The sequence below is a fragment of the Aquila chrysaetos genome, chromosome 1 (assembly GCF_900496995.4).
Source record: "Aquila chrysaetos chrysaetos chromosome 1, bAquChr1.4, whole genome shotgun sequence".
NCBI classification, from domain to species: Eukaryota; Metazoa; Chordata; class Aves; order Accipitriformes; family Accipitridae; genus Aquila; species Aquila chrysaetos.
This window is the reverse complement of record NC_044004.1, coordinates 15,979,293-16,050,916: the sequence shown is the minus strand read 5'-3', so window position 1 is coordinate 16,050,916 and position 71,624 is coordinate 15,979,293. Positions and strand designations below refer to the sequence as shown.

Here is a 71,624-nt window from a genome sequence, read left to right as displayed (position 1 = left end):
GCTTTAGACGCTGATGTGTGTCTGCACATCCTTTAGTAGCTGGCCCTAGTAGTATGGCCCACATAGTAGCAATGTGGCAAGCATCTAATTGCTGTACTTGGTCTAAAACCAGAAATAATATCCAGTCTGAGCTGAATGAAAGCCAGACAGTGACAAAACCAAGAGGATTTGTGTGTGTGACAGTGCACTTGATTTATTGCCTCAGATTGCAAGCAGTAAAAGGCAGTGTCAGTACTCATTTTCAGGTGACAAAAGATATAAAGAGGTTATTATAAGGACTCCAACAAGTTTCTACAGGTCTGATCTGGGAGAAGATAGTAATGTTAGGTGTTACATAGGGACAGAGCAGAAACACAAGAGGCTGAGAATAACTGGCCATGGAAGAGCTTCCCAGAAAGCAGCTGAGGGCTTCAACCTTTGAGAGCTGTATACACCCAAAACACAGATTTTCAAAGCTTTTATCTAGTCCTGAGGCGTTTCAGCTGCTAACAAATAGTAAAGTCCCCAAGGCATGTAATATTTTGCTCCTAGGTGAAAAACTATGCTCAGAAATGAAGGGCTCAGCGCTGAGCTCACGCCTAATTCCCAGCAGGACTGGCACAGTAAGGTCCCTTGTCTCTCTCTGTGGTTCAGCCCCACAAGGTCACGCATCCTGGCAATATGTACCCCAAGCAGAGCAGACAGCGTACCCTTTGGATCATTCACGAGGGCTGCCAAGGGAAACGTGCTCAAATCCCTGATGCTTACACAATCCATTTCTCAGAGCAGGACCCCAGCATCAAACTCCAGGATCCTCAGAGGCGAGCCGCTGGCGATAAAAATCAATGGCAAAATCTCAGCAGAGTCACATATTTCACACTTGTCTCTTTTATGCTTTCAGTGGGCCACTGAAAAAACACAGTTAGTCAGTTAGGGTGGGTTTCACCTTGTCTAATTTCAGCTGCCTGAAAGTTAAGTGCCTGTTCAAGGGGATATTGTCAACACAAGGAGAGAGACACTTGCAGGGGGCAATTTATCCCATGCATCTCAGACACCGACCTTAGGATCAGACAGCTCACTGTCTGGAGGGTTCTCTTTCTCTTAGCGGTTTGGGGTATGTCTGTACTGCAGGACAGTGCAATCCATGGTGTGTCCTGTAGTCCTGCTCAGCCCATTGTCAGCCCGGAGAAATGCTGGGGCTCCTGGGGCTCCCTCCCAGCCCACAGGCTCAGGTTCTCCTGCAGAAACAGCCAGGGCATGCAGAGGGACAAGAAAAACTCTGGTTTCACCCTAAGATGCAGTTGGGTTGCAGCTGGCGTAGACATCTGAGGATTGAGGACCATGGAGGGTATTGCAGTGCTATATATTGTAATATAAACACTGCTTGGATTCACAGCTTAGGTGAGGCCTCTTTTAGCCAGATAATTAGGGGAGATGAATCTAGAATTTAATGATACATACTTTAATGATACTTTTAATGGCACTTGTGAAACAACACCAGAATAAACCTTGAACATATTCTCTCTTACTATCTTTCAGACTGAACTCATGCTAATGGCAAATACGTTTTAATGCTGATTACATTTTTTTTTAATTTAATATAGTACAGTAGCTTCTACATAAATATAGTGCTGGATTTGAAATATACATCTTGCAAAGAAAAAAAATAGAGATATACAGGAATGCATCCACTACCACTGAACACATTTTCCAGCTTCCAAAATACTTCTCAGATTTCAGCATATTTATTATTACACCATATTTATTTATTTTAATTCACATTCCTAATTCATATTCATTGAAATTTCACTTGAAACTTTACATAAATAAGAAGAAAGCTGGTCATATTTGGTCTTAACTGGTGTTACTTTTCAGAACTATTATATGAAATTATGTCACAACTAGAAGTAAGCACATGCTGCCTTCAGATACATACCATTAAAATGGTAGCATTTAATATTACAATATTGAGGTACCTTTATTAGTGCTTTGTTTGCCCCAATTAAGTCTTTAACAGTATGCTACCCCAATGTTTTGTGGATTCAACGCGAAATGAATGGTATTTTGCATACTACATTCTTTACTGAGCATCACAAAGAGGTCTTGCTGTATAAACAGCAAGAAAGATTCCTTATCCACACAATTTACAAATGTAACAGGCTACAGAACAGAAAATAGAGGCACAGAGAGTAGAAACTATGTATTTATGATAAATATAAGCTTATGGCCTATAGGTTAATAGCAAAGGCAGGATGAAGATTCATGTCTGCTGATCACCAAGGCAGGGATATCCACCTGACTTGTGGATAGAGGCAGGAACTGACCTGCCTCCAGACGGTGTTGGGCACACACAACTCAGCTCTCTTCCAGAAGATGTACAGGAATATTATATTTTGTCTTTGAGTTCATATGGTTAAAATCCTAAAGCCAAGTTTCAGCAGCCTTTTGGCTGGCTCTGAATTTGCCAACTCTTCCAAGATCAGACCTGAGAAGCAAGCCCTATTTTGGGCTCCCACGAAATGTGAAGCATTTAAATAGACTAGGTGAAGACGGGTCTATTCACCAAGTACACTTATTCTCAGGTTGTTACAGGCTTCTTTTGAATCGTCTCAAGTTTCTTCAGCACTTATAAGCTTAAGCATGGAGCTATCTGCATGACATAGGGTAGATGAGAGAGGAGACATGCACCATCAAAAAGCATTTATTCACTTACAAATGCTTGCTAAAGAAAATGCTTCAAAAGGTACCAAATAGATACTCTATTGCAAAACAGGAATTTAACTAATGTGTTTTGTTTTATAAGCATATAAGATAAAACTAACGGATGTCTGACATACAACAAACAATGAAATATGGGCTGAAAACCAACTATTCTGAGCAAATAAAAAACATTCTGCTGGAGCTGTCTTCTGTAATCCCAATTTATCTTAGTAAAGCAAGTTAGGACCTTTCTAGCCTCTTAGAGAACTAAACTACTTGTGCAGCTCCCTCATCCAGTCCATTTCATAGGTGCAGTGCTGTCACTGAGCTCTTGATCTTGGATAACATCCATGTCTGTACCACCAAACCGCTGTCCTAGCAGCCTTTTGCCCAACAGCTATAGGAGTTTCATACCAGATTAGCCAAGAGCAAGCTTGAACATCTTTGGTTTTCAGTTACCACCAAAGTTTGCCTTTTGAGGAAAGTTGCGCAGCAGTGGGAGGCTCTCTCCTTTATTTCTGCCCTTTCCTTGATTATTTGGGGGCTGTCATTCTGTGGCACCTTTGGACTGCATGGTCTCTTCCTCTCCAGAGATGCCTGGCCACCAATAAATAGGACTGCCACTAGATTTGGAAAAAAAAAAAAAAAAAAGAACAGTTTGATAAAGTGCCTGGCAAATTCAGTCAGTACTGGTAATTGTAGCTATCTGGAAATCCTGGACAAATGCAAATTTCTGCTACAGGGGTTGACTCTACAGTGCCTGCACAGAAAGCTCAACACTTTTTGGCTTTGTTGCTTATATCCACTGTCTTTGCTGCACCAGACATTCTGCACAGTTACCTGGATTGCAGTGTTACTGTCCTCAACACATCGACAGATGTAAAACCTCTCTTATTTGCAATAATCACTGCATGCATGCTACGTGGCACATGTACACATAGCCTTGCCCGGGAGAAAAACAGAAGCCCAGCTTCTACAGAGCTGAGCCCCTTAGAAAATACTGACTATAAAACAATCAGGTAGGAAGGCAATTGGTTCTGTGACTTAAGGAAAGAAGCAAAATAGGTGCACATGCTGCCATTACAGCTTTAAGAGAGCATTTCTTCTTCCGGGGATGCAAACAGGACAGAGCCCTGCAGGCCTGCATCTGAACTGGACCCGCTATTGGCCCATCACTTTGAACCTTTGTCTGGCAGATGCTGTATGAAAAAAAATAGGTTTGTACCATCTACGTACAGCATGTGCCATTGTGGGTTCACTAGAGCAGTTCTGATTTACTGTGTCTGGTCAGTGAACGGTACACTGAGCCGGGCAAGTCTTTGCAGCCAGGCGAGAAGCAGGACAGACAGGAACCTGGTGAGGCAGATCATTCTCAACAATAGTCTCTAATGCAGAATGAAGTGGCAGAAACAGTACATTATGGATATTATCATCATTATCTCTTGCTACCTCTAATAGGTTTTTATATCATTTTGCTCATTTTTATAGCTTGCTGGCTCAGAACCGACATTCTTCGTAATTCACTGGAGGAAATGCTTGATTTCTGCTCCCCTTGTTCTAACCATCCACAGAATGGATGAAATAGGGATGTGACCGCTGGGGTAGAACAACCCTTTCTTGCATGATTCAGACTAAGACATTTCTAAAGCATGGTATTTTTTATACACAAAGGGATAAAGGAAGCTTCCTTTTACATTTCTTTTGGGCTAGATTTTTTTTTTCATTTCTTTCTGCTGATGAAAAAACTACAGAAAGGTGCAAACTGGGTGAAGCTCAATCCTCATGAAGCTGCAAGGAGGGATTCAGCAGTGAAAAAATCTTAGAAGACTATGTAAAATGGTTACACAAACCCCTGAACCAATATCTGTAGGATTTTCCCAGAAGAGAATTGATAGTCTGCCTCTTTCAAACTGCCTCAGGACATGGAACAGAATGATAACCCATTATGGAAATATCATAAATTGTTCCAGCATTTTTTATCATCTGAAAATGAAACCTCTTCTATGCAAAGGCTAACAACAAGTTAGCAATCTGTTTTATGATAGAAGCCCCACTATAAATACGAAATAATTTAAAATCACCACTATCCCGAGGGTGTGGCAAGAGCCTGCACTGGGGCAGCTTTGGGGAGCAGGTAATGCATGTTACTTTGTACCTCTTACTTCAGCAGTTTATTGTTCTTCTCAAGTATTTGCTGATATAGGCAATGCCCTAGGTTTCTGCATGCTCTGCAGGGACGTACACCCCGAGGAGGGGGCACAGGGAAAGCAGGAAGGTTCCAGTTTGGGGACATAAAGGGAACAAGGGCCAAGGGTGTATTGTAGAGCATGGCGGGGCGAAAGCAGAAGCACTGGGACTGCAGAGTGGGAGCCGGACTGGGAGGAACTTGACAGCAGAGAGGCATGAGCGTGCGTGGGGTCCTGGGGGAGGAAAGCCGAGTCTGGAAACATGGTGCAAACATCAGTTCAGTGGGAAAATGGGATTGTGCATGAAGCATCTGAGCGGTAGGAGATCTGAGATGAAAGAGAAGGAATCTGCCACAGGTACAGCAGAAAGCGGGGATACAGCCACCAGCAACACACTGCAATGCTAATGGACACCTGCGGCGTGGGGATTAGCTGCTTGCAAAATAAAATAAAATTTAGCTACCGAGTGTCATTACTGAAAGAGGCAGTTTCAGGTGTCACATCCGCTGCTGTTTCACACTGCTAGGTCTTTATTAACCTGCCCACACATTTGCCTCATATACCCCACTCATACTGTTATTTTTGAGTATTCTGCTGGCCCTGTTCTTGTTACATTCAATAAGTATTTTTCAAAATGGTGGGTGTTTGGTCTGTTATGGGAAAGGAACAAGAACTCACTGGGGAAGGCAGGTGAGTTTTCTGCCTTGCTTGCTCTTTTCTAGACCATGCATTATTCTCTTAATGTCTTTTCTTATTTTTTTAAGGTAAGTACAGTCAATTCCTTACAGTCTCTCTTATTTAGAGATTTTTTTCTTAAGCTGTTTATTACTGACAGTGTTCTTTGCTAACCCCCTCTAGTTCTGCTTCCAGCCGGGCTGGGCCAGTATTGCTCCAGCTGTTCTAGATGAGGTCCAACCAGAAGCATCCTGGGTGACATGACAGGTGGCAGTCACACATCCCCTGCAATACTGTATACACGTACATGTGTATGTGTTCAGTGTTCGGTAGGAGTTTATATATCATCTCTAAATGTTATTATGCCACTTAGACAAGTACAAAGACTTGCACTTGAGGAGGAAGATAGTAGGTTTGGGATTATCCTCATTTCCTGTGGGTGTTCAGTCTAATCTTAGACAGGCTGTCAAGAAATTTCTATTCCCAACACAGTCAAACATAACCTTTATCTGTAGGAAGTTCTGTTACGCCGGAGACATCGAAACCTTGAGCACAGTCTTTATCACAAAGCTTTAGCTAACGCTACGTGTAAACTGAACCCCAGCCATCAGACATCTGAAGCACGAGGTCCAAAGCCTCGAATTTTCTTTGGGGCTCTGCAGGTTGGTTTGGGGAAGAGAAAAGATATAGGTTATGTGGGTTCATGTTGTTGCTGTTTTCTGCAACTTGCTGGAACGGCCAGAGTGCCAAGCCTTTCCATGCAGGTTTAGGGGATTGCCACTGCCTGCAGGAAAACAGAGTCATGGGGAACGGGTTGGTATTTCTGAGATAGAGCTAGGGTCCTCAGGATAGCTGGAGATGGTAGAAAGCATTCTATACCACTATACTGCTATGCAAGAGCTTGTTTGAAATCTATATACTTGGCTGGCACTTGGGTGCATATTGTCTAACCTCTTGTCTAGTTTTTGCAAATATAAGTTAAATAAGGCAGAAAAAAAGAATTAATCCTTCAGGGACTCTACAAGTGAAAGAGTGCCATGGGGAACACTGACAGGTCCCAGATATAGTCCTCAGGGCTTATGCTGTTAAATTCTGTACACAATACATGTTCACACTCCGCTGTTTTTTAAGGAGGACTGAAACATACACAGTTTTTTATCCCTCTTTGGCAAGTGGTGTCGCTCTAATGCTTCCTATATATTTCACAGAGATAACATCCTGCTACACAGTGCTGCATTTATTCTGGAGTACCTCTATGTAAATGAAACTATCAGCACCAAGGAAGCAATAGATATATCAGCCAAATACTGTTTCCTTCTCTGAGTTCTGGAAAAAGTTGTATTTGATGAACAAATATTGATATGATTATTACTTCAAGATCTTTTATTTCATTTGAGAGCTTATGTAAGAGTGTATTTAAGATCCACAGTTGACTCTGCTTTTTTTCTGCATGCAACCATGTTTTGCAAAAAGAGTTAGTGAAAACCTCATCTTTTCCCTTTAAGTTCTCCCTATTAAAGTGGATGTTGAAGGTTTGGTTTCATCTGTTGAAAATGTTATTGACAATTCATTGAGGCCACACACCACTGGCAGTTTGCTCATGAATACCTCAAAAACAGTAGAAGCACATTTTTAAACTGGTGGCTTCTCACACCATTGGTTTTTCTATTCTAAAACTGGGACTAAATTCTGATTAAAGGGATGTACATATGCAGTTGCTAGACAAGAGCTCACACCAGTACAAAGCAATGGAGCTGTGCCCATAGATTTCTTCCAGGTGCCAGTAAACACACCAGTCTATGTGTATTTTTCTTACAGTTACTGCTATAGTATTCTTCATAAATGAAAATCCCTATGAATCCTGTCCTTAAATCAATCAGCTATAATTTTCAGCCTCAGTAGTGGTACAGTGTGATAGATACAATATGTTGTCAATCCATTTTCTTGATCACAGTTGACTGTCTTGGACAATGCTGTGGGTAGTAAGAAAACAAAGCATTGCTATTTCGTAGTAATGCCATGGTACTTTAATGACAGTGAAGACTGTTGCTGAGAATCCTGCTTATAAAACTGACTTCATACAGTTCCATCCTAGGATACATTTTTCAAGCTATAATTATCTAATCATGCACTCATCCAACATGAACTTTGTCTTCTCATGAAAAGATACAATATTATATGGTTTAAAATAAAACGTTGAACTGCAACCATGTATTTTAGTTTTGCTTGCAATGCTAGAATACACACAGTTATGCTAGCTTTTGAGAGGAGGCAAAAATTAAAAATGCATGTTACGAAATGCATTTCACGTGAATAAATGTCAAAAGGCACACAGTCTCACCCCTTGACTAAGCTAAAGAATTAATTAATATATTAAAATGAAACTAAATAGATTACAATGGAGAAAATATTAGCAGAGTATCAAATTCAGATTATTATTACCTGCTATCCTACAGAGACTGTCTAAAAATGAAGGCTTCCATTTTCTTGTTTTTCTACTTCAACCCACCATCCATCCTGCTCACTTTTAGAAATCATATCGTTTGAGAGAGCTATACTGGGGTGGCAGATATAGCCCACACATGCCTATGGGTGAGCTAGGATTGCAGAGTTGTTAAATCAAGAGAGCAGATCTTAGGAGCAACACTGCGCATTACAACCTCTGCATCACACAGCCCAGTGCCGTGACTGCAGGGATACTGCAGGGTGAGAGCACACCAAAGGTACAGCCCTTTTTAGAAGCCCTTCACAGTACTTCGCTAATAAAAATTACAGTTAGAGAGAAAGGAAAAAGAAAATATAGATTACCCTGTGCCACATTAACAAAATTTCCTACAACAGTGTGTTTTCCCAAGGATAAGCAGAATCTGAAATCTGCTGTGCTTTTTAAAGACAAGGAGGAAGAGCTAAGGCATCTGCACACATACAGCAGGTAGGTAATTTGGGAGTCCTTTTCCCTACCCGTATCTGGAAAGACAAATCTAAGTGTTCACAGTAGAAGCCCCATTTTGGAAGCTTTTTCCACCAGAAGGAAGTATGTCACAACACTATCTCATGGACACTAAACGCACATACGAGATGTGAAGAAGCTAGAGAAAATAGTTCGATTAATAGGAAGGCATACTGAGTTTAGCCATTCCCTTCATGACCCTGAATCCCATTCAATCCATTTGGTAGGGGCACAAATAGTTAAATAATAGCACTTACTGAAGCCTCAGGTGCTCAGCTTGCTCAGGGATGATACAGGAGAAACCATCTAGCCAATGGCCATTTATGCCTTCCTCCTGATCTACTTACTGAAATGTTTTTCCCCACTGATAAAGGCAGTTAGGCACGATTTTCCATGCACCTGCTTTGGGGACTTGCACAGCTCTGTAACCAGTTCAGCTACACAGGGAGAAGGCTATAAGAAACTTGGGTTTCATTGTTTAAATTTTTAAAGCATACATTGGGGCTAGGTGAGATCAGATCTCATCCTAAGAGAGAACGAGACCAAACAGTGGTTGCTAAAAGATATGAGTATTTAGAATAGACTTCTGCCTTACAAAGAGGAAACGATAGAGACAGAAACTGCTTTCTGCTGGAAAAAAATGCACCACATGTGCAAAACTGGAAGATGCCTAGGGGAAAAGACAAAGTTGATATCAGTGTGAGTGGCATCTTGGGGAAAACCCCAGCTGACAGAAGGAGGCTGCATAGAGGGAAGAGTGCTGGGAACTACTAGACGACTGACTGGCACATATGTGGTTTCTGGTGATTAAAATAAGCCATTTAAAAACAGACCTGCTTGAAAAGCAAAAAAGTAAATGACATTATACTGGATGGAACAGCAACCAGATGGTCCAGTTACCAGCAGCTACTAGATTTTGTTTTTGTTTTTTTAAATACACACATGCACTCACACGAGCAAACGCTCATGGGCCAAACTGGACTGTAAAAGCCATCTGGCACTGCCTGTGTAAGTTTACTACACTGCGAAACCTCATTCTCTCTGACATTATTTGTGGTTAGAGGACTAATTCCAGTTTCAGCCAGGCAACTAGGCTGCAATCTGGAGCATGAGAATCAGAGGGCATGGAAACAAAGCAGGGAGCCATAGGGTGGATTCTCAGCTGTGAAGAGACAACTTCCAAAAGGAAAATGAACTTCACTTTCTCTGTTCCTAACATGAGTAATGGGATGGTAAAAAAAAAATTCCCCTCATTCTTTGCTGTAAATCAAGACTTGTAAAAGCCTCCCCCACCCTTTACACACGGCAGAGATCCACAATCCTGTTCCAGCTAGGATTTTTTTTTTTTACAGTCACCCACTGCTTTCTTCTGTCTTCTCCAACTCCTGTCCATTACAACATCACAGTATTTGATGAGTTTCTACTCTCCGTTCACTCATCTACTCCCAGTTCAATTCCACTTCCCTGCTCTGGCACATTAAGGGGGTTGTGATCACCTCCAGGTGTATCCTAAAAATGAAGGAGAAGCATCTGCCACCATGCAAAATGACATTTGATCTGTCATCACAAAGAATTTATAAAATATGCTTATAGCACTCATCATATTAACATGTCTTGTACATCTTTTTCTTAACATTTAAGGAAGATGTTTAACAATGTGTATTTCTAAAGGATCTCATTCTGGTAGTAACTGGGCATTATTTTTATAAAACAATCAAAGCATTTAAAAAAACGTTTTACACCTACCTATCATTGTACAAGAGACAATGTCCTTGCCCTGGGGTCTAATATGGCGAGTGACTCAATACAGTCAGAATTCAGTTTAGTTTCATTAAATGCTCTCCTTGGCTGCAATGCAGAACTGGGTTTTGGTGTAAAGAAGGAAAAAGAAACAAATGCAAACAAATTTCAGATCTATAAACATGCATCAACAATCAGCATAGAGCTAGTTTTCTAGCATATTAAAAGCTACATCTGCACCATATATGTTAGGAACCTATTCCCTCCCAGCTGAGACCCGTATCTCAGGATGTAACAACAGTGCTTCAACACTGTTGCTGGACCAAAGTCCAGAGCCCAAACTGAGGCTTAACACATGGTACAAACATAGCCCAAAGTAAATGCTTGGCCCAAGTTTACTTTACAGTCCCTGAAATTCACTGGCAAAGCTTTAACTTGTGTGAACATGAACTAGCTCTGATCTACAGAGCATCTTGACAAAGCTTAAAGCACTGCAATCGATGTCCAAGCTACTAACATTGCCATATAGCCCACTTGTCGGGGCAGAGAGGCTCAGGTTTATTGAATTTATCTATATAGACTTGCCCTTGCTGTACTTTGCCAAGAAAATTCAAGTCACAAATTGTGGCTGAGGGCATTTACACAGGGACTGGATGTGGTTCGGTTTGTTTTCAATATTCCGAGATGGCAATTTAGAACTCTGAATTAGGAGGTTATAAAATTCACGAGTCTTCAATATAACAAGAAAAACGCTTGTGAAGGAGATAGTGGAAGCTGCAAGCTCCCCTTTGTAAGGCTGCTAAGACTTTGTAACCAATTCAACCCAAAATGTTCCTAGGAGAGTAACAAGTCAGGGAAAATGTTATAAAGGGCGAATTATCGCTATATAACCCATTCTAAAATTAATTCAAGTTACAGATAAAACCCAGAAATGCTCTGGTCACAAAAGATGACACCTGCAATGCTTCTTAGCCATTTTCCCCACAGAAACACTCAGAAAAAGTAAATCAAATAAACTAATGTGAAAGCTAGGATAGCTCACTGGGATTTTCACAATCCCTTTTTCTCTCTCGCCAACCTTAAATGCATTGTTTTCATGCTTGAAAACATCTGTTGAGGAGGCTGATCCACAGAGCTTCAGCCCAATTCTTCCAGAGGTCAGGGACAATCGCTCAGCCCCACCTCTGATTATTGGCTATATATTTTAGACTAACTTTTAAAAGTATAAATAACGGTATTTTGATGATAGTCATTTGATTGATTATAATCAGGCTGTCGGAGTTTCATCTTACAGTAGTGGAAACACTAAGCACTTGTTATGATAATTCTGTGGAATTTACAGAGGAAGATCCATGCCCCAAGGGCCTGTGTATCTCTCTACCAACTGCTAGAGCAGACCTCTGAACTCTACAGGACAATTCGAAACCCACAAAGCCTTCACACATACTTACAATCCTTTTAATGGAATTTCACTGATGGAAGATAGCTCTTTGAAACTTTTTGTTATAGGAATAGAGGATGACAAATGTATTTTTTTGCCTTAGTTCCCAAGAAGCTGTATGCAAAAATGTTCATGAGTCAGACCAGAATTTCTCAGCCCTTTCCCACTCCCATTGCAAACAAAAAATAGGCTGGAGGTCTCACTTCAACTTGTAATAACTATTCTACTTAAAAACTGTAGCACTTAAAAAATACACTTTTTATCAGATTTGGTGTATTTTAATGATTTCTGGTTCATTTGGACTCAGATGGAAAATGCAACTTTGCTGATGGTACTGTTGCATATAGCTGATCATATGAACTAACAGACATTCCTTCGGATTTTTAAGTTTTGGACAAAACCAACCATTGGGGTGCATTTCTAGACACCTATCAGACACATATTGGCAAGCCCTACCAAAAGATAAGATCTGTGAGGCTTTTCCCAAGGAGGACCCAACCAGATGTGCCACAGCACTGCATGCTCTGTTCCTGTGCTCCTGGAATCCCAGTTTAGTCGATAATGTCACCTCCTATTTACAACCAAGTGCTCCCATTAAAAGAAAATACATGCACCCACAGTTACCCCCACCCTTCTGCAGGCACCTGCCTTGCCTTTTCTGCTTGCAGTTACAGGGCATTTGCTGGAGAGGGAAAAAGGATTAAAAGAAAAACAGCCTAATCTCCATTCACACATTTGTCACCTTCCCCAAAATAGCTGCAGAATTTGAGCATAGTATGCCATTTTCCTCCCTGACAGGTTAATCCGTTTATTATTCATCCATTTAATGAAAATACTGTGTCTCCATGCCAAGAACAAAACAAAACCTCCAACAACACTGGTTCTTTTTAAATCATATTCATAATCTTGCACAATTTGATTTGTGTTTGTATTCAGCTTTATTTTTTAACTGTAAGTTAGAAGCAGGAATCCTATTTTTTCAGATTTAACATTGTTGCCTCTAGCCACATTTATGGAATGTTTTCTGGGTTTTGCAAAATTATCAGCATTTCATTACCTGCTTCTGCAACAGCCATGTATCTACTGTGAAAAGGTCACCCAAAAGTTAATGAACCTCATGCTTAGCCAAACTGCTCTTGTCCTGTGGGACAGAAATTTTCATGAAACTCTGCAAGGCTCATCTTGCAAAGTTTCCTGAACATGTTCCAAAAAAGGAATAGTTAGTAAATCATGGAGCAAATCTGTCCCTTTTCACAGGCAACTGGTTCTACTAAGCTTTCCGCAAAAATATGGGGCTCGAGTTCTCAATGGCATCATTTCTAAAGGAAAACTACAGCAGTGTTTTGAGCCAGTCACAGAAGTATTACAGCCATGTAGCTATACAGAACAATCATATTCCCTTCCAGGCTTTAATTCTTCTAGAGGATTACCTGTCTCCACTGGAAGCACCTTTTTGATGCACCACATACAGGGTTTTTTTCACAGATTCATCATATTAGAAGACTGGATTCATGATCCATTCAGGTAGTATGCCTAGATCTTTCTCCTCCTCAGGCATTTTCTCATTATAACTACCACGAGTACAGAAGAATTACATAACATTGCATTTTGAACTACTGAATTTCATACCACTCCTCTTACTCCAGTCCTCATTTCCATCTTATATCCCAGCCTTTTTCTGTATGAACAGTGCTTCCCAACTCCAGCCAGCCAGCATGCTCCCCTATGTTTCAAAGTATTAACGAAGGTATGAAATAGGAAAAGCCCCATGAACAATACTGGATTCTCTCTCTGATACATCCTTTCCCAGCACTGACGAGTGTTGCCATGTTCTATGCCCTCCAGTTCCCTCAGGTAGCCTCTACTCCAGCACCTTCCACTTTGGGACCATACCAAAAGTTTGCTCTTATCAAGGGGTAACATCAGAGAAGTCCAGCAGCATCTATTCTTCATGAGCCTTTTTTATTATACCCCAATTTGCCTTTCTTAGATCCAAATATCAGAGAAAAATCTGTGGCCATTTATTGCACATTTAGTTGGAGCTCACAACATCCTGAAACACCTTTGTCAACCTGATGCTGTCTTGAAAGTAAAACACTGCAGGCAGTTAGATTTTGAATCTGATCTACTACTTAGGCAGAGTAACTGCATGAACAAATTGCTGGAAAAAGGTGACTGGATGATTATAGTTATTTTATTTAAGTTTTGGAGGGAATGTTCTTGTACCAAGGAGTACATTCAACAGGAAAATACTAAAAACAAAAAAATAGGGGAAAAAAAAAAATGTGTAAAAGACAAGGGCAGTTGTTTTGGGTTGTTCTGCTTTGCATTACAGGCAAATTGTTCCAACAAGAAAAGGAATGTTTTGTCTTTTTACTCTTAGAGGAAATTATTACAGCATTAAATGTCTGTAGGCGAACTAGAAATAGAGCAAGACTTGAGTTTAAGGGATGCTAATTCAACTGAATGCAAACTCTGCTAGACTCTGCGGTGTCTGGATTTCATTCACTGATAACAGGAGTTGCTAGTTCAAGTGAACTGTGATTTTCACCTACATCAGCCACTCAGTTCAGACAATGCTATTCCCAAAAGAAAGAGACTATGTTGTCTAATGCTTTCAGTTCACAATTAGGAGCTGCTGTTTCCCAACTAGATGAGGTTATGGAATTTAATAAATGGCATATTCTGATAAAAAGCCAGATTAACAACAAGGGAGAATTTTAATAGGACTAAATTGTTTTGGGGGTAGAAACCCAAAGAAGTTTGTAGAAGCTGTAAAAACTTCTGGTCACCACTAGAAAAAGACTAGGCAAACCCAGAATACCCAAAGGTCAAAAGATCTGTGGTGTGCCTCATTGGTCCAGAGTTGTTAACCTTGCCTCTTATGTTCCCTAAATGCCCTTCCCAGTTAGTTAGTAGTTATTCTTGACTCTGGAAAAAAAGGTCTTTCTCTTTATCTTTCCTTTGAAATGTCCTGGTTTCACCCTAGTACAAAACAGGAAACGAATCTGGGGTGGGAAAACAGTTCCTTCTCCAGCTGCATTACCAAATCCTGATCTCAGCCCTCATGGAGGCCTCCGTGGGGCTTCAGCCAGGGTCACCTTTTCCATGGTTCCCCCAGCAATAATATGAGGTAACAGCTCACAGAACTCCTGAAAGTTAACTGTTGTCTGAAGCACGCCTCGGAAACAAATAGTACTTGCAGAAGTGTAACTCTTAGGGCCAGGGCTTGTAGAGGCACAACAGGGCTTGACCAGGCTCAAGCCTCGAGGCAATGCAGCAGTCTGGGAGCACGATCACAACCACTCGGGCTGGAAGGGACCTCCAGTGGGCTCCAGTGCAACCTCCTTACCAAAGCTGGGTCAGCCGTGAGGTCGGACCAGGTTGCTCAGGGCTTTATCTAGCCGGGTCTTGAAAACCTCCAAGGACAGAGACTGCAGAACCTCTCCAGCCAAAATGTGTATTTTAAAACATCTGTTGTTCAAGTGCTGCCTCAGAACAGCAGTTTTTCCAGGCCTGAATATCCCACTGGTTTTAAGTCAGCAACCGTTCCTACTTATCTGTCTTGACAGAAGTCGTCACCATGGCATCCAAGCACCTGGAACAATTACCTAAGGGACAATATGGAAATTGCAAGGCAGCTCCCAGCACAGCTAAGAGGACTCAAGGGCGATGCAATGCCCAGTTTGTCTGCAGGCTGTCAGGGGCTAACGGCAGGCTCTTATTTCACCCTAAACCTGGGTGACTCCGCTCCGGCATGAAACCTCCAGCTGCCCGCCTGTGGTGAAAGCAGACGGTGCTTCCCGAGCTGTCAGTGGATGCTTGGGTATCATCACGAGCAGTGCATAAATACACCCGGGCATAGGCGGAACGATGAGGCAGGTCATAAACAAAGTAGATGCGGTTCTTAAAAATAGCAGATCTCTTTGAGACATTACACTTGAAAATGTAATGACCTGCACTTTTTTCTTTATCTGTTACTGTAACTACACAAACTCCACAAAACTATCACTGTACTTCTTTAACTGAACAAAAATAATGTTTCATACTCTGCTTTCGACCAACAGACGTAATGAATCTGTGCAGGTTCATTTGTTCTGGTGGACTGCATGCCCTTAGCGTAATTGTTTAACTTAACTGTAACTTAACTTAATTTCCTAATAATCCTCATCAAATTTCCTCAAGCTGTCAGAATACAGACCATATTTAAATAGCAGATTCTAGGTATTAATAGTCCAGAGCAAATGACAGTTAGACAATGAAAAACTCTTTTTTTTCTTGCCACTGCCAATAGACAAGCAACCAACAAGGTATTTTAGCTTGCTTGTGTCTCTCAGACAGCAAGGCTAAAATCAAAATACTTATTGTGAAAAGATTTACATATGTCTCGATTTCAAAGAAAAATTCAAATTTCCCACAAAGCTTAGGCAAAGAAATTAGTATTCATTCATTTTCATATGAAACCATGCACTGCTGTACATTTTGGTATGCAAAAGAGGTCTCAGAACAGGGCAGGGAGAGGGGATGTCAATACTGAAATAGCCTTAGATAGAGCTGCTTTGCAAGACTGGCACTTACACAGCAGAGAGCTCAAGGACTGGCTGACCTTGGGTATGTTATTGGCCAATTGTTCCACAAGGAAAGGACATTAGATTGCTTGGACCTAATAAGTGAGGCAAACACGTAACAACAGGCATGGAAATACCCATATTTTTTTCTCGTTCCATCATCCGTTTACAAGATTCATTTGAAATATTAATGTGACATTAAGTCCGGATGCTAGAACATGCAAGTTTATGAGGTCTGAGTACTGGCATATTAATTAATGTCTACGGTTCACAGTAAAAGATACGATACACACAACTCAATTTATACGGCTCAGCTTTGAGTTGTGGGAGTTCCTGTCTGTAATTGAGAGCTGGGGATGGGAAAGGAACAACTCTGACTTGTAAAGCAATAGGCTTTCTAAGTTCTGCTTTTAAAAATACTTTGATGACTAAGCAAGCGTTTAAATGTTAAGAGAGATTTGGAATGAGATCTCGCCCAGCTCGCAGTCAGAACACCCGATGCAAAGCAGAAACAGCTATTTGAATAAAAAGAAGTTTGTGTTGTGCACACAGAACTTTTCTGAAGTTCAGACGAAAAGTAGAGATTGCCACCTGCTGACCAAACGGAGGGTAGCAACGGGGATGAGAAAAAGAAGCGCTTGCAGTGAAATCCAGGCTCTGCCAAAATCAACGGGGATTTTGCCGCAGATTTCAGCAGAGTCCGGATCCCACCCTTGCTCTTACCTTGCCTCGCCAGCCAAACCAAGACGTGTACTCATAAAACCCCAAAGCTGTCTACTTTATCCACGGAAGAAAACAGCTGACAGAACAAGAAATGTATTCAGCCAGCAGGTCTCTGGTTCTGTCAGCTTCGGCTGATGAGCTCATGTCATCATAGAGTCATGCAAAGGTTTGGGTGAAAGGGGACCTTTAAAGATCATCTAGTCCAACCCCTCCTGCCACAGACAGGGACATCTTTCACCAGACCAGGTTGCTCAAAGCCCCATCCAACCTGGCCTTGAACACTTCCAGGGATGGGGCATCCACAGCCTCTCTGGGCAACCTGTTCCAGTGCCTCACCACCCTCATCGTAAAGAATTTCTTCCTTATGTCCAACGTGAACCTACTCTCTTTTAGTTTAAAATCGTTGCCCCTTGTCCTGTTCACTGCAAGCCTTGGTAAAAAGTCTTTCTCTGTCTTTCTTATAAGCCCCCTTTAAGTATTGAAAGGCCGAAATAAGGTCACCTGGAGCCTTCTCTTCTCCAGGCTGAACAACCCCAACTCTCTCAGCTTTTCTTGCTAGAAAAGGTGTTCCAGCCCTCTGGCCATTTTCATGGCCCTTCTCTGGACTTCTCTAACAGGTCCATGTATTTCTTGACCCCAGAGCTGGATGCAGTACTCCAGGTGGGGTCTCATGAGAGTGAAGTAGAAGGGGAGAACCAACTCCCTCGACCTGCTGGCCACGCTTCTTTTCATGCAGCCCAGGATACAGCTGGCTTTCTGGGCTGCAAGCGCACATTGCTGGCTCATGTCCAATTTTTCATCTACCAAGTGATCAAGTGAGGGGGAACACCTGATCAGTGGGATCCTACAGTGGCATGAGGGCCCCAGACGAGGTGGTTGGTGGAGAGAGGAGGCAGCACTGGACCGCAGCCAGGGGCATGCTGCTGCTTCGTCTCGGATAAGCTTGGAGGCTCCTCACCACACCAGAAAGAGGGCTGTAAACGCACCTGGTGTGGCTGTAGCCACCTGGAAACACACGGCCTGTACCACACTGCATTTCCCAACTAACAGAGGGTAAGAGCGGGGAGAGGGGGACCCCCTTCGTGCTCTGAGAGGGGTTGCAGCTTGTCACGCCTCACGAGCTACCACAGGATCCGCACAGAATGGGGACCTTATAAATACCTCAACCACAGAAGAAGCTTCAAACCAGAGCTCACATCTTCTTAAACACCAAAGCTGATCACTTCTGAATAGATCTAGAGGAAACCAGACTACATCCAAGCAGTGCCTCTTACTTTACCAGGGAGATCAGGCATCATTCTGTTATACTGCTAACTCCTTTCCATATTGATAAGAAAGAATAAATAATCAAGAAAATATTTGCTTTGTTTTCTTTCTGAAACACAATAGTCTTTTTCAAGACATGCATTGCACACACTATTACAGACATGTAAAAATATAAACCCTAAAATACAAATTTCAACATGCTCTTTTTTTTTTCTTAGATTTTTAAAATGTATTTTTCATTCAGGGTTGAATTGAAAGCAAAATGTCACAGTTTTCCACAAAACTGAAAATCCAGCCTGATGTGCTATGGGGTAATTGCAAGAGGCCACTGGCCACAGGACCAGGGCCATGTGGGTTTGCCTGGCTCCTAGCACAGAGCCAAAGACACACAAAGAAACTTAAAGCATGTCTGGAGAGACATTACTTTTGTACAGCCCCAGAAGACCTTGTGTGGATGTCATGGTTTAACCCCAGCCAGCAACTAAGCACCACACAGCTGCTCGCTCACTTCCCCCCCCACCCAGTGGGATGGGGGAGAGAATGGGGGGAAAAAAAAAGTAAAACTCGTGAGCTGAGATAAGGACAGTTCAATAGGACTGAAAGGACGAAAATAAGAATGATAATAATAACAATAGTAAAATGACAATAATGATAATAAAAGAATTGGAATATACAAAACAAGTGATGCAGAGTGCAATTGCTCACCGCTCACCGACCGATGCCCGGTTAGTTCCCGAGCAGCGATCTGCACCCCCAGGCCAGCTCCCCCCAGTTTATATACTAGACGTGACGTCACATGGTATGGACCCTTTAGCCAGTTTGGGTCAGCTGCCCTGGCTGTGTCCCCTCCCAACTCCTTGTGCCTCTCCAGCCTTCTTGCTGGCTGGGCAGGAGAAGCTGAAAAATCCTTGACTTGGTATAAACACTACTGAGCAACAACTGAAAACATCAGTGTGTTACCAACATTCTTCTCATACTGAATCCAAAACATAACACTATACCAGCTGCTAGAAAGGAAATTAACTCTATCCCGGCCAAAACCAGGACAGTGGACTAGTACCGTGTCATTAGCCCCTAACCTCTGCATTATACCACGCTGCAGGAACTGTGCCGAACTACTCGCTGTCCTAAGTTGTCCCCCGCTGCCTCTCACATCTCAGCCATAGTTCCTACCCCTGTGCCTGCAGCACCACAGAGTTTTGCCTGGTGCAGATCCACATTGTAAGCTGAATCAATAAATTGATTCAGGCTTCTTTTCTGCGGAGAGGGGAAGACTTTCTTAACCTGCCTCAGTTCAGAGATCTGGCCTACACCAAAGACCCACTAGCAGTTATGTGATGGCAGGTAAAACAGTGACGCAGATGTAGGAACAAGCAATCTGACTTGGCAGGAACTCCTTAAATTCCTTAAGTCAGCTTCAGTGCCAAAGTCAGAACATCATGGAACTACAGGATCAAGAAGTTGTGGCTGGTGTCCAATAATCTGGAGCAACAGCATCGGATTCGCCCTGCACTTCAATCAGGAGAGCAGAGAGGTAGAGGCTACTAACAAATTCTTTCAGCAAAATGCTTTTAGACTGCATGTAAAGTAAATTGGATCAAGTTCGTATCAGTTACTTTAAAATACACATCTCAAACCCAAAGGGAAGTGAGCTAGGCATTGCAATGCCATGAGCTTCACACACGGGTTAAGCAAAACCAGGAGTTCCCAAATTGTCAGAAAACAATTTATTCTTGTGAAAAAAAACATTGCTGCAATAATGCTCCAAGTGAAAAGAACTTTTCTGTGCTGCAGGCACAAGTGTATGTACTGAACTCACACGTTTCCCAGCACCAACTTGTGTTCATGACTTCTAAGCAAGTTAGTTATTTTGGATAGGTACATATTAGTCATTCATTCACCTACTCTCTTGCTTCCTCTTGCCCTCCCAGCCAACAGACTTATCACCCACTAAACAAGCTGTTGATGCTTGGCTCTGAATTGCCATTTTGCAGCAAGTGGCACACAAATCCCAAATTGGTTATTATATGTGGTTTTTATGAGGGCCTCAAAATTCTGTCCGCTTCAGAGAGTCTAGCCAAAATGCGTAAGTCACGCACCACTGCACAAACAGAGAGCTGTGTCGTGGAGGTAAATTTGGGGCTGAGAAGGTTGGATGAGCTCTGTGGATTACCACCTGCCTCTTCTTACAGGGAATGTGGGAACACTTTCCTAAACAACAAATTTAAGTTTTCTGGCTCAAATATTCAGGCTACAGGAGCGAATGTGCCCCTTTATATAAATACTGGAGAGCTTCTTCCTCCGAAAACCTAAGAAATTGGGTTAAAATATACTTAGCTATTGAGTTACACAAGTGTCTCCAAGGGAGGACTTTGACACAGCATCTTGGAGAAGACATAAGGAGAAAAACCATAATGGAACTGTCATCCTGGAAAAAAAAAGTGATGACAACTGTTAGGGACCAGAAGAAATGGAATTATAAGGTCCTTGTTTGGAAAATTAATATATTAGATTGAAAAAAAAAATATACCTCAGATCTAAGCCTAACAGTGGCAGAAGAAGTAAATAGACTTGTAATAAATAGACACATAAACACAATTAGTATAGACAGTAGTATATGCTAACTGTTTAAAGTTTGTTACTTTATGTCAAACTGAGGGAACTGTGAAAGGAGGGTTAAATGAGAAAGCACAAGGAAATAAACAATTGCAAAGTTTTAATGAGTTTTGCAGTCCTTTAAAAAACATGAAAGACCACTGGAGATTTAACAACGAACAAAGGCAAGATAGAAAAGGAAATCAGGTGCATGTTAGCGGAGATAAGAGCAGCATGCAGCCAAATAGCACATACTTAAAAATTTTTGCTTCATTATATTTAAACCTTGAAAAGAAACTTTGCTCTTTTACACTATCACAATATGAAGCCTAAAAGTAAAATTGTGCTTTGAGACTTTAAATAGATCATGTCTCCCTGGCAATTTTAATTAGCATGCTTCTGTTTATACAAATGTGTCTGTGGGGAGCTGGTTTGAAGAATGGAAGAATAAGCCTAGATGAGTATATGCAATAATTTTAGTATCCATAATTTAAGTTTCCTTTGTCTGCCCATGAGCAAAAGGATCCAAAAAAGCATAAAATTAATATTTTTAAATTATCCAAAATCCCTGTTCATTTAATGTACTATTTACATTTTCCTAGCTTGCTCATATGCTAGTGCAAATAGCCATCTCAAATAGCACCGCAATTACACAGAGCAGTATTTCAATAAAATGTAATTGTGAGAAGCAAGTTCTAACTGCAGTTAAACTAGAGTTTAAAAAGATAGGGGGGAGAGACAGAGAAAGAGGGAGGGAGAGAGGCAAGGAAGGAAGAAGGGAAGGAAGGAGGGAAGGAAGGAGGGAAGGAAGGAAGGAAGAATGGAAGGAAGGAAGGATCTATCTTTGAAATTCTTAGTCAGAAGACTCTCTCTGCTATTTTGTGACAGGAAGAGAATTTGAGAATAGCTCTACAGAGGAAACAGACGTGGGAGCCCCCCCCATTTACTCTGAGTGTTTTAATATCAGAGGAGTAATCTATAATACACATCCCAGGAGAATCTAGAAATATTTTCAGCTGCCCCAGAGGTTTGGATTACTTGTCTAATAAGTTATTTTAATCCGTCCCTGAGGCAAAATGAGAAATTCGGCATATGGCAACTCTGTCCTTCCTTCCTCTGCTATATATAAGGTAAAATCCCACTCCGATTTACATGCAGTACTCTACCGATACAATCAGGGGAACTGCGGCAGGAAAAGTCAAGGCATAATCTAGTGTTATAGATGGTTTTGGGGAATGGTAGGTTTCACAAACTTTCACTATTACCAGCCTTTACTGAGTTTTGAAAGTTCATGTATCTCTCTCCTGACTCCCTTCCTCTCTTGAGATATTATATTGCAGGCTTGTAAAGAAAGTTCTGTTATGCCATATAGGATTTTAGTTTATGGGGAGTGTGTGTACATTGTATTTGTGATAATCTTGTCCCTTCAGACTCTTTTCAACAAGCAGTAAATCATGAATTTGGCTGAAACAAGCAAGTACAGAAGGATATTTTAAATGACAAAAAAAAATTCCAGATCTTGCCAAGGGGATCTGTGTATTAGTTTTTAAATAAAGCTGATTATAACAATCACTTGGTAATCAAAGCTGAAAAAAATACCTCCCGAGCTCACTCCAGGAGAGATGTACAGACCAGGATACAGAGAGTTGTTCTGTTCGTATGAATAGATAGACTGTGGGACAACCTAACAGACTGGCTTGGAGGCAGGACTTTGTAGCACCAGTCCTGAGAAGCTCCTTTCCCCTTTAGCACTCTCAATGACTACACAGCTTCATGGTTTCCCTCCTTGTTACTTTAGAAAGCAAGAAAAGAGACTGAAGTACCCTTGTCCAATGTGAGCAATTATTCATTCTGTCTCAGTGGAGGGAGAGTTGGAAGCTGGTGCTTTTTTCATTAATGGACAGAAGTAAATACAATCAAAACTCTGGAAAACTTCAGACTCTGTTTTCTCACAAGAGAAATCAAACAGTCCTGGGAAAGGACTGCAGACTTATGGAGAGTCACGGAAATGAATTTCCATCTATACTCGACATTCAGACTGAGAAACCACTTTAGACGATTTCTTTTGATGCCAGCAGCCTCAGCAGGACTGGAATATTTTGTTATCAGTGATAAACACTGCAAAACATCCCACTGTGTGTATCACTTGAGGGCAGCAGTCTGAGGGCCAAGGAGAGTTGTCCTCATTTCTCAAGCTAGGAGCCCCAGTTACCAGCCTCTGAACCTGACACACACGTTTTCAGCAGGCCAAAAAAAACTTTGGCCCCTGCCACATGCAGAAGCACTTCCTTCCCTCTACAAAAACGTCTACTGGCACTAGCTGGAAACAGTGGTGTTACTGCAATGACAAAAGACAGAGAGATGGAGAGCGGGTTCTTGCTCAAGAGTCCTTAGGACAGAGGAGCAGGTATTGCTTAGGCTGTGGAGGAGAGCAGAGGGTTACTGGCATGCAGTTTGTATTTTAATTCTCTAAGCCTTTCATTCTTTCTCTAAACCTGCCTTTCTTGAAGTTTGAACTGCTAAGATATTTTGGAGAACCCTGAGCAAGCAAGCACTTTGGATGATCAGGTTTCCTTTTGTTGATCCACTGTCACATAACAACATACAGAAGAGAGGGGCACTGCCCGAAATTTTCCCAGCACCTTACTGATAAAAGTGAAGAATATGCTTTTTAAGTCAGTGTATAATGAGAAAGAAATTAAAACTGTCTTTATGTAAAGCATACCATACAGCTGGTTAAAAGAGCCTGCGGCAAATGGAGATAGCTTTAAGATATTTCTAACTACACAATAAATCCACTGAAGTGCAATGCTGCTCTCTTAAGAATTACTCTTACAAAACAAGCTGTATGACATTAACAAAGCCAGTCAGGTGATGATCATTAACACACAGCAACAAAGACCACAGAGTAAAATAAAAAAAGGACAGGTTCATGATACCTGAGGCAACATCTGCAGAAGAGGCTGCAGACAAAGCAGTCGTGCCCTCTGTGCTCAGAGGGGCTGCAGGCAAGCCGGCTGGATCCAGCAGCTGTGTGACAGTAGCTGTGCTTCAGCCACTCGTCCTCCTTCCAGTCAGCATACTCTTAAAACAGGAGAAAAATGCTCTTGCAAAGTTGTTTTCCTCCTTTACAGCCTCAATAGCTCCTTTCTACTGAGCACAAAAAATGTTCAATGTTTTTTTACTAATCCCATTGCTGGAGCAAACATCACACGTCTCCGTTTCAGGAAGGTTTCAAACCTTGCTAGAAGCAAATGAAAGCTAAAAAACACCAATACATTCAGATTTCTTACTCTTGTACACATTCCTGAGAATAAATTTTAAAAATGCCCTCTTCCTACTGTAGGATCAAACTTGGGATGCTTGAATGTTTTGGGTTAGCATTGGTAATACTGTTAATACTTTTCCCTGACTTTCCATTTTCCTCCGGTTAAACAAATTAAATAGGAAACCTTGCATTTCTCACACTCCCCAGTGTGAGTGAGCGGGTGCGCTAGTCTGAGATTGTTTCCCCTTGTCTGACTCCTACATCAGTTCCTATTCAGAAAGCAGCTGGTCTCTGAATATATTCAGAGCTGGTTATCTCCATACACAATATATCCTAGCGGATCCAGGCTTCTATTCTTTTTTTTCCCCAGGAAACAATTATTTCGCTATTTGTCAGGCTTTCTCCAACCCCTGCCCCATAACTTTTGAAACGGTTGGCCAATTTTAATGAAATCTGGCAGAAAAGCACGAATCTTAAAGACATTAAATTCCTATCATCTTTCTGCAGATCAATAGGTGAGGAGGAGAGATTTTGAGCAAGCATTATTATTTCTGCTGTTTCACTGAAGAATTTTTTTCTCCCATGTTCCACCTTCTTCAGAACGAGTCCCAAGGGCTGCCCTTGGCCTGGAAGTGCAATAGTTTGGGGTAAACCTCTGGGCAGGTAGGAAACCTCTGGGCTCCCGTTCAGGCACACCGCCTGCATTTACTGTGGGACCAGCCTCTGGTGGGCAACACTCTCCCCCTCTCTCCCTGCTCGATGAAGAGCCAGGCAAGGATCCCAGGCGTACTGCTGGGGTATCCAGTGGGATCTGCAGTGGACTGGGAATGGGGGAACACCCTTGACGGCATCGGACCCACTGCCTCGATTCGCACCGGGACCCAGCAGAGTGGTGGGTTCCACCTACGGCTCCTTCACACCCGCCCTTTCTCTGCACACTCCCGCCTCACCAATGACTTCGGATAGAGCTCTCTTAATTGCCCAGCTGTATGGGGAACCAAGCACGGAAAGTAGGTCAACACGAACAAAATAACCCATCTCACTCCCTGCCTCCACCCCACCTCTCCTAAAAGAATGCTGTTGGAAGGTGACTCAGCATCCCTCGGCACCTGAACGTGTGGCACCCCAACTCAAAAGTCAAAAGCCCAAATTTCCCTTTTTAAATTCTTTCAGTTTTTTACTTTAAATTATTTTCCTGAACAATATTTTCAAAAATTTCCATGGAAAATACTATTTTTGTACTAGATACAATAACTAATTTTTACTTGAGGATTACAACCAAGGTTGCAAAAATGATGGCATGAGCAATTTTGAGCACCCTATTATTTAACAGCAAAGTCCTGCTTTGATCCATCTCCCTGCTGACTTCAATGGAACTACACTAGGTATAAATTAAAGCAAAATTCAGTCCATCAGCTCTACTTTAGGCTTCATGCATTCCATTTATGCAATGCCTCCACCTTGATTTCACCTTGCTGCAGTCAGCAAAGACTGCTGATATAAAAGGTGTCATGCTTTCGTGTATCCACTCACTCCGCTTTCATGTTTAAGCTGTACCATTTTACCTTACCATTAAAATTACATTTAGGCAAAAGTGAAAGAGTGTATAATCTCTTGTGCTCTCTCTGGAGAACAAGCCTCCATTACGTTTTTCTCCATCTCCCTGTACACAAATAGCAAAAACATGTATTTTCCAGTCAAAAACAAACAGCAAAGTAAAAAGTCTATTAAAGGGAGCACAGTCACTGATTCTAACATTTTTCATCTGAATGGAGAAATGAAGTGGTATTTCTCTAGCAGGCAGGAACCTACATCTCAAAAAAGGAAAAAAAAAAAGATATGCTGAGATCATCAATCACAGTAGCAGGAATTAGATGTCTAATCCCTTAGATGCCAATAACAATCCCAACCATATTGCATCAATTAGTCATTGATTGCTTGTGAAGAGGTAAGAAAGCTTTAGCGCTTCTCTCCCTTCCCTCATTACCATGGAAGAGTGCAGCACAAAGAGCCGTACCACGAGTCGCAGCCATGGCCACACAGGTGGGCTTTCCTCTCACAGGCAGGTCAAGGCTCCATCTGCCCTGGAAGATGTCTTCCTGGTTACAGAAAAAAAATCAAATAAGTCTGTGTATTAAATCTAAATGCGACAGTAATCTTTTTTTGCTCTCAAATATCATCCGCTAAGCAGGCTCTACTCATCTTGTCACAAAACTTGGGGATCCAGGAACTCATCCCTTGGCCTTGGCAGAGACATAAAATGAGAAAAAAGGGAAAAGAGGCGTAGCTGTACCTTCAAAATAATGTACTTTAGAAGCATCATGTGCAATCTGGGTGTCACATTGCAGTTCTGAAATTGGAAAAAATAATCCTAACCTTTCATATAAAGTTACACTCAGAAGTGTAACTTTAAATTGCTTTTACATGTTAAGGCTAGATAAATAAAGATGAATTCGTTTCTCTGCACACCAATGAAAAAGTATTAGAAAATGCAGTTTGTTGAAATGTGACTTAGAAGACTTTACAAGTATTTTCCAAACTTTAACCAATCTTCCCAGGGAATACAACCAGTAGTATTTGCTGAACGTGAAAATCTTCCTATTTTTAAAGAGCGCTTCAGTCTATCTATTTGACCAGCTACTTCGAGGAGCCACCACGTGCTGTCTCCATTGAACTAAAGTGTCACTGACAACAATCACCCTGCTCAGCTCCAGTGGGAGAACCTGGGTCTCACAGTAGTTTTAGTTTTGCTCAAGGAATCTCCTTAGAAGTGACCAAAAAGTTCAAGAGCTGTCAGCGCAAGGTCATGACAGGCTAATTTAAATAAAAGCTTTCTTTTCATCACTTTAAAACATGTTGACCAGTCACTGTTTTCATTTCTGCCAAGTCTTTCGCTTGCCAAAGGCTTGCCTGTGGAAAACACTTAGGACAGGGAGCCTCCTGCTGAATCAAAATACATTTGCCGTTCTATGGATAATACACTTAAGGCACCAAGCTTCACCTTTTACATAGGGCCTACTTGCCAGTACCAAACATAAAAAATATATGTATGTATATACATGCTTGAACAAATAAAAATACTACTAATACCTGGAAAGAAACGTGGTTGTAAAGCCAGAAAGAGAACTTCAAGCATGCTTTATTAAACAACAGTTTTCCTACATGTTCTTTATTTATCCCAAAAAAGATGACAAAATCATATCCTCCAGTCTTGGAAGTCCAAGAGCATTTCACCCACCACGACTATTGCCATGTAAGGATATGGACGTCACTCTGATCACATCACAGCTGAAGGTATAGTCCATGTCTTGGCTACATTTTAGTCTTGCAACTAGAGCATTTCATGCCACTGCTCAGCTGAAGCCACATTTGCTGTTATCGACAAAGCATAAAACCTCAGCAATGCTGGCACCACTTCTCTGCTGTTTCAAACCAGAGTGGACTAGATTGTGATTACTGCTGTTGCTCCTAGGCATAATAATTTTGCCTTTTTTGGAAAAAATCCCATATCAGCAAGCATCAGAAAATCTGAGACTTTCTTTAACTAGAGATGATCATAAAATACACTGTTTATGCACAGGGAGAAGCAAATGTGAAGTATGCATCAGGAGATGCACGTTTATACAAGCATTCAATTCATCACCGATGGTTCTGGGTTTTATTGTACCACAATAAACAACACGTAAGCTACACACCAAAAGAAAATAAGCCTCAGAGAATGGAGCAACAGTGGTAACACAGATGGTGCAAGGCACAGACATGTTACCACATATGTAGAGGAAGAAGTGAGCAATTCATCCGGGACGGATCTCTAGCTGGTGTTGGGCAGCTTTAAAGTTTTTACTATCCAAGAATCTGCTCAGGCATTTCAGTCATTCCTGATGAAAAGTCTTCACTTTTTCCTAGACAGCTTAAATTGCTTCTAAACAGCTCCCTTTTCTGTGTACCCTCATTTGTAAAAGACCACAGAGATTTAACAGGAACATTACCCTTGTAAGTTCAACACTGCCAGCAACACTTTATCTTTAGAGAGCACAGAACTTTGCAACAGAGTTCATCACAGAGGAAGGGCATCTCTTATCAAAACCAAACTTGTTCAGATCAGTACTTCATTCCTATGCAAAGTGAAGGATTTTTACCTTCTTTTTACTTTCTTAATCCAGCTGTCACCTGGATTTCAGCTACCTCATAAATTTAGACTCATTATCAGCATACATTGCATAAATAAAGTTTTTGAGACAGAGGAAAAAATTGCGCAAAGAAAGTGTTTCACTGGAAAAAAAAAACAACCAACAGAAAACATCAGCTCTTGTGCCAAGTTCTGTTACCACTTTTATCAGCTATGGTATGAACTGTCTTCAAGAGAGTTTAATTTTATTAACACTCATGAAATCAGTTGGGGAAGTCGGCCACCAACTTTGATGCTTTTGGCCTCAGTCTCCTCTTGCAGGCGCATAAACTTCTTGTTCCCACAATATCACACGCACCTCCTTTTTGTCTCATATCTTAGTATTTCTTCAGCAATTTAAATGTTGCCTGAACTTTAAGAACTGCAGCTGGAACTAAGAAATATCTGTCATCTACTTTATTGATATTAAGAAACTTGCTGAGACTTTTCATATTAAATATGTCAAAAATATTTAGAAATGAGACTGTTTCCCTAAAAAAGAATGCAAAAGCAAATGTAATCATTACCAGTTTGAAAATACCCATAACAGGAGCTGCAGGTTGCAGGACACGAAAAAATGAAGAAATAACAGTAACATGATTTTTTTAAAACAAAGTTCCAGATAAAGTAAAATGCACTACAGTCAGAACCCAGAGTATAAAATGAAGATTTTCATACTGTGATTAGGGATCACAGATGTTAACACCAGCAATATTCCAAATTACTTTAGAAAAAGTATAATTCAGGGTACAGAAAATTTGCAGTGCAAGACATAAGCCAAACAGACAGTATATATAATTCTACTGTTTACATAAGTGAAAATTGAGGAATGAGGTGAATATGGAAAAAGCAAAAGTTAAGGAGAGCTACTCTTAGGACTGTCCAGAAAAAGAATTGTTCCAAGCATCAGGGAAGATATGAAGCATGTGCAAATTCACGGGATAACAGAAATATAAGTTAGGAAAATCAGCTGGGACTATGAAAGTAAACAAGGAGATTACTCAGCTGAGAACAACAAAATACTGAAAAAAACCCAAATCCTTTGTATTCATGCCAAACTGTTTCTGTTAGTTATCTGACAAGTCTTTTTCAATGTCTACTCACAGAAACATTTTACTAGCACTGGGTATCAGGCATCACTAAGTGACTACATCAAATGACAGTAAAAACTGCAGTAAACTACAAAGACAAATACCTAGTACAAAATAAACAACTACAAGTACTTACTAGTTCTGGAACAACTGAAACAATTACACTTAAATATGTAAGTTCAATTGTGAGCTCACTGAAAACAGCAAGATGGCTTAACATTTAGTTGTACATTCATAATTCTCTGTATAGCTATACTGTAGTGCAATCAAAAAATAATGTATCTTTTTATTAGCACAGAAGACTTCATGTAACCACATCTCAGATAACGTAAGACGGCAAAGCATCCTTAAAACAAACAGACAACAAAGGGCTGATTTCGGTTTAATTCAAATTCATGTTTTATTTTCAGGAGGCTTCCAGTTTCCTTTACAGCATCTTCCCGTAGGACACTGTAGAGTTGGACGCAGACAACAAAAAAGCCATTTTCAGCCAGCATTTAGGATAAAGACATTTTATTTGATAAATAAGATATCCAACGAGCCTGCAACACTCAATAAGTTGCATGAAACATGGGATGGTACATAATTCAGAGCACAGAACAATCTTTTACCTTCAGCTGTTGAATCGATTAGAGTATGGACTGCTTGTTGCAATAGTTTCAGACCACTGGGCATAACTGATTCCTGATAGCCCTTAAATTCCCAAATCTCATTAATGGATTCCTGCTCCCTAGTATGTATCCTTCACAGTGCATTCATTGACATAGTCTGAGACAAAGGCCACAGATACTCCAGGTTGTCCATGACATCTTGTGTGTGAATGGTATACCGTTCTGTGAGGCAGGTATCTCGCTTGTGCTCTTAAAATAAAGATGACATTTTTTTTATCATTTTCTGCACCAATCGGGGGGGGGGGGGGGGGGCAAAACAAAACAAACAAACAAACAAAAAATGAAAACAAACCAACCCGCCAAAAAAAACACAAAACCCAACCACGATCCAGGATGTTGCAGTGCCTTTTCCCTAACACAAAATGCTGAAAATGTTAACTTCCCAGTAATGTCTGAAATTTCCATTCACTATCACAGTAAGTCACACGCTATTTCTAAAATCAGTAGATGCATTTACTAAAATGACACCCTTCAATTCTGCCCTTTCTTGCATACTGCTACATGAGCTTTAATCAGCAGTGAAGAAACTTTTCTTGATTGAGAAAAGATGTAACAGAGTCAGTAGATCACACATTTGGATATACCAGTAGGGGCTGTACCAGGCTGCGAGCTGCCGATTCCCCACCCCTCTTAAACTTTGGTGCTTTAATCCTTTGAGACGTCTGTGTAGAAAATATGAAACTACACAAACAGAGGCCAGAATTTTTAAATTACTCTGGTATCCAGAGATAAAAATCTCACAATACTTTTAAATACTTGTCAGATTTGTTTCCTTCTGTGGAGTTCTAAATAGTTTAGGAGTACTTAGTTTACAGTAGGAAAACTAGGGGCAAGCTTTACACTTCTAACCTGCTTTTAAGTCTGCAATAACAATCCTGACACTCTTGCCTTTAAAAATCAAACTGATTTTTAATGATTACTGCAGAGGGCGATTCCTATTGTAGCTGGACAAGATCTCCACTAATTAGGCCGCAAAATTTGTGTAACCAAAACACTATTACTGCCAAGTCCCTTTTCTTTTCCTGTAAGCCAGTCACTCTTTCTATTTTTAAGTACATTTTTATACTTCTGTTATAGACGCTCGTGACAAATTGGAGGACCCAATTTGTATTAAATAAAAGATCGAATTTATTAGCAAGCGATAAAAGAGCAAAACAGCGCTGGGCGGCCAGGGAGACAGTGCTCCGCCACAAGCTCGCACTTAAACTGGGGAAGAGCCTCTTTATTTATACAGTCTTTTTAGTCCCTGATACGTGACAGCTGGCTGGTATCTTCGGTATCTTGTGCCATCAGGTGTTAGGTGGTCGTAATTTGCCTTCTGGTGGTTGTTGGGATGAAGGCCGAAGTCTTCCTCAGCTGTTCTCAAGTCCCATTCATGCTCTGTAAACATCTCTCTACGTCTGCTAATCATCGGTATGCAATTGTCTACTCAAGGGATACTCATGGTCTTAGATAAGTGAAGAATATCCCTACCTCCACAGGTTTTAGATAAGGAAGAATGTCCCTACCCCCACATGCGATTTCATGAACAAAGTTAACCCGTTCATTACACTTCCTTTCATCCTTACCCCTCCTGGTTAGGACAGGAGCTCAGCCACCCAGGCAAGAAGAGACTGGAGAGCCAAACCACATGCAGTGAGACACTACTGTCCCTCAAGTTACTGTCCCAAGTATAATAAAATTAACTCCTCTGTTTCCAGATTTTGTTTACTGCCTCTGGGGTCCTGTTTTAGTTGTAAGACGTCAGCCTGGGAACTACCAGCCCGCAGTCTGCGCTGAATTCAACTTCGAAGACTGTGGAAACGGAAGATACTGAGAGGAGTGACAAGAGCAGTTAGAGCCACTGACAAGACTTCAGCCACAGCGTGTTAAGCAGTTGTAACTGTAACACTGAGGTAAGTGAAAGAAGGCGTAACAAAGCGGCAAACAGGAGACGCCCTGAAAACGTTTGCATCAAAAAAGCACGTGGGAATGCACTGAAATCTGAAGGAAACGTGCTTAAACTCGAGTATTTCAAACGTCATCTGCCAGCTGCCTGACCCAGGCCCCTCAGGGAAACGGGAGATACGGGATCCCACTGAAGACCGAAGCCTTCCCTTATCCTTGGGGTGAGGGCAGCAGCGTCCCCTGAAGCGGAGGAGGGAGGACCGGGGCGAGGAGGCGGGAAGCGTCCGCTAGCAGCCAGCAACGGCTCCCGGTCGCCCTGAGAGGAGACCTCCCGTCCCCCCGCCCCGGAGCCCCGCTCCCCCACAGCCCGCCGGCGCCGGCTGACAGGCCGCGGCCTCGGCCCGACGCCCGGCCCCGCCCCGCCGGGCGGAGGCCCCGCCCCGCCCTCGCGCCGCAGCGCCCCGGCCCCACCCCGCGCCTCAGGGAGGAAGCGCGCGGCGCTGCCCCCACCATGATGGCGGCCAGCGCAGGAAGGGGCGGGGCGCGGCGCGGGGCGGAGCCGCGGGGGCACCGCCGGGGAGGGCGGCAGCGGCGCGGCGCCGGGCGGCGGGGCGGCCGGGGCGGCGGAGCGCCCCCGCGCTGCCCGCAGCGCCCAGCCGCGGCCGCACGGGACGGCGCGGCGCGGCGCGGCTGCCGCCGGCGAGGCGGGCGGGGGCTGAGGGGCCGCCCGGGCCGCCCCCCTTTCCGCCGCCTCCCCCCGCGGCGCCGCCGGATCGGGGCCTCACTGGAGCGGGCCGCCAGCGGCTCCGCCCCCCTCCGTCTCCTTAAAGGGCCCGCGGCTCCTGCGCGCGGCGCCGCCAGTGCTCGCCTCGCGCCGATGGCGCCGCTCTCGGCGGCGGCGGCGCCCCTGCTTCCCTTCTGGTCGCCCGCCGCTTCCTCCCTCCGTTCCCTTTCGCTTCCGGGGTCAGCGCCGCCGCGGCCGCCGCTCGGTAACAAGCCCCGTCCCGGGGTCCGGTCCGGCCGGGAGAGCCGGCAGCCGCGCCCCGCGCAGGCCGCGCCGCCCCGCCGCCCCCATGGCCAGCAACCCCCAGCCGCAGCCCCCGCCGCCGCCGCCGCCGCCCCCGCCGCCGCCCCCTCAGCAGCCGCCGCCGCTGCCGGGGGCCGGGGCCGCCGTGGGGGGTGGCGCGGCCGAGCCCGAGCTGGTCTCCATGATCGTCAACCACCTCAAGAGCCAGGGCCTCTTCGACCAGTTCCGCCGCGACTGCCTGGCCGACGTGGACACCAAGGTGCGGGCGGCCGGCGCCTCGGGGGCGGGGGTGGTCCCGGCGCCCCGCCGGCGGCCGTCCCCGGGCTCCGGCACGTCGCGGGCAGGCTGGGCCCGGCCGGGAGCGGCGGGGCCCGGCCCGGGGGTGGCGGCGGCGGTTTGCGGGGGGAGCGCGCCCCGCGCTCGGAGGCGGGCAGCGGCCGCGCGGGGCTCCGGCCCGGCCCGCGGCCCCGGGGCTCCTCTCGGCGGCCCCGGCGGGCAAAGCCGGAGCCCCTGTTGTCGGAGGGGAGCGTGGGCTGGCCGGCGGTACAGACGCGCCTGGTTTTGCGGGGCGTTTCTAGCCGTGCGGGCGCGCTTCGCACGCTGCCGTCGCCGCGAGGCAGAGGGGGCGGCTGCGCCGTCAGTGGGTTGGGGGGGGGCCGGCGGGGCTCCCAGCTCTTCCCGCCCGGCCGCCGGCGGGGTAACTGCTCATCAAAGCCCTCCTGTCCATCCTCTCTGTCGTTGCTTTCCAGCCTGCCTACCAGAATTTGAGACAGCGTGTTGACAACTTTGTTTCCAATCATTTGGCAACCCATACCTGGAGTCCTCATCTCAACAAGAACCAGCTGAGAAATAACATTAGGCAGCAGGTTCTCAAGTAAGTGACAGCTCTGGGGTTTCTCTGTTTGAACACGCTCATGTACCGCAATGGGTGATGGGGGCTATAGGTCAATTGTAAAGCGTCTGCTTTCTTCAAAGAAACTTCTGAAGAAGCTTTTTTTTTTTTTTTTTTAGCATTTAAAAAGTGGTGTCATTTCAGATAGCTCGCCATCAGCATTAGTCAGAATTAGACTGCAAATATTATTTTGTCTGATCCATGTTGATGCAGGGGTGGAAAGCTTGTTTCTGACTTGGGATGTAATGCCCTAGCTGAAGTCTGTCTTTACTGTTTCTTTTAAGGGAGATGCAAATAAAACTGCTCTTATCATCAAGTTTTGGGCTAAGGACAATTAAAGTGATTCAACAAGCTAAGCTCTGCAGAGTACAAAGCCAAATTCACAAAACAAAAACTGGATGTGAATCTAACTAGACAGAAAAGACTTTTTTCAGAACTGCTGTTACCCCAAAATGATGTCAAACACTTATCTGATGTTGCATTTTTTCATGAGGCTTCCTCTAGTTTTTCTTCTCAAAAGTTAGAGTCATAAGAAGTGTTAGGAAATTTCTTCAAAGTAGCATGAGTTTGTCACTAAACTCGCTCGAACAAGGTTATTTGGGAACAAACTTACTCAGTTATGCTGTAATGGTACCATTGATAACTTGTACTGAGGAGCTATTTTGTTTGGTGGGAGGGGAGCAGTTCTTGTTTGGGGTTTTTTTTTAGTTCTTCTTAAAGAGGGAATGAGGACAAGAGGCAATACGTGTTCCACAAAAGATTACAGGGGTCTAGAGAGAACCCATAGACATAAAGGTCTCTATTGCCATTTATTTGATTTTACTGAAGATTAAGGGTGTTCTCTAAAGCTGCAGAACTCTGAGGCGTCACACTGTACCGGGCAGAAAGTAACTTAGGGCGGTGATGTCTGGTCTAGTAGTCGTTTGTCCCTCACGCCATCTACAATTCATCTGTCTTGTGCCATGGGAATTGCTAACATCAGGTTTCTTCTTAATTTTTTCCACACACGTCGCTTTTACAGTTAGATAACATTTCTAGGCATAACCAGTAATGACATAACAGCAGGCTGTTTGTTGTCTTAATTCCATGCAGTTGGATTGCTTTGTTTCTCTAGCAATTTTTTTCTTCGTTCATAAGGCATGGAGAGAGCTGTTGAAGTACAGGCAGCTGGCTAAATACATAGCTGCAGTGATGCTCAGAAAATGTTAATGCTTCATTGGAGGCTCTTAAGAGTGTTTTCGTCACATCTAAAGGAGCATATTTCATCAAGGTGTTCTTGAAAAGTCATTTTTCTTATTAAGTATTCATGTAACTCTGTTCCAGGTCTGGAATGTTGGAATCTGGAATTGACAGAATTATTTCTCAGGTTGTGGACCCAAAGATCAACCACACATTCAGACCTCAGGTGGAAAAAGCTGTCCATGAATTTTTAGCCACATTGAATCACAAAGAGGAGGCAGGCCCCAGCACAGCTCCAAGTGAGGAGAAAACAGATGCTTCTATTACAGTACAAGGTATTCTACCATTTCTCCGAGCAGTCTGTTAACAAAAATTTGTTTTTCAAGAGAGCAAAAACATTCACTAGGTTTGCTGCTAGCACAAAATTGTTAGCATCAGTATTAACAAGCTGAGCTCCAGGCAGTGTACCACAATACTTGTCTCTCACTGTATGTATAAAGGTAGAAGGTGAGAGAGAGATCGCCATGTAACCGCCATGTCACTCTGTCACTCCTGCTTGAGATTACAAGGGATCGGTTTACTGTAGGGAAAATTTGGTCTCGGGGTTTGGCCCTCTGAGTATTATAGGATCAGATAATACATAGCTGTAAGAGAAGAATGATTCAATTTTTTTGTGCATTGGTAGATCAGAAAAAAAACTACCTGTGAGACAGTTACCTGTCTTAATGCAGTTGCTGTGTGCCATAAAATTTGAATGGCTAAGGTCCTCTCAGGAGCTTAAGTTCTGCTGTAAATCAGCCAATCTTTAGTTTGCTTATAACCACAGCACTTTTTCTTTATGGTTTTCATTTATGTTGCCTGGTATCGACTTCTAAACACTCCTGCAGGTAATTGTCCATTCTTTCCCTTCCTAAGAGACTCCATAGCAGTCCATCTATTTGTAACCAGAGCCTTTATTTAAATCCTAGCCCTTTTCCTGTGAGGCCCACTTCCTTTAAAGTAAGTGGGTTAACAAGCCAGCTGCAGCTCTTAGTGCTAGTCCAGTTAACCCTTTCTCATCCATCTTCAGAGTTGCTTCTACGAGGATGGGAAAGTGATAAGGTATTTCTGATGGTCCTGTTCTTATATAATCAATATGCTGAGTCCATTTTCCATGTCATTTATGGAGATACCAGAAGTATGAAATACAGACTTTCTGCTGCAGTATTCTATATTGTGCTTCTCCAGAGTCGTCATCATCCCACTTGGGATGGTGGTAAAGTTGAACAAGGATTGTGTTCAGAACATCCTTCCCATAGACAGCCCCTGCTTTCTTTACATGATCTCAGGAACAGCGGTATGTCACAGACCAAAATGAATCTCTGGTAATAAGATCATAATTGCTGCAGGAATGCAACTTGTTCTTTTTTTTTTTTTTCTTTTAAACCAAAATCTCTAAATGCAAAATTAGTCAAATCTTCTAGTTAATTTTACTTCTTTTAAATAAAGTAATTATTCTTTTTCCTTTCACTTGCTTAACATTCTATCTGAACGGTGTTACGGAAACTAAGATGAACTAAAACTATTTTCTTTCTTACTATTCAAGGTGTCTCTGCTGCTGCTCCTAGTGGCAATGTAGCTAGTGATGCAATGTCCATTTTAGAAACAATAACTTCTCTTAACCAAGAAGCAAGTGCTGCCAGGGCTTCAACAGAGAGCTCAAATCCCAAGACCAACGACAAAGTTGCAAAAAGACTCTCATCTCAGCAGAGTGTGGATGGTAGCACTGATAGAGAGAGAAATGCAGAGGACTTGCCAGACAGAGAGAAAGCAACTTGTGATCTTTCTGGAGAAGGGGCTGAAACATTTGGAAAGTGTGAAGATTTAAATGAGCTTCCCTGCCAAAGTGAAGAAACTAAAAATTCAGCAAAGGATACTAATAATTTGACTTTTACAAATAAAGATACAAGTAAAGAAATTCAACAGGAAAATGAAGATCAAAAGAGTAAATTATTAGATAAATGTGACAAGAAACCAGACAGCAGTGAAAAAGGTGAAAGAAGAAAAGAAAAAAAGGAAAAACTTGACAAGAAGTCCGACCATTCAAAGAAAAGTGATGATACTATGAAGTCAAAAGAAGAAAAGCAAGCAAGGGAGTCGGAACCAGTGAAACAGTTAGTTCCAGAAAAAAACAGCAATAAACATAAAACAACTGAAAGCACTAAAGAAGGTACGGTGTGGGCAATGCTCTTTCTTAAGATATGGATATGGGGGGGGGGGGGTTTAAGTGTATTCAGGAGTTGAATCAGAAGTATATTTGGAATGTGGGTTCTCTGCTAGTTCTGGCACATTTGTCTAGCTAGCCACAGCTAGGTCTTGGTTCATCTCCGTTAACTGAGGTACCCACATTAGGAATCAGGTGAGCTTTGATTGGTCATCTGCCTTACTCTGGCAAGTTGTCTCAATGATTCCAGTCTGCATTTAAAGTTTCTAGTTGTACCTCAGGGTGATTTTTGTTTTGAGTAAACCAGTTAGCCTAAGAACATTTCATTAAGATGTTACAAATTTATTTTTTTTTTCCTATTTCATGTTCTTAAGATAATTTTGTTTTCAGTGGCAAAATCACTGTTTTGGTAAGAAAAGTTTCTCAAACTGTGCTGCATTACAGCCCTTTCTTTCTCTTTTTCCCTTTGCAAGAAAATGCGTCAGTAGATTCAGATATGGATGCACTCAGTGACATCACTGTCAGCTCTGTCCATACCAGTGACCTTTCTTCCTTTGAAGAGGAGAGTGAAGAGGAGACTGTAATTTCTGACAGTACTGAAGAGGGGGAGATCACATCAGATGGTAAAATAATTAGGTTGTTAAGTAGCAAGAAAGAATATGCAACACTTTTGTTGAGTGCATCATATCATAAATCTGAGGTTTTGCAGTATGTTTTATTGTACTTATTTATGAGAAGGAATTGGAATGTGGAATGGATAGTATTTGTGCAGTTATAAAAAAACAAGGATTGGACATACTTTGAGTATTTTTTTAATAGCTTGACATATTCTAAACATTGTAAATCTTATTTGTGCTACAGTATTTCATAGGCGACAAAAACACTTAACAGTGATGGGTATGTCGCTTTCCTATGGGGTTTTTTCCTCTCCCTTCTGCCGTGAATTTGGTATAACATTGGAGTGCTTTGTTTGTGACCCCAGGGTAGTGGATGTAGCTGACTTTGCAGATCAGGTTGGTTTTAGAGCTTTAGGACTGCCGGAATTTCCAAATTCTACATGGCCACAGTGGAAGGAACAGGAATGGATCTAGCTTTAAGAGCTTGGAAACACCAAATCTTTTCACTGACTGGGTAACCTTTTTTGTGTTCTCCTTGTCTAGAGCAGACCTCAGACTCTGATTTCTGTGGATATGGGGCATTTGCAGTTAATAAGACTTTCCACTTCATAATACAGAGTGCCTTAGTACCTGAATGAGTTGTCTCTAGTGTGCTGTGAGCTTTTCTGCTCTAAGAATATTATTTAGAAGCACTGAATTACTTGCATGTTCTCTGGCTTTGGTGTTACCTTTAAACAGGAGAGATTGCGTTCGGTTATGACTAAATATTTGTGAAGTGAAAACAAGCCTTAAGTATATTTCAGGGATATAAATAATTCGTATGGTATGGAGCACAAGTGGTTTTGCTTTATTTCTAATAATCCTGATAAAACTGAAATAGATTTATTTATTTTTACTTGAATAATACTTGCATGAGTATAAACAACAATGCTTTGTGTATATATTTCAGTAAGCCTATCTAGTTATTACATACTCAAATATTGTACAAATTTTTTTGGTGTAGGGAAGAAGCTTAATTTAATATATAGCAGAAATTATATTCTGACTTCTTACCCGGTGTTAACTACTAAATACTATATGTAAAGAGGCAACGTGATTACAGGCAAGAGGGTAAGCCCAACTGTTGTATCCCAGTTTATCCTGGGGTTTGTATCTTGCAGTTTTTTGGCTGAATGGCGTGCACAAACACATGAATATACCTTGCAGGTTTTCATAATCTAGTGATACTTTGATGTTAAAGGGTTTAATTTTTTTAACTGTCTATGTTTTTAGAATAAATAATTGCTAATACATTTTCAGTAGCTTTGCCTCGTCAAAAGTTACACTGCCCTAATTTATCAATATATCTCTATGCTTCACTAACCTTTCTTCAGATGAAGAGGAGAAAAACAGTCAAAGTAAGACAAAGCCTCATGCTAATGAGCTGAGTGATGGGAAAGCCAAGCCTGTTCGTCATGCTTATGTTCGTAAGCCTTTCTTGTACTCCAAATACTTCAGCGATTCTGATGATGAACGAACTGTAGAACAACGCCGTCAGTCCATTGTAAGTGTGAATTTTGTTACCGCTCATATTCTGGCTCCTTAAACTTTTCAGCACAGAAATTCCACTTCTTCTTTGGTGGTGGTTTGTGAGGGGGAGTCTTCTGTTTCGTCTCACTTGCTTTCTTGGTTTTTTTTCCTTTTGTGTTACAACTCCCCTCCTTCAGATTTCCACCAATATTGCATGATCTGCTCTCCAGCAAAGCAATCTGGTTATAGCTTGAAGGCTTCTGGTAGTGAAAGCAACAACACACTTTTCCGTCTTTTCCCCCCCCCGCTCTAAAGTGAACAGTCTTTTGGTGTTGACAGAGGATTTACTTATTAAATGTCTTCACAGAATCACAGCAACAGGTGGATTCTTTCTCAACTGAGTGATTCGATAGGGAGAGTAAGAACTGCTGCACATACGAAAAACTTGTCTTCGATAGATTTAATGCATATAATGACAATTTGGGTGGAACAAGTAGCCCATATCTACCTGCAGCCTGCCTTCAGTGGGACTTCTGTAGTTTGGGCTTGTGTTGACTACTGCAGGCTACTTTGTTACATCATCTCTTTACAAATGTAGTTCTTGCTGTCCATGAAATCAGTAGTCTGTAGCATGTCTGCAGCCACTGAGAGTGAAAAGAGAGGTTTAAGCATGTTCATTGTGTTCTGTGGAAGAAGGACCAGCACACAGAAGAGGGAGCAGCAGTTCTTTTAGATCTCTTTCCTTTGGCGAAATATAGGGGGTTTTTTATAGTTACATGTATTTTATATATATTTAATATATATACACTATGTATATATTTTATAAATAAAATTAAAAATAAGATATATTCTTTGAGAAGGTCTTATAGCCTCAGTCGGTGGTGTTAAGCAGCGATGAAACTGGAATTCAGCTGGTTTAACTTCGCAGAAGTATTAGAGGATTCCATTAACTTTCATGTAATGATTTCTAAGGACTATTTTTTTTTTTAGTTTGCCTCAAGCTACAATGTTCTGTTTTCTGTGGGGTTTAGACATATATTTGTAGTCAAAGAATACTCTTTGACCTAATGATAAATTAATTCTTTTCCTTGTTTTTGTATGTCCAGGCCAAAGAAAAAGAAGAGAGACTCCTAAGAAGACAAATTAACAGAGAGAGACTTGAAGAAAAACGTAAACAGAAGGCTGCAGAAAAAACAAAATCCCTGAAAACTGGAAATCAAAATGCTAAAGGTATGAGAAGTGTAACATTAGCCCCTGCCACCCTGCTCTTGCTCACTCTGGAAAAAAGCATTCAGCTTAAAATATTGGTAATAGGTCTCTAGTCATTTCCCGTAAAAACCCAACGTTTCAACAGTGATCTAATGGAAAAATGTGTAATACAAATTATTAATACAAAGTTCTATATCTTCAGTCTTTCGTATATCCTTTCATACATCATTACATTGCTTAAATGCAATGAATACCCATATACACTAGTATTCTCTGCTACATGTTAGTACTCTCTGTACTGCTTTTCAGTCATGTTTATAGCTGAAACAGTAATATAATGACATGCTTACGTATTTCACCATTTGTGTATTGTTTTAGGAAAAAGTGGCTTGAACTTAGAAGAACCTTCATCAAGAAGTCTTGAGTCAAAAACTACTGGTACCAGCATTAAGGATGTGCTTAAAGAACAGAAATTTTTAGAAAAAAAAGTAGCTTTGAGCAGAAAAAGAAAAAGAGATTCAAGGTATTCATGTATTTGCTCAAAAGGAATTAAGTTTTTGAATACTTATTTTTTACAGATTTAAAAGGTTCTCTTCAACTTCGCAGTTAGCCTTACCCATTTTAACAACTTTCTCTTAAAACATTCACATAATTTTGTTACTAATAAGCATGAAGTTCAGGCAGAAAATCAAATTATAGCTGCTTAAATATATTGCAGCTCACACTGCAGTAGTGGCCTTTGTGTGGCTTTTCCTACACAGAATGGTAATAAAGGAATGAGAAGGGAGAGCTTTCAGATGTTTGTGCATCTAATATGTCAGTCAGCTTGGCTTAGTCTTTAAGCTGATGTTTTACATAGCTGTGTACACATAATACGTATCTGTCTACATACTGGTATGTATGGCACAAGGAGATCTTGTCCATTTTACAGGGACAACTGTAGTACTAATACTGTCATACTAATATTCTCTGCTTTAAAGCACTGATGTCCGGAGGATATCTTTGAAGCTGGTACACATAATTTTTCAAGAGAAAAAAGCTTGGACAAATTGGCTAGTTAAAAGTTGTGTGATCATGTTCTATTTCAGTATTTTTAGTGTGCATTTCTCTCTCTCCTTCAGCTTTAAAAGCAGAAAGTTCACAAACTAATGTTAGGCTGATACCGATTTTTCTTTTTTTAATTGTCCAAATACCTGTTTCAGGCATACTGAAGATGGCTGCAAAAAGAAATACGAGCCATCTGAAGAAGATCCTAAAGAAATGCAAAAGACAAATGAGGTATGTGTCTCTTAAATATAAACCTTATGATCTTCCTTTTTAATTATAACAGCACTTGTTCATTTGTCCATACCAAACTGCATAATATTGCATTCGTTCTCATAAATTAGTTTTTTCCTGCTAGAGTTCTTTCAATTGCATTAGTGATCTGACATTGCTGTAGTAATGTTTTCTGAATTCCAGTAGCCGCCAGAATATACAGTCTATGTATTTAGTGCTGGTGCATGTTGTAGTAGAACATGAGATATAGTTTAAGCCCTGTTCTGTGAAGCATGTTGGGTTTTTAAAAAGAGCAAAGTGTGTCTTATACACAAAGACTTGAGGATCTTGACCTATTTAAACTTCTCACTGGGAAGTTAAGGGAAAACTCAATGTAGTCCAAACACTAAAGGGAAGAGAATTTTTATGGTGGGAACATTATTAACACAAAAAAAAGTGATAGTTGGAAGTTCAAATGGAATCTAGATTTATCTTTTGTGGGGTTTGGGGTGTTGTTTGGTTTGGGGTTTTTTGTTTTGTTGGTTTTTTTGAACAGCATAATGGCTGTTCAAAGTAACTTATGGAGTTCTTGAAATTGTGATTGTCCATTTCAAAATCCATTTAAATCATTTTAGAAAGAAAAATCACTTTATAAAGAAAAGATACTCAAGTTCAAACAGACTACTTAACCTTAACTTCTCTTTCTTTGGATTTTCCCACAGTGGCAGATAGTTGAAATGAAAACAGCAAGTTTCATTTTCTTACTGCCTGTGTTTTAGGTGACTTTTTATTACAATGTTAAGTGTATTCTCTGGTGTATTGTTTTTATGGAGAGTTTGCCCTTAACAATTCTGTTCGGTCACGTAGTGAAGGAACTGTATAACATTTGCTTATATGTCTAAAAACTTTCTGTTGTAGACCTGTGAAAAAACTTCCAAAGAATTGAAGCATAATCATGGGAAAAGTGAAATCTCTAAACAGCTTAGAAGACTTTCAGAGTCGGTGCATTCAACTGAGGAAAGCAAAAGTGATTCTAAAGCAGAAAAAGAACATAAAAGAAAAACCTCCACCTCTCTTCAGGCTGAAGGAGCCCAGCAGGACAGTGAAACAAGGGATCCAAAAAGACAGCTGGATAGAGCAGAAGTCAATACTGAAGAACTACAGAAGCAGAAATCCATACTTAAAAATGAAAAACACCCCAAAAAAGATAGTGACACAGAAATTCAACATATGAGAAATGCTGCCAAAAAAGAAGCCAAGTCTTACAGAGATAAAAATGAAAAGGAAAGAACTGCTTTAGAAGAGAAACTTTCTTTAAAGCACAAATATAAAGGAGACAGTATTCACAAACTAAGTGAAGATGTTGAACTCCATTCATTTGAGAGAAGCTTGAAAGGAGAGGATGGTGGTCAGAAGCATAATCAACAAATAAAGGTTTCCTCAGATGACAAATCTGAAAGAAAAAGTAAACACCGAAGTGAACGGAAAATATCAGTAACTGGAAAAGATGGAAAAAATATTTCTGAATCAACCTTAAAAGCTGAAGAATTGCTGCGTAAGGAAAATAAAAAAGACAGACATCTCTCAACAGAAAAATCAAGAGCAGAATACAAGTCCAAAAGGTCCCTGAGTGATTCTAGGCCACAAAAGGATTCCCAAAGTGCCTCTAAGCAAGCTGCTTCTGCATCACACAGAAGGAGCGAAAGCTACTCCGAAGATAAACGTGAAATAGAATCAACTAACTCTGATTGTAATTCGAAACAAGAAGATGGTGTTCATAAAGATAGACGAAGATCTAAGAGCCTTGTAGAAGACAAGATTTTGTTAAAGTCTAAGTCAAAGGGTCATACTAAACAATTCAAAGCATCTGAAACAGAATTACAGGAAAATTTAACAAAACAGGAGACTGGTCAGAAACTAGACAAAGAGAAGAGCACGGAAGAGAATGATTCAGATAAGCAACACAAATCCAAGAATGAAGACAAAGTTTTTGAGGAGAGTGGTGCTGAGTTTGAGCTTGTAAGTGGTACGCAATCAGCTCAGGGATCACAAAAAGATGTTAGTCACAGAGTTAAGTTACATTCTGGAGAAAGAGGTTCTGTAAAAGAGAAATATAGAGGTGATAAGGATTTAAGCAATTCCAAACTAGAAAGAAGGTTCTCTGCTGAAGGTCACAAAAGCAGAAACTTAAAGCACAGCAACAAGGAAATAAAGAAGAAGGAAGAGAGTATGAAATTGGAAGATAAAGATATTAAAGAAATGGATAGTGGGCATGAAAAAGTATTGAACATCACAGTGGCAATGGATAAAAAACAAAGTAAGAAGATATCATGTGAAAATAGAAAAGGCAGTATATCAAACCAAGATATACTTGGAGAGGAAAAGGAGTCAGCTAGCACAACTGAAAAGAGCCATGCTCCAGTCCCTCAAAATTCAAGTATGAATAATGATGACTTGCATTCTGGTCATGAGGAAGAGCTGATGGAACTTGATTTGAAACAAGCAAAAGTACAAGAAGCATCTAACATAGAAGGAAAAAACATTCAAAACTCACTGCAAGCCACAGATGCTGAGTATGCAGCAAAAGAAAAACTATCTCTTTCTATTTCAAATAAGGTATTAAAACACAGCGTGGCAGATCCTGAAGCTTGTGAATTGCAGTTTCTGCCTGCAGCTGAAAAAACTGTTGAACAAGAAGATATCCCTAATAAACAAGTTGGTGCCTTAGACACTTTGTCCAAACAAGCTTCCATGGATCAAGGACCCAATAAACAAGGGGCTTATAAAATGAGCGTTGTGTATGAAACAAGTGGTAGAATCTTACTGAATGTTCCCAGTAAGGATCAAGCTTCAGAAGGTAGCAGAAGACCAAAGAATTTTAAAACTGTGATAAATTCTAATTCAGATGATGTTCCTTTAGCAATTAATTCTTCCAGAGAAGATGCTGCTGATGCAAAGTCCATGGATATGGATATCTCAGATTTTACAGATTCCTTGGGTAGTATGTCTAAGGAATGCCGTAATTCAGATGAGACTTCGTTATTTGAAGATACTTTCATTTTGAAGAATGATGCAGCACAGGTTGTATACGTGGAACAAGATAGTGCAGTGCTGAGTTCTATCTTGAAAGATGATGGTGACAAAACCACTATGACAAACAGTATAGAAAAAGATAACAAGGTGCCCCAGCCTGATGAACAGGCAATGGAAGACAGTACAGCTGGGTTACCTAGTCAAGAAGACTGTGATGAAGCAGCAAAGTTAGAAAGCACTCAGGGAAGTGAGTTGAAAATAAAAGAAGAAAACTTGATGACTGACATAACTGAAGATTGTGGAGATGTAACAACAAAAGGACTTCTAGAAAGAAAAGAAAGAGAGTGCTTGAATACAGATCCTTCCACAAAGGGAGAAAGGACAATGATGGATAATGTGGAAAAGAATGACGTGCATGATATTGATGATATGATACAGTCTTCCTCTGTGTTAGTGCCTAAAAGAGTTCCTGAGGAAGCAGTCAAAGGCTCTGTTATAGCCAGTGGGCAAGAAGGGAATACTGTGATTGGCATGGAAGATAAAAATGAAAGCAATGCAGTAGGTACCAGTGCAGGAAGTAGTAAACTTAGTTTGTTGTACAGCAGCCTAGAAACAACTCCGGCCACTGTGATAGGAACTAGCACAGAAAAGATCATTGAGAGCACTGTAATGGCCACTAGTACAGGAGAAGAACGAGCTGAGGGTGCATCACATTCTGAAAAGGACAGTGATGCTACAACTACTTGCTCAGAAGAAGAAAGTGAGGTGACAGTAATCTGCACAAGCATAGAAGCTGATGAAGGGTTCACAACAGGCATATGGGTAAAAAGTAGTGAGAGTGGCAGTTTCATCACAGGAGCAGATATTGGTGAGTGTACTGTTGCAGCAGCTGAAGAAGGCGGTGGCAGTGTTGTCACTGAAGGATTAGCAGAAAGTGAAAGTTTCCTAACAAGTACAGAAGGAGTAGAAAATGGTGACTGTACCATGGTTGATGCAGAAGAAAGTGGTAAGGATTCAGTCAATGCAAGTGGAGTAGAAATTGAAGACAGTGTGAATAGTGCTGGGGCAGAAGAAAAAGATGATGCTGTGACTAGTGCAGGCTCTGAAGAAAAGCGAAAGACCTCGACTTGTGTAGATACAGGCAAATTTGAAAGTTCTGTATCCTGCTTAGGGGAAGTGGAGAGCGATGGAGCTGTAACTAGTGCAGGGACAGAAACGGGTGAAGGGTCGACAAGTGGTGACAGTTCAGGTGAATTTAGGGGCAGTATGAGAGCTGGCCAGGTAAAAGAACACGAAGGTACTGTGACTTGCACAGGTGCAGAAGAAAGAGGTCATAACTTCATCATCTGCTCAGTGACCGGTACAGATGCACAAGGAGAAAGCACTGTAACTGGTGCATGTATTGCAGTGGTCACAGACAACAGTGCCGCAACTGGAACTAGCCATGACAAATCCGAGGATACTGTAAATGGTGAAAGCGCAGTGACCAGCACAGGCATAACTCCAGAAGATGATGCTGAAATTTCAGTAGTCTGCACAGGGCTAGAAGACAGCAATGAGGGGTTTGCAGTTTGTTTAGAAGCTGAAAAATGTGAAAGTCTAATGGACAGTACAAGGGCAAAGGAAGAAGCCAATATCACTACAGTCAGTGTAGGTCTGTGTGATGATGAAGGTTTTGTGACTAGTACAGGCTCAAAAGAAGAGGATGAAGAAGGTGAGGGCATTGTGACCAGTACAGGAAGAGGAAATGAAGAAAATGAGCATGCTTCTACTTGTACAGGAATGGAAAGTGAAAATGCGCTAATTTGTATAGGTGCAGAAGAAGGTGAAAGTTCTATTATCTGCATAGTTGCTGAACAAATGGAAGCTGAGTCAGGAGTGGCTGGCACAAATATAAATAAGCTTACTGTCGACAGCATGATGAGTGCAGAGAAAGAAGCTAACTGTGGCACAGACTGCAAAAATGATAAAGGGATTGTTGAAAGCAGTGTAACCAGCGCAAGTGCTGCAGATGAGGGTGCATTGACTGCCCATATAGGAAAGCATGAAGGTACCTTAATTCCCTTAGATTCTGAGGAATGTGAGGGTCCCATGACTAGTGCTATGGCAGTGCAAGATAAGAGTCAGTCTGGTGCTGAAGATGAACATGAGAATGCCATGACTTCCTTTGACAGCAGAGAACTTGATCCCTCTATAAGTAGTGCAGTTCTAAAGGAAGATGAGAATTCTCTTATTCCTGCTGACAGAGAAGAAAAAGTAAAGGGAGATATCATCTCTACCAGTACAGTGGAAGAAAGTGATGCTCCCTTACATTCAGCCATGGATGCTGAGGAAGGTCCACTTGCTGTTGCAAGAGCAAATGAAAGTGGGGAAAGCTCTATGATCTTGATAGACGCTGAAGACACAGAGGTGCCTATGCCCAGTACAGCTACAGAGTTTAAAGAGTGTGTGCATACTTTTAGCAGTAAGCAGGAGAAAGATGAGTGCACTATGATTTCCACCAGTATTGTGGAAGAATTTGAGGCTCCTATGTCAAGTGCAGCTATTGAATATGATGGTCAGCTCCCCTCTGTGAAAACAGAAGAAATAAATGAGAGTGCTATGGTTTCTATAGATATGGAAATATATGAGGTTCCCATGCCTAGTGAATCCAGTGCAGGAGATGATAATGATGATGATGAAAGTCACCCAACTGCCAGCGGTAAGGAAGAGAAAGATGAGTGTGCTATGATTTCCACAAGTGTCATGGAAGAACAAGTAATCCTAATGTCAGGTGAAGTCACAGAAGAGGCGATTCAACATGTGTCAGACACGGAGTCAAAAAATGAAACGGTAATGATCTCTACTAGTACAGCAGAATGTTTTGAAGCTCCAATGTCTAGTGTGACTATGCAAGATGAAAACAAACTCACTGCTTCAGAAACAGAAGGAAGATACGAAGCTGCTATGATCACTACAAGCATGACAGAAGAATGTGAGATAGTCCTGATCAGTGCAGCACCACAAGCTGAAAGTCAACTCATTGTAGCAGAAGAAGATGAAGATGCCATTATTTCTCCAAATGCATCAGAGGAATGTAAGATTGTGGAGACCACTGCAACTGTAGATGAACAGTTTGGACTAGCTGCTTTCAATGCAGATGCAAAAAGCAAAGGTTCTGTGATTTTTGTGGGAGAATGTGGAGCTCCTGTGCTGAGGGTTGCCACCAACAGTGAAGATCAACATGCTGCTTCAAGTATAGGAGATAAGGAGGAGGGGGCAGTGATCACTCTGAGCACAATGGAAGAATGTGATAGTCTCTTCACCTTTACAGTCATAGAAGAAAGTCAACTTGCTGCTGAGAGTACAGAAGTAAAAGACAAAAGTGAGGAGATTTTTAATACTGCTAGCCAGATTGAATGCATCCTATCAACTACAGGTCCAGAAAAAAGCAGTAATTCTTTGCTTGTCATTGGTAGAGAGAATGAGACCCATGAGAGTGATGTGAGGGGAGAATCAGCAGCATCTCAGACCACAGTAGACAGTGAAAACACAGAAACAGATGAAAATTCAGTGAACCTCATGAGTGTAGATGAAGCCCTTTGCGTGGAGATTAGTACAGAGACTGCTGTGAGTCCAAGTCCTTCCTCAGAGGCAAGTGAGGATGATGAACAAGCTGAAGATGTTTTGCATGAGGATGTTACATCAGAACTCCCTTGTATGATTTCAGAAGCAACAGTAGAGAGTGAAACTCTAAGGAATGTAAACTATAAATTTAACTCAGACTTGCTTTTAGAAAGTGACTTTTCTGAAATAAGGACTTCCCTGCCTAGGGCACAGGCTCTTTCCTTAGTTTCTGCAAATGAAGTGACTGTAAATACCAACCATGGTGAAGTGACAATAGAAGCAGAGTTAGGGGAAAAAAGTGGCTTACGCTTGTTGCATGTAGAAGAGCTGTACAGCAGTGATGACAAAACAAATTTGGTCAAAATAGATGATATTAGAATTGAAGTTCCTTTTCAAAAAAGTAATGCAACCTTTAATTCAGGTGAGGATTTCTTTTTTTTCCCTCCTTTTTTTTTTTTTTTTAAGTTTTTGGTTTATAAACTGTCATAAATAGTGCATTTTATCATTATCATAGTTAGAAATAATTTACACTGTTCAAATATACCCAATTTCTTTGTTGGTTGCAAAATAACTTAATATATTTAAGAATTGGTGACAAATATTTAAATAGGCATGTGATTCTGGGAGTATAGGAGTGACTGAACACAATTATCTGAGGTATGTTGGAAAAGAATTAAATGTTACTAGAGTGCAAAAAAGTTATTAAAATACATTGACTTAAAATTGTAAGCTAATATTTGAAGTGGTTTGGAGGGGGTAGTTATTGTGGAGCTACAGATGGGGTTTGTTATTAATGTGTTTTGGAATTCAAAAATGCTTTTACAGGAAAGAGGATGCATTTCATTTAGGCATAGGTTCAACATTTTTAAAAGGTATATTCTCTAGGAAAAAAAGGTAACTTCTCTGGTAATTTTGAAGGTTAAAAGTGGCCATCCTTAATCATAACCCCAGATTTTCTCTGGATGGTTATTTAACGGTCAGATTCACAGTCTTATGCTGAATTTTGTGTTCTGCATGCACTTGAAATAGTCCTCCTTTGTGTTACAAAGGAATCAGTCATCCTAAATAAATGAGTATTTTAAGTGAGCAATGATGATAGGTGTCTATTTTAAATATAAAACTTAAGTTATGATAGTATATGACATTAAGGATATCATATTTTATTTCCAGATCGATTTTTCTGGAAGCTAACATTTGAAATTAACTTGCATGGTTGCTAGTTCCTAAAATACCATGTAATGAACATCCTGCTATTTTCAGCCTTTCTCCATTTTGACCCTCCACAGTAGTTGAAGCACCAAGTTTATGAGAATTAATACATTCTGTAGATGCCACAATGAATTCCAGATTATGACTTCATTATAAATTTTGGAGAAATTAAACTGTAGAAAAATAGTAGAGAAACCTGCTTATCTTTCTTTATACCAAAGGAAGTGGAATGATGCTGTTCAAGCACTAATTTTAAAACCTTTTCCTTCTCATGTCTGTCTTTGCTATTATTTCAAAAAACATTTTATAATGTGAGTTTAGGTCCAGTTTCTCAAAGGTTGGCTTTATTTTCTAGTTTATTGATGTTTGGGGTGAGAAAGCTCACTCTGCAGATCTTGGGATCTTAGGAATTTATCAAGGAAAGATGCTGATTTAGTAAACTTGAAAAATGTTATTCAGTATTTATGCAAGAGACAGACATGAGCCATGAAAATGTGAACTGCTACACTAAGGTATTTCTGTCTTGGTGCTTTGCTCAATCCTTGTTGTCCCTTGACGTAGCCTCTGTAAGTACCAGTGGTAATGGTAGTCTTATTCTGTGGACCACAACCACAATTTAATCACTTCACATGCATCATTGATGAATTACCATGTTATAACTATTTCTTTTTGTTTAGGAAAAGCTGTATAAACAGGGTTCTGAAATAGGTGTCCAAAAAGGCTGTAGAAGTCATATGAAGGTGCTGTCTGCATGGTCTGTTTTTCAGATGTTACAAGCATACAGCTGTTCCCATGGGGAATGAAATGAGTGGGGTTTTAAGATTTTCAGAAATGATGTTGTCACTAACAGGAGCTACTGAGCTTTCAGTGTCTATGGAAATTGGAAGTTTCAGTGGTTATGGTTCTAGAGCTTATGGATTTAGATCTAATTGTCACTTATAGAAAAATGTTAGTATTAACTCTTAGCTCTGCACTCATTAATACAGAGGTAATTTGCTGTTTGGAATTTGGTCTGAAAATCTGCTAGTGTTTTTTTTAAAGGAAACGCAAGAAAAAAAGCCAAAGTCAGAATTCATAAGTAAGCTGTGGTAAATCCTGATAGCCCATATTTTCCAATGCTTTTGTATTTAAGGAAAACATAGAAGTACTTGTGTTCTTGCAGATGCCAAGTTGGGTTTTTTTTGAGCTGGTTTGCTGCAGACAGACTTGCTATTGTTTCTGTTGCCTACAGGAAGGGATTAAAATTCATGTGCTTTGTTCATGAGGTGATACTGAGAAATAGCATCCTACTGTAGCATGAGATAAATACAGCATAATGTAATCTAATAATTTTAACATATTTGTATTTCATTAGGCAATAATGCAGCTTTACCAAAGTTGGCAGAAGAACTAGAATTTGAAAGTAACTTGAGAACTGACGAGGTATTTATGTTATTTTGAAAATTTTGACTATGCTGTTTCTTGTATAATTACACATCTTGCTAGGGTTTCTTACTATACCTTTTGATTTTTGTGCAGCAAAAATGGCATTTGAACTTAAAAAATTTTGAAGGGTCATTTTTCAGATTATTCAGCTGTACTTTTCTAAGCAGCTGGCATTGAAATTGTGGGCCGTCCATGTTATTCTGTGGTAGAACCAATTCCCTCCCTCAGCCATGCTCTTTCTGTGACCACGAAATCCAAATCTGCTTTTTTCAGAATTGGTCATACTGTGCGCATGTTGCTTGTGATAGTACTTGTAAATAGTCATACATGCCTTAGCTCTTACAGTTGGTAATTGTTAGTTTAGTGCTTTGAAACAGTAAACATACACTGCTGTTCATTTCATTGTATCACTTCCTTGCCAGTCATCAGACTTGCCCATCCTCTATGTGTTTGAGGAACACTTGCTGCTGTTCTGTACTGTGATAACAACAGCCTGTTATTTGCTGTAACAGAAGAGTAGGGCATCCTGGATAATCCAGGCTATTGGGGCTCATGGTCACCTATAGCTTGTGTAAGACCAAAGTAGAGCCTGTCTGTGTGTCTGTAGTGTGATCCATACTAGCTGGGATTCCAAATGGGTTAATTCTTCATTCAGATGCAGGGCTGGATCCATGTATTCATATCTTGCCAAACTCTGGTAATAAGCATTTTGAGGGAGAACATGGTTCAGAGTCTCCCAAGCATCTATGAAAGGGTGGATCTGCACAGGGCTACTGGCTGCAGCTCCAGGGCAGAGTATTTCTGAACCATAGTTTTGATCCCTGGGATGCGCTTCAGAAAAATCCAAGTCAGCTTCAGTCTGGTGGGATTTATTGATTTGAGTTGAGTTCCACCTGCAAACAGCTGTACTGTTTGCCAGCATAAGGTGATCCTAGAGTCAGTATAGCCGTGTTCATATCGCACTGTATCTGAGTTTACAGTGTCCAGATCTGACTTAAGTACACTTAGCTCTATATAGCATTATCTATGCCTGATCTGCAATTTGAATTTAAAAAAAACCACAAAAAACCACAAAAAAATCAAAACACACAAGTTGAGAAGTGTTCACTGTACCTTGTTATACATTGCAGATACACACTTTTCTGTATACATGAACATTTCTAGAATATTGCTCATATTTGGAACTCAACTTAGAGTAGGTATTGCACCTTGACTCCCTGAGTTTTCTCTTGAGATCTCCTTTTTTAAATTAATCTCTGGTGCCAGTGTTAACTCTAAGGTCAAGGTTAGGCACTGTACTGTTCTACAGTAATGTGACTTAGCTCTGCTGGTGTTCCTTATTAATATTTGTACTGCTGTCTTAAGAAGAAAGCTTTTGAAGACTTTTATAGATCATGATAAGACAATGTTCATCATAACATGAGGGAGGGGAGTCAAATTACTTGTTCTGGATGTCTGCAATATTTTTGTTTCTTTTGATTCTGTGTTTAGCTACAACAGCCTGGAAGTCCAAGAAGTGAAGAGGGATATGTGGATCTTGATACTAAAGAGTTTCAAAAAGGTGATTTTTATACTGATAGCAACTTACTTTTCATACTGATTTGACTATTACTTATGATGGGAGGGTTGTAGATTTGATATATACTATATGCAGAGGGATTGTAGCAAAGCTTGCAGAAATCTTCTTGAAATGTTTCTAGGAGCTGGTGTGGCTTTGCATTTGGTTTGTGGGAAAGAAGGAGGGTCAGCCTTTTCTTCCAGTATGATAGGCTGAATGAAAAGTGAAAAGCATTTAGGACTTTAAAAAAGTAGACTGCTAACATTCTATTTAAAATCAATAAATACAGAAAAATGTTTGCCTGGGAAAGATAAAGAAAATTCCCTAAAGAATGGCTTTCTTCCTTATAAACTTAGAACATGCTTGTTTCGGGTGTTGTGACAGGCCCTGTGAGGATATAACAATAGTAAGTACTATATGACTTAAGTCACAGAGAGAGACTTCACAGAAAGACTTTTTTTTTTTTTTTTTTTCTTCTTTCTTGCTCTCCAGAAGATTAAAATATTTCTGGCCATCCACTGAAATTTGAAGAGTACTTATAAGTAGATAACCACTTAGCTAGAAATCTCAATTAGTCAACTTGGATCTGTGCTCAGTAATTCCTTTTCCATGTATTAAATTAATCTTCAACAGGACAAAAAAAAAAAAAAATCCCTGTTTCCCAAAACCACATTATTTTAAAATGTGTTGCGATTGTTTGGCTTTCCTATTTAAGCAGAAACAAACCCCTACTTTGTTCCCATCTTGATGGATTTTGTGCTCCAGATGCATTACAAAGATGTTTACAACACTACCAGATGAGAGTTAATCCTCAGTTAATGGAGTAACAAAACAAAAGTGAATTCCAAGAGGTACCAGCAATACTGCTGCATATAGAGTCCAAGGAGGTTAAAGATGCATTTCCTCTTATGGAAAGTTGCAGCTGAAAGCCTAAATGCTATGAAAGGACACGCTGTTAAGCTCACTTCTAAATTTTTAGACATACATACCAAAACAATGTTTTACCAAATAGAAAACAAAGATAGGAGTGAGATATGAGCATTGGTAAAAAAAACCTTTGGATTCCTTTTTATCCTTGAGGTAGGTCAAATTCACATACCTGGTTTAATGGTGGTGTATATTCATCTAAATCATAAGAGACATGCTCTACTCACAAAAAAGGAAATGTAAACCCTGAGAATGGGTTAGAAGAATGTGGTCTTCAGGACAGCAGATCCAAAACTTGAACCAGTTTTTCTGTACTGTGATGTTTCTTGGAAGTGCCTGAAAAACTGCCACTTCACATCACTCAGTCACCCAGACAGACAGTACTTAAAATGTGCAGATTGAACTAGCTGTGATAATCTTGTTCCATGTAAAATGTTTAACAAAAATCCATTTGTTGTGTAAATCATGCTGGACATTACATACACTGAAGAATAATGCTTTGTAGCTCTTCATAGAGTTTTTTTTTCTCTCTCCTACCACACAATAATCTCTCTCTCTCTCTCTCTCCCCGCACACGCATATATACATATAGCTCAACGTATGTAAAAGGAAGTTGTTTAAAAGACAAATGTGTGTCCTGTCATGAGTATGAACAGCAGACACAGTAGTTTAGTAGTCCAAGATTCCTTGGAATGTAAACAAATCATTGCTGTTTGAGTGGGTAGGATCTAGCTCTTCATTTGACACTGCTTTAAAAATTGAAAGATGTTGTGCAACTAAATAGTATCACTGTGGAAGAATTGTTGCTAAAATATGTAGATTTAAGAAATGAGCTACAAATTATATAAAATTGTATGTAAAATTGAGTGGTTTTATTGGATCATAGGTTTATGTTCTTACTGTAGTTGAAAGAAGAACTGCTTGGAATGTTTTAGCAGCTTTTTTTTTTCAAATTAAAATATTAATTCAGTGCCTCTATGAATCGGACTTTAAGGGGTCTGTAGAACGCTCAATGGAGCAGCTTCTTTATGGTTCTCTATGTATCTATATGAAATGGCTTTGACAGTTACGGAATTTTTTCAAAAGTGCAGAGCATTCGTCAGCTCCCATAATTCATAATTATTTTCCACATTTTTGTGATATGGAAGGCTAAGACTCTACTTTATCAGAGTTGGAGTGCAGCAGAGTCTAGCAGTTGGACAATTTCCTTATGTGCACTGTGTCAGCTACAGGTCTCACTAGTACAATTACAGAAGCTAGTTCTTTGGAAGTGTCATGTTACAGCATAGTTTTCATCGCTTTTAACTTGATCCCATGATCCAGCATCTAGGCTTGTGATGGATAAAATTCCAATTCGTTCAGATGCTAGAACTATATTTGAAATGTTAAAGTTACCATATATTTCAAAGATGACAGCCCTGTGATTGCCTGTATTTTAGCCATAAAATGATTCTCAGATATCCTATGCTTTAGAAATCCATATTCCTTATTTTTATTTTTTTGTTTGAATATTGTTAACGTGAAGATTGGATGCCTCTTATTTCCAACATTGAAAGTAAATTTTATATAGTTTCAGGTACTCTAGAATCCTTTCAGAGAGGTGAAATAGAGGATAATATGATACTTCGCTCTTGTTTAGCTTTTCTGATTATTTTTGTAATTATTTTTTAATAGATTTGCTGCAAAGGAGTATTGCTTTGGAAAGAGAAACTTTTCATGTAAGTTCTTGGGTTTTAAATTTAATCTCTGTCTGTGCTGCTTTTTTTTTTCCGTACTTGCATTTACTTCTGTTTACATTAAATATTCTCTAAAGGAAAATATGATTTTTGTATATTCAGAGCCTACGTATATTGAGACTGTGCAGCTGTGTAGGTTGATGTCTAATTATTCTTTCAAATTTGCCAGTAAATAAATCTTCTTGTATTGTTGTTCCACGGTCTATGACTATTTCTAGACTGTTGTTAACTGGCAGAAAAGAGAAGCTTGATTGTCCTCCTTGAGAATAGAGGACAAAAATAGGGATTATTCTTGGGGCTTTGATCAGGATTAGAAACCTGTTATTTTAATGCAGTCTACTGTGATTTCACAAGAACTTGGAGCTTATAAGTATAAAAGGGATGAGCGGGAAAGTTGCGAAAGTAAAGTGTTTCTTAGAGAGCAGAAGCAAGACGTTTAACACAGATGACAAGCTAAAAAATGTGTTTGTGGTTTCTTAAACTTGAGTAGTAAATTTATTTATTACTATATTGTAATGTTGGCTGGCCACAGTTCTGGTGCTAGTAAGATACTTCTGTTGCTGCACGTAGGAGAGTGTCCTTTTAAATCCAAAAATATTTTGAGTGAATTGCCATGATAAACTGCTTTTAAAGCACATACTAGGGTGCTTAATTAAAACTGAGACTTTTTTCATTAAAAATATCAACTAGAAATTCTGAAAATACTGTGAGTCAGAGGTTCTTTCATGGTGCTATCCTATAGTAGTAACATTCCTTGAGCTCTACAAATAAATTGCTGTTGTAATACTGCTACTTTCCATTTTTAATGCGTGTTGTACTTGAAAGTAGCAAGTAGGAAAAATTTTTCCCTTCTGTGTTTATAAACTTTATGGAAAAAAGAAGGTAAGGAGTTATCTTTCATTGTGTTTTATGTGTAGGTGGAAAACTTGGATACCCAGATAGCTGAAGAACATAGATCTAGAGGAATACAATGTAAATCTTCAGGAACAATGGATAAAGAAAAATGTAAGTGTTACAGAACTACATGAATTTGTGTAAAGCTTTTCTGCTGCAAAACAAAATTCTACTGTGATGAGGCCATAAAATGGTATTTTGGAGGAAAGAACAGAATATGGGGAATTCCAAACTCCAAAGCAATTGTTCTTCCCAGAACAACTTTTAATACTACACTTAATGTATTTGATAAAAATAAAGCAAAGAAACTTTTTTTTGTCTTTAAAATAATTACTAATTTTATCCTTTTGAAATAAAACACAGGGAAGGAACATAAAGCTGAGGAAAGCTGATCATCAGAGGAAAATCTAGCCATTCAATAGGCTTGGTGAGGTTGGATGCTTCCTCCTGTTAGATTGGAAAGAACTAAGTTTTAGTGTAACCTTTTTTCTGTTTAGAAGCAAAAAGTGAGAAGCAAGTCAGTCTATTGAATGGCATAAACATTTCTAAGATAAAGTTAAAGTTAACTTAGAAATAAGTTAGACATTTTATTGACATAATAATGAGACTGACTATGTAATATCTGTTCAAGCTCTGCCCTCAACTGCTTTTGTCTTTTCAGCATCAGAACAATTTTAAAAAAAAAAACCTATTAGGATAATTAATAATGTCATTTTTTTTATAACAGTTTTTATTCTGCTTCTAAGAATTTTGATTTGATGAAATGAGTAGTTATAAGCCATGCTGTATTCATTATAGTGTCTCACATAGCATTAACTGCTTTCTCTGTCTCTGGGTGAGTTGAAATTAAGGTTGATGTTTTATTTCTTGATGTGATACCTGTCAAATTTCAATTTTGAGTTTGTCTCTAAAAACAAACAAAAAAATAAACCCCACCCGTAACATACAAGAAACATGGAATTCTTTTTTGTTATTGTTTTGTCTTCCCTTTTTGAAGAGGGGTTAGCATAACTTTCTGTTCATATTTCTGAATCTTTTGAATCACACTAATGATGAGCTGATATAAAAGTGGCATGAAAATCTGACAAATGCAGAAGGCACTTTTTAACACTTGAACTGTTGTTTGTTTTTGCAGGCAACCAGCTGATTGCTCAGGATGGGAGGAAAGATGATGAACACAGTCAGTGTTCCAAAATGAAACCTGATAACAACAAGGTATTTTCAAGAACATTTTTTTTAATGTTCTGCAATTGTAATGTAAATTAGATGGAAGTCTAAGTTTTTATTTCTATAGCAGTTTATTTTGGGAGGTATTTTCATTATTAACTGTAAACTACTTTTGCGTTGTCTTGAATACAAAATAACTGACTATAGAACGATATTCACTTTTCAAGGGGAGTACAGTTTAAAAAAAAAAAAAGTCTGTGGTGGTGTGCACAGCACCTGAATCCTTTTGAGGTGTGGTGGACCAATTTGCACAATAGTTAGGAGCTTGGGATCACATGGAGCATTTCTGGATCCCAGCTGTCCAGTCAGTTCAGCATCTTCATGGTCATACTGGTCTGAGATCTGCTCCCTTCTAAGTCAAAACAGGAATTCAAGACAAAACAGATGTTCCTTTTAAGAGTACGCGCAGAATATTTGGGAGTATCTCACCCATTGATTTTGATGAAGCTTCTCGGCATCAAAGTTTTTAAGAGACATTACAAAATCTTGATGTATAAAATAACTACTTGTGTATTGGGTTGGGTGGGGGTTTTTTTAGTATAAGTAACTGACAATGATCTTTAATTTTTGGTAAGATGCTCTTTTCTTTGTTGTTTCAAAATCATGTAGGAAGTTATTTCAAGTGATACAGCAGAAGTGTCCAAAGAAATTGATGTAAGGCATACACCTCCTGAAAGTACTATGGAAGAAAAAGGTAGTGAAACTGCCCATTCTGGGCAATTTTCTGAACCCATGCTGAATGCTAATTTCTTTTCATTTGAATGATTCTGAGAGAAATTAGGAACTTGATGCCAGCAAATACTTGCGTATATTCTCTAGTTGCTGTCTGTTCTATTACTGCTATCAAATAATGCATTAATCCTAGTTCCTTTAATGGTGAGAGCAGATTTGACGTTTCTGCTGTGCTATCACCCATCCACTCCGTTACTGCTTCAGTATGTACCTTGGGTAGGAAAGCTAATTGCAAATAAACAGGTGGATAGGGAAATAGCACAATCAGGGTATGTGACAAGAAGAACTTCTCCTAACTCTGACCACAAATAAGAGGTGTCCTTCTGTGAAAAAAAACATGACATATTCACCATCAAAATCAGTCCTGTTAGTTTCTGTAGAGAAACGAACCAGGAAAGAGTGTGCAGGTTGCACTGTTGTAGTTGACTTATTCATTGCACTAAAATAAATAATAGAAGATGGTGTTTCCACAGTGTGTTAAGTGTTAATATTGGCTTTGATGTAACTGTCTTTGTGTGAGCAGTGTGAGTATCTTCCCTAATGTTAGTTTGACCTGTTCATAGTTTTGTCTCTCCAGTGAGCATGTTGATAAGTCTGAAACTGTTCTGCAATGAGCTGGTATCCTCAGCCTCCTGTTTTGTGGAATGTGGGAGAAAATTGAGTAGTGGCTTATATCTATCTTGCCACTTTACAGTGGGTCACCCTCTTGAGCTTTTGTTTTATCTTAAATTAGAAGACCTATCTATCTCAACTAGTGTTAGGGAAGCATTCTGGCAGACCAATATATTGTTGCTACAAGGCAAGTAGTGTTAATTTGTGATGGGTGTTTTTAGGGAATTTTGGGCAACAGAATGAAATAAGGCTTTTAGTGCAGAGGTTGTGGCTTGTACCTTTTTCTTTGTCTAATAAAAAACCAAAGGTGTACAGTTTCTCTCTTCTTGGTTTTTTGCATGTGCGAAGATGAATTTATCATCGAACAGGAACTGTCTGAAAAGGAAAAGTGTGGTCTAGAATCAAATGAAAATTCTCCAGAGGTGAGTGGTCTTATTCATGTTAACTAACTGAGATAATGTAGGTTCACACTGAAAATAAGTACTTTGTCTTTGTATTTTGTTGACAACAGTATTAAAACTTTGACTTCACCCAACACAGAAATAGCTGTGAAAATTTTTGTTTGGTACTGTAAAGTACCAGAGAGTCATGTAGTTCTGTGTCAAAGTATAAATTGGTACTGTAAAGTACCAGAGAGTCATGTAGTTCTGTGTCAAAGTATAAATTCACAGATCATAAGACATCAGTGGCTGATTATTGAAGTAGAATTAACTCCCTTCCTACATTTAATAGCACTTTGAAATTGTATAGAAAGCAATTCTATAGAGTCGCGTTGTATAGAAATCATGTTTTCTGAAAACCTTGTAATTGAGTTGTGGACACTTTAGTCCCTAGCAAATATGACTTGGCTTTACAAAAATATTATCACTCAACAATTTTAAAATTCCTTATGTTATCTCTTAGGCATATACTTGTGATACTCTACAGTGGTGGTCATAAACAAATGTCTGAATCCTAGAGATTAAAATTATTGCTGGCCTCTAGAAATGGACACAGTTCTCAAAGATATTGGGTTTTGTCATTTGCTTTTTTTGCCTCTAATTTGGAAGAAAATTTTAAAGAATAAATTGTTACATTTGTTCACTCAAGGCTTGGGTCACTAAGATCCGTTGCGGGAGAAGACATCGCTAGACTTGAGTAAATGCTGAATGAGGCACTTAACCTTCTTTCCTTGTAAATAGGAGAACGTCTATTATTGGTGATTTTGTGATCCAAGATTGGGGATATTTGTGATCTAAACATCTGACCATATTCATTACTTAAATTTGTCTTTCAAACCTTAAACTTCAAAGTAAGGGGCCTTTTTTATTAAAGGCCCTGTTTATATAGAGAACGTCACCAATCTGTATATTGGGCTAACTAGGATATTGACTGTTTAATAGCACTTGCTCAACTATTAAAAGATGTAGCCTGTGCTACATGGCATTGGGAAAAGGGGCTCACAAGATACGAAGTTTGGAGTTCTTGTAAGATAGAAAAGATGTGGTGGGATATACAGGGTAAGCCAGCAGCGTTTGTGAGACCAAGTGATAGAGTTGTTGCGGGGACAGGGGCAGAAGGCACTGTGTTCTCAGGTATGCTTTGTGCCTGAGGCCAGCCACGGAGAATTTTGTATAATTGGGAGTGGTCTTGTTTCTTTTCAGCTGTATCAGTGGACTTCATAACAGGCAGCGTCTCTTTCTATGAAACCTGCCTCATCTATATTTTTAAACTGACGAGCACTACTTCTGCCACTATCACATTATGAAGTTAGCAGCAATCTTTGTGTTATATTTCTCAAATGCTAAATGTCAATTACAGTAAGTAAAATATTTTTGTTCTTTACTTTTAATAGGAAAATCAGCCTGTAATAGTGAAACGGAAAAGGGGAAGGCCTCGTAAATACCCTCTTGAAGCTCTACAGCCTGGTGGTAAGTAGTTCATAGTACCTGTGTGGAAAAACAAGGACAATAGTGACATTCAAGTTCTGAATTCATATTTCTTCCCTCAGGTGGGGAGTCAAAAGCTGATATGAGCACTGGGAATGTAAGTGCCTTTATTTTGTTTGGGTGCATTTAAACACAGTAACTCAAGAGCCATTTATCTGTTTAACAGTTAACGGTATTTCAGAAACATCTTATGGAAAACTTGATAATCAAGTTCAGTCTAAGCAAACAAAAACTTAATAGTATCTCCTAATATAACTGAACTTTGTAAGCAAAATATACTATTAAGTCAGAACACAGCAAATAACCGAACAGTATGAAACTTAGTACAGCATACTTAATATAAATCTAAGTGTTACACTGGCTAGCAATATACTTGTACGCAGAGTGAAATTCTGATTATGTGCACACATGTCTTTTAATTTGTGCTGAGAGTAATTTTGGCCTGAAGATCAAGGTGACTTTGTTTCAAAAACTTGAGATTTTTTTTTTCCTCTACTGAACCTGTCATAATAATAGCTCATAGTAACTCTTAACATCTGTAAAATACAGTATTGTGTAATGCAGTTGTATTATCTATATTACAATGGGTATAGTTCATTCAAAAGATAGACACATGCTGGTTAGTAACTTAAGAGCTCATGAAACATACCTCTGTCTTTTAAAGTTCAGCAATATCTGAATTTCTAAACCCCTGTGAAGTACATTCACTGCTAAGAAAGTATTCTGTTGGGAGTGTTTCTGCAGTGCAGTTGGATTACAGCACAGGGTAGTAATGGATCGGGCATATTTGTGGAATACAACTAGTTGGATTTATTCTGGTGGAAGGCTTCTCTCTTGGGAATTCCTGTATGTCAGAGTCAGTGTTATTGCATAGAAAAGAGGTGATTTTAAAGACAAAGTTGTATTGAAACTCATGTTTTCTGCCTGCTTGCCTGGTGAGGCGCCAGCTGGCATGGGTGTCAGAAGTCTTGGGAATTTACCTAGGCTATAGATAGCAGGAGTTCTTGTCCCTGCTTGTTCTGTCCCTGCAACATTTCAGGCAGCCCTTTGAGTCCTGTCCCTTCTACAGGTCTGGCGGAGTTTTGTTTCAGAATTCCTGATCTTTCCTCATTGATTTCCCCCCTGCCCCCCTGCCTCCCACCCTCGCCCCCAATATTAATTTAATAAAATGTAATTTGAACTGGTGTGGGTTTTGATGTTTGGGGGTTTTGTGTTGGTTGGGGGGGGTGGGGACATTGTTTGCTTGTTTTTCAAATAAGAATTAAAACTAATTTTAAAATCCCCCTCAGAAATAGATGTACCTTGGCACCCTCAGTACTGGAACAGAATCATCTTGTTCTAGTTCGACTGTTTTAAAGGTCTCGTACCTCTTAGTGATGACTGATTGGTGTGTCAGTGAGTTACAGGCTGGCTCCAGGAGGAGCGGTATCTGTCCTCCATCTGAGATAATGGTTGTGTAAGGTGAGATATTATCTTTGTGTGACAGTTTCCCCTAGGCTGCTTTGAGAACATGTTGCCACTTCAAAGGAAGTGTAGACATCCTAGTGTAGTTGTTCAGTGATGAAAGCAACTGGATTTTTGGACAATCATTATAGGAGATTACGTAATTGTACATAGCTGTTTCTTATTCTGAGTAAATACAAAATTCTGGTGATTTATAATTCTGCAAATCTGTGTATGTGATTGCATAAAGTGACTGAACTAAACTTTTTTGTATTGTTAATAATTAAGTTTTCGGAAACGTATTTCAATTTAACTTTGTGTCTTTTATTGCAATGACTTTAGTGTCAGTTAGGTTACTGAAACTGCTATGATTTCTTTTGTTTATGGGCTGATTTGACTAATTTCAAATATTTATCATAAATGGAAAAATGCATACTACTGTTAAGAAACTCAGTACAAACTTTCTGTATGCTCATTAGAATGTTCACGCTATCTAGACTTGCAGATATGTTATACTATGAATGGGAGCAAGTTTCTGTGTCTGTGTAATACAATCCTGGATTTTTCTGATTTTCTTTAAATTAAAAAACCCACTCTTTTTTAATTGCAGCTGCAGTTTCCTATCTTTGCGAGTAGAGGAAAAACACCTCAAACAGGTAAGCAAATGATATCTGCTTTAACAAATAAACAAAGATGAAAGAAATAGATAAGAGTTTTCAAGAAAATCACATGGGTTCTTCCTAAACATCATCCCTGACAGTCAGTATTATCAACACGTGAAAATATCTGAGTAAACAGAACAGTGAAGACTTGTCCTGAATTCCTATTGAGTTTTTAATTTAAAAAAGAGCAGCTTGATAAGAACTTATTTCAAAGATGCAGCAGCACTGTTAAGTGCTGAATAATGCATTGCAGAATATACCAGATCATTTGTTTGTGTGGATAGGCACATGGCAGAGCTTCAGAGGCAGGTAGGTACCCCATCAAACTGGTTTTTAGTGACTGTTTTCCATTTCTGCTTATTTTCTTTCATACAATGACTATCAATCACACTTACTACATTAACTGTTTTAAAATACATGTAGGAAAAACTCAAATTTTGTTCAGTTAATGGATTATCTGTGGATATGTGTCTAAAGAGCTTAGTGGTAGCTTGAGGGGATATTTCCTTCCCCTTTCACAACTGCTGTAAGATCTTTAGAAGATGATTGCTTAACTTTACTCAGAAATGTATTTCTCGTGCTTCAAAGTAAAGTCAAATAAAGAGATACTTTTGTATTTCTCTTTCCTATTCAAACCTGTCATTTGTAGGCGGTCAAACTTTGGTGAATTTTAGATGGTGTAGTTAATTTTTCACATGTATGGAGTCTGAACTGCCCTGGTTCTTTAAATGTGTCTTTTTAATTGTGACCATTCATAAAATAGACTTTTAAATCCATTCAGGAAGCAGATGAACCTGAAAGGCAAGTTAAAAAATGGTTTGTAAACAAATACAAACATTCATGCAACAGATCTGAGAAAACAAGTCTTCAAAACAAATCTTCTGGAGTTTCCAAAAGATTAGGTTTCTACAGAGTTTCTGATCTGGCTGTACTGCACATACGGACCATTTCCTATTTTCTCCACATTTTTTAAAATCTCAGCTTTAATCCATACGCTTCAGAATTGTCTCTAAAGGGTTAGCTGGTTGTGTGGTACTTGGTTTCTGTCAACTGCAAAGAGACCAGACAAGAATGCAAGAAAGGTATAAAAGTGCATTCTGGTTTGCTTTTATTCAAAAGGACAGACATCCGACTGAGTACTTAAAGCTTAGTTTAGTGTGTTAAGCAACATTTTTTTTCCAGGTAAAAGGCTGTTGATGTCACAGCAATGTTAAGAGTGTATAAAGTGGATGAAATACCCTGTTAAACTTTTCATCATATGTTACCATTCATGTGAGAAAAGGAGTTGAAAACCTCTGGCAGTGAAAAGAAAAGTGGAATCCCTCTGTGCAGTTCACTTATTCTGGTAATTTTTGGGTGCTCTGCACAAGGGTTTGCAATAGGGACAGACTCACGTATAGAGTGGGAAGCAGAGAGTTTCTTTTCAGTCAGTACAACTCATGCAGTTAAGAGATATCTGGTTTCTGAAGGCAGCATCCTCCCGTAACACTGACACTGAACTTGAAACTAAAATTTTGCGCTTATCAGCAGTTGCTGCTGTAAAGTTAGTAAGATTTTAAAATACTATACCTTATTATTTTTATACTTATCTTGAGGCAAAAGTACTACATTTTCATGTGGTAAAGACAGTGTTCTATCTCTTAAGAAAGGCATGTCTTGTACTCACATGGAGTATTTTTCAATCAAAAAGCATTTTGCTACAAATTTGCCAAAACTTACCAGAATTTTGAAGTCGCTATCTTTTGAACACAACAGAACTACTAAATGTTGGTTATATGTTAGACTTATTTTGTGTAAAATACTTAAAAGAGTGGTCAATTCTATGTTTTATTGCATTTCTTTATTGAATAGTTAAACATCTTTGCATTTTATTTCATTCGCTTTGGTGTAAATTTTTTTCCTCATAACCTTAACAAAGGAGCTGCAGAAAACTTGTGTGTGAATTTTAGAATATGCTTCTGCTCTTTGAGATCTATTTTTGATCCGTTGCATTGACATTCTTCTGTTTGTTCTATGAGTCTAATTGGTGATGGGTTTAGAGCTTGTTGTCTTTTGTGTTGCTTTCAGAAAACAAAAATAGGCAGCAATTTTATGGAAGGGGAAAAAAAGTATAAAAACTTGCTTTTGCTTAGGTTGCTTCTCTCCTATTTCCAAGGATTTTTATCCTTGCAGTTTTGCAGATAATTCCATTTGACAAAGCTCAAAAGCTTTGTAAAATAATCTTTCTTATCATAGAGTTAGTCAGGGTAGAAGTGGTAAGCATCTACCATGGAGAGAGGCCAGATTGAAACACAGGTTGTAGGGTTATAAATGTATTTTAACATGCACAGGCCAGTCTGTAAGAAGTACTGAATTGAAAGTAAAAAGTGGTTCAACAGAGGAAGTCACATAATTTGCATGCCAGGTATTTAGACAGGTTTAAATATTGTCTTTTTGAGCTACAACCATCTTGGTGCTTCACCATGGGCATGGTTAAGCACTAGAACAGATTGCCTGGAGGGACCGTGTTCTTGGAGACTTCCAAAATTGGATTGAACAAGATCTTGAGCAGTAGGATCAGATCAATTAATTTAGCCATGCTTTGAACAAGAGGTTGGACTAGATGACCTCCAGAGGCCCCTTCTAAGCTAAATTTTTCTGTGATTCTGTAATTGGTTGACAGTAATTAAAAGGGGTAAGTAACTTTTGCATTTCCATTAAAACAAAACAGCATATGCAACAAAGCAATAAATAATGTCAGTCTTATAAAGCCTTACTACTTAAAAATTAATCATTGTCCCAGTCTCTGTGTATAACAAAATACAACAAAACCATATTCTAAATTAGATATAGACTTTAAATGTTTTCTGAGCTTCTGTGATGTTTATGCGAAGTTGAGAGAGTTTGAAAGAACTCCTTTTTAAACTGATTGGCAAAAGATTTGAAGCTCGGGATTAAGTTTTGTTCTTTCCTTTCTTTGTAGGTACAGACATACCTGATAAGAAAGAAACAACAAATGTAAGTGCAGCCATTTTAATTTGTAAGTTTATAATCCATATGTAAGGAAAAATGTCTGTCTTTTATTTAAATTAAATTGTTCTTGCCTTACTTGCTTCCATTTTATTTTTTCAGGAAGATGAAGCTGAGAAAGCAGAAATGATTTTGCGTAAAAGGGGAAGAAAGCCCAGGCGTTCTCTGGTTCAATCAGAGGAAACTGGTAAAAACATGAAACTTCTACTGCTAACAGAATGAGAACATATTACTGTGCCTTTCTGTTTACTAATAGCAACAAGATAAGCTTTATTCAATTTTCCTTTCTTGAGGAAAAATCATTGAGTTACAGCTAGTGTAAATATTATGTAAATATGTGTAAATTACTGTAATCTCATGTCAGAATTGCTACATCCCAGATGCTTCTATAAAGCGTCATGAATTTTCTACGAATTCTGGCTATGAGCTGCATAAGTAAACTATGGTGAATGTGTTAGCAAGATTAAGTCAAACAAGTGTGAATTAAAAATGTTGAAGCATAAAGGAAATGGAAAATTACTTACTTAAAATGGGATTTGTGAATAGAATACCTTTTCTAAACTAAGTGTCCATATCCTTTTGGAGGGCTTTTGGAAAATTATAGCACATGTGTAAAATTTTACATGGACAGAAACACTGGAGCCAGAAAGAAAACGTCGGAAATTAACATCTTCTGAAGACGAACTAAAAGAGCAGGACGAAGGTGAGGAAGAAGATGGTGAGGAAGATGATGAAGCACATTCTGGGGCCACAACTAGATCAGCCACAAGATTAGAGGCTCAAAGGTAACTGTGTGTAGAGACACCAATAGCAGGTTTTTTTCTACATTGTTCTTAGCTGTTGTGGGTTTTGGGGGTTTTTTGTTGCTTGTGGGGGGGTTTTTTGTGGTTTTTGGCTTTTTTTTTTTAAATTAATGAGAGCTTCCCAAATAATTTTCGTTCTAATTCTAGTACCACTCTTCTAGGGATGAAGAGACAAAAGGGGAGGTGGGGAAACTGTTAGGGTCTCAAAAGACATACTTGAATATGTCAGAAGGTAAGAATTGATCCTGTTGGCAGTCTTCATCCTAGTGATGTCTCAGAAGGTGGGTCTAAGGACACTTAGTTCTGATACTTAAAAAGGGACCTCTGACTTGGCTGTGCAATTTGCCATTTGATATTTGGATTTGGAACGCGGTGAAAATGTAATTTCCCATGTCCATTTCTTTTTCCAAATATTATCCAAGTTAAATATATCAATCTGCAGCACTGGGGGATCTCATTTGTAATATGGTGATCTGCAAGCTCAGAAAGCAATCTTACTGCAAAAGACTAGTGTGGTAGCAAGAGTTCTGTTTTCAAGAAGCCGTTCGTCTCCCTTAGCATAGGTCTGCCTTTTTGTAGGCAAACTGAATTATAGCAGAGCTCATCCTCTTGACTTTGTTTCCACAAACAGAGATAGATATCAGCTTTTGGAAGCTTTAATTTATGTTGCTGCCTTCCAGAACAGAGTTGGAGTCCAGGCTTTGTTTTTTATGTTCATGGTGAGATTTCTGTAAGTTCACTGGATTTACTTCATTCCTAAGGTATCATATGATGTTAGCCTTTGGGGCTTATTTGAAGCGCTGTTCACAGTATGCTTTTGAATTCATAATTTCAGAGCTGAATCAGAAAGTAGTTATGTAGTCTTTATTTAAATAAAAACTGTGAAGGTTTACCACTACCACTTTGCAAACAACAGCTTTGTTTTGGTAAAGGCAGAGGGGCTTCCTTTAGTCTTATGTAATTGTTAACTCTAAAATTGTAATGAAAGTTCAGATATTAGTGTTTTCATTCTGATTGCTTGTGGAAACATCTACTTTTTTATTTATAGATGTGTGTGTGTTTTGTGTCTTAGATTTCCAGTGCTATCTTTCTAGCTCTGACTGTTACAAAACATCTCTACTTTAAGGTGCTGCAGACAGTCTGCATTTTATAAGTAGCCTTTGGAAATCTGTGGAAGGGGCGGCTGCTTCATCTTCAGCATTGTTGGATTATCAGGTTTTCTGACTTCAGTAACCTGTTTTCCATTATATGAAGTTGATTGCCAGTAACTAGTTTTTCATGTTCCTGAACTGGTGGATACTGAAGCTAATGAGTTCTTTCTTTACACTGGATAAGCAAATTCTCTTTTCTTCTGCAGCCTGTTTGCCTTTGTTTCTTTTGTTTTTCTGTCTGTACTACAAGCTATTTTTTAAAATGTGGACACTTATGTACCAGAATTATTGCAGATTTGGAACTAGGATTTTTATTTAGTTAAATACTAAAGATTGTCAGTAAAGTAGCCTTTTGATTCTACATTTGATATGAAAATACACAGCTTGGCATTGCAGTTTGGGTCTTGAAGCATGCAAATGTTTTTTTTCACTGTTTCTTTTGGCAACTTTGATTTACTTGTTGCAAATACTGTGCAGTCTTAATTTTCTGCACTTGGAATGCAAGAAGAAAGTGCCTTGGTAAAAGTGTTTTGTTATGTATACATTCATCATTCTTTTGTATTACAGAAAGCAGCCCAGCAAGCCAACCACACGTGCAACTTCTAAAGGCAGCAGTCCAAGTTCAGTTTCTCCTAGAAAACGGCAGAACCTAGCGGCAAAAAAAAGATCTCCAAGTGATACAAAAATTAATAAATCTCCTCCATTGACACAGTAAGTATTAAAGTTGAATCCGCTGCTATTATTTGTTTTGGAAGCTACTACATTGATCCCTTCCTTATATGTAGTATATTGCCTCAAAATCTGAACAGCAGTCTAGCTTTGCTCTGTTCTTTCTCTTGTGATATTTAAAAGCTTTTAAAGGATTTTCTTCTGTTTATGTTTTTTCTTTTTCTTTCTTTCTTTAACATTTTGGAAGACTAGAATTTTTTTCTTTCCATCCTCAGAAACCTCTTGGGAGAAGCTGAAAATGCTGTTATGCAGTATTTTAACTTGAGCTGTGATTCCTGAAGGGGGGGGAAGAGCAGCTGTAGTTCAGGTTAAAGCAATATATGATGACATGATTCTAATGCTTCAAAGTTCCTTCTAAGATCAGCTGATAAGAGAAGAAACTCTGAGAGTCCTTATATCAAGTTTTGAAAATACTTCCCTTTACCTCCTTCCCTGGTTCATTTTAATTTTTAAAGTTGAGATCACAGTGTAAAATCCCAAGGGAGTAATAAATAGGATGTACAGTTGCTATTCATCTTGTAGTTTACCTGTAAAATGGGTTATATGCCAAATACATTTAGTTGTCAGCCACTCTGAAATGTGGCAATGTCTTCAAACTGAACCTCAGAAATATGTGTCATGCACTGATCAGCTGTCACAGTTCACCTCATGTTAATTACTTTGCATGGTTATGAATGGCCAGGATTTTAAGCCACATTTATAATTGGTTGCAGCTGAAATGTGGTGGACTTGTATATGTGAGACTTAAGCCACTATTGCTTTTCTTTTGTCTTTGTGAGACAGGGTACAAGATAATGTAGTTCATTATGTTCTGTTGTAATCCACAAGTCTTTCCAAAAGAAAGAGGAGGAAGGAGTAGAGCTCTAGCCCCAAATTCTACATCTGGAGCACTCTGCAAAAACAGAATTAGTATGCAGTACCCTGCTAAGATGTGATGGGAGTGTGCAAGGTCTCCCTATGGTCTGTGCTGGTATATAATGTTTTAGCAGTGAGCTTTTAAATAATATGTCCTGGTAATTCATCAGAGATGGACAATGAAGTTCCATTCTCTAAACAGGATTGTGCCTGATGACCCTTTTTGTTTTACAGGTCCTACCATTGTTAAAATAATTATTAATAATGCTTTTCAGGTTAAAGGTGCAGTCTACCAAGCGTAAAAGGGAAGACAGCCCAACAGTGGTACGGAGAAAAGGCCAGCAGAAAACAGAGGAGACACCAGTAAAGAAAGCGAAACGATAATCTTTACCAGCTAGTACTGTTCATGGAAGAGTCAAAAGAAAAAAAACATCTGTGCTTCTATTTTTTTTAAAGCAAAGGGATTTGCACGTGCTTGTTTCAGAGCTCTAAGTTAATCAATGCAGTACTTTTAAGTTACATTTTAAACAGCTTTATAAACTATTGTTTATACAGAATATTATGTACATTTATTTCAGATGAAAAATAAGTTTACTTTGTATCTGAATGAAAAACAAAGTAGTTATATATTTTATCACTGACTTGGAAAGTTGGGGTTTCCCAATGTGACATGCTAATGCAGATGCTTCCAACCCATGAGGCACCCCTCGGCCTACTAATACACTTTGTAAATAAACTTGTAAAAATAGGTTGTATTTTACTCTGTGTATGAATCTAATCAATGATGGACATTTTATTTATTATATGGAAAGCATTGGTCTGTAAACTTTAGTATATACCTTAGGGTTTTTTAATTATATATTTTACATTCTATGCAGATGTCAGTAGGAAACTTCCCCTCCGCTCCCCCAGGGCTGTCTAAAACCTGAAGTTCTCTAAAATATGCTCAGACAGTTGGTAAAGTATTTTTCTCGCATGCATTAAAGTAGTTTAGCATAGTGAAAGGGACTTGGCTCCTTTCTGTTCACATTTGTGACAAAGTATAAAATTTAAAATGTAATCTTACTAGATTATATTTTCACTTGTGAATTTACTACCAGCCTCAAGAAATAAATAGTATTAGGTTAGATTTATTCACAGTCAGCCAACACTACCCTGAAATGAAACAGTTTTATTTTGCAACTAAACACCTGTTCTTTCAGTACTTGTCTTTTTCAACAGAGGGACCCATTGAAATCAAATGTCACTTCTCCTAACTAGAGCTTCAGCATTTTATGTTACATTTTATACACAGGTATTAAAAATAGAACCTGGTATTATTGCCAGAATCTTTTTTTAATGTATATTAACTCTGGTAAGAGCAAATGTTCAAGTGAAGTTGTATATAAAGTTAAACTTTTCTTATGATCAAATGTGTCTCTTGTTATGATGTGATGAGTTGCCAAACAATCTGAGATTATTTTAAGTGTTTTGTTGATATTCTGGTTTATAATTAAAAAGAATTCTGGGGGGGGGTGGAATTTTCTTTTTTTCTCTTTTTCTTTTGTGAGTTTTTTTTGAACTTGTTGTAAGGCAGATGTTTCCGTCAGATATTCTGCTTGGTTTCTTACTGAGATTTTTATATAAAAATTATAAAATGTTTGCCAAAAATCTGAGTTGCCATATTTTATTTATTCTTTAATTGTATTGCTGTGGAACTTGTTTTTACAAATGTATTTGGTTGGAGCCATGTCTACAAGTTTTACCTGATTAGTGTCTTTAAATGTTCACAAGTGCTTATATTTTAGGTATTTAAACAGTAGGGAAAGGACTTAACCATTTACCAGGCTTAGTAAACTACAAAAGCAGGTGCACACATACTGGGTTTTTTTCCTAAGCAAACTTGAGTCTAAAAAAAGAAAACCTCTTTGCTCTGAAAATTAACTCCTTTTGATTTCTACCTTAACTCTGCTCCCATACTAATACATACCTTGCTAACGTACTGCTGATATATGCCTATATATTAGTAATGTTTATGCACTTCTTCATATGCAGTTGTAGGATAAGTTGAATCTTTTCCTTTTTTTTTTTTTTTTTTTTTTTATTTCTCCTTTGCCCTCTGCAGTAGGCGTAGGCCAAAATCATAGATTTCTTTTCAGCCTTTTTTCTGTAAGGCTAAACAAGCTGAACTGTTTGTTTTTCAATCGGTCCTTTCTAGACTTTTGATCATACTTGGAGTCCTTCCCTGCATCTGTTCCGGTTTTGTTCCCTTACACCTGAATTCAGTAGTGAGATTGCTCAGGAG

General features: G+C 39.7%; 1 protein-coding gene and 2 long non-coding RNA genes across 8 annotated transcripts in view; 1 reads left to right on the top strand and 2 right to left on the bottom strand.

The window, feature by feature from the left end:
- The window catches only part of LOC115347179, a 21,851-nt gene extending 13,756 nt beyond the window's left edge, over positions 1–8,095 (bottom strand). For both annotated transcript variants that reach the window (XR_005933141.1, XR_003925403.2), the window contains exons 1-2: positions 7,983–8,095; positions 1,039–1,269 (exon numbers count right to left, since the gene is read on the bottom strand). This is a non-coding gene — a long non-coding RNA (uncharacterized LOC115347179). The remainder of the gene's footprint in view (positions 1–1,038; positions 1,270–7,982) is intronic.
- Positions 8,096–9,933: 1,838 nt separating this feature from the next.
- LOC121233515 lies at positions 9,934–18,987 on the bottom strand. The gene is made up of 3 exons (XR_005933142.1): positions 18,941–18,987; positions 10,237–10,351; positions 9,934–9,999 (listed from the first exon to the last, which is right to left on the bottom strand). It is a non-coding gene; the product is annotated as an uncharacterized LOC121233515 (long non-coding RNA).
- Positions 18,988–32,661: 13,674 nt separating this feature from the next.
- BOD1L1 (biorientation of chromosomes in cell division 1 like 1) lies at positions 32,662–70,088 on the top strand. Of its 5 annotated transcripts, XM_030008211.2 has the most exons (25): positions 32,967–33,194; positions 33,685–33,809; positions 35,151–35,341; positions 36,592–37,215; positions 37,683–37,832; positions 39,200–39,369; positions 40,442–40,565; positions 40,923–41,067; positions 41,747–41,822; positions 42,720–48,861; positions 51,004–51,071; positions 52,566–52,635; positions 55,234–55,277; positions 56,213–56,300; positions 57,325–57,404; positions 58,026–58,110; positions 59,109–59,182; positions 60,595–60,670; positions 60,751–60,785; positions 62,742–62,787; positions 65,756–65,790; positions 65,905–65,989; positions 66,434–66,587; positions 68,324–68,467; positions 69,616–70,088. In XM_030008211.2, the coding sequence occupies exons 1-25, from the start codon at positions 32,982–32,984 to the stop codon at positions 69,722–69,724; spliced, it is 9,153 nt and encodes a 3,050-aa protein (XP_029864071.1). In that variant the 5' UTR covers positions 32,967–32,981; the 3' UTR covers positions 69,725–70,088. The 5 variants fall into 5 exon arrangements, 2 of the variants coding, with proteins under 2 accessions (XP_040977944.1, XP_029864071.1); XR_003922600.2 differs by lacking the exon at positions 69,616–70,088 and having other exon boundaries at positions 32,663–33,194; positions 66,388–66,587; positions 68,324–68,466; XM_041122010.1 differs by lacking the exons at positions 68,324–68,467; positions 69,616–70,088 and having other exon boundaries at positions 32,663–33,194; positions 66,388–66,606.
- Positions 70,089–71,624: the final 1,536 nt, after the last annotated feature.

What these genes read in the sequence shown, in the direction of transcription:
- BOD1L1 (XM_030008211.2), top strand. Translation starts at nt 32,982, where the DNA reads ATGGCCAGCAACCCCCAGCCGCAGCCCCCGCCGCCGCCGCCGCCGCCC. An exon ending in AACTGAAAGCACTAAAGAAG is followed by an intron (nt 37,216 to 37,682) that starts GTACGGTGTGGG and finishes TCCCTTTGCAAG; the next exon opens with AAAATGCGTCAGTAGATTCA. An exon ending in TGAAGCTCTACAGCCTGGTG is followed by an intron (nt 60,671 to 60,750) that starts GTAAGTAGTTCA and finishes TTCTTCCCTCAG; the next exon opens with GTGGGGAGTCAAAAGCTGAT.